The sequence below is a fragment of the Chinchilla lanigera genome, unplaced genomic scaffold, assembly GCF_000276665.1.
Source record: "Chinchilla lanigera isolate Chin_1 unplaced genomic scaffold, ChiLan1.0 scaffold00073, whole genome shotgun sequence".
Lineage (NCBI taxonomy): Eukaryota > Metazoa > Chordata > Mammalia > Rodentia > Chinchillidae > Chinchilla > Chinchilla lanigera.
Genome location: NW_004955474.1, coordinates 8,463,589 through 8,525,076, shown reverse-complemented (window position 1 = coordinate 8,525,076; position 61,488 = coordinate 8,463,589). Strand labels below are relative to the sequence as shown.

General features: G+C 39.4%; 2 protein-coding genes and 1 pseudogene across 8 annotated transcripts in view; 1 reads left to right on the top strand and 2 right to left on the bottom strand.

Moving 5' to 3' along the window:
- Positions 1 to 1,796: 1,796 nt before the first annotated feature.
- Gyg1 (glycogenin 1) lies at positions 1,797 to 33,977 on the top strand (the record flags this gene model as incomplete). Of its 2 annotated transcripts, XM_013502749.1 has the most annotated exon segments (7): positions 1,797 to 1,932; positions 3,769 to 3,943; positions 4,193 to 4,355; positions 14,491 to 14,617; positions 30,486 to 30,705; positions 32,836 to 32,886; positions 33,155 to 33,977. In XM_013502749.1, coding segments are annotated over 7 exon segments (1,046 nt in total), but the record flags the coding sequence as incomplete, so codon positions are not given.
- A 2,161-nt stretch (positions 33,978 to 36,138) lies between these two features.
- Hltf (helicase-like transcription factor) overlaps positions 36,139 to 61,488 on the bottom strand; it is a 77,027-nt gene continuing 51,677 nt past the window's right edge. For 3 of the 6 annotated variants that reach the window (XM_013502747.1, XM_005401420.2, XM_005401416.2), the window contains 8 exons: positions 61,337 to 61,488; positions 48,300 to 48,424; positions 47,654 to 47,844; positions 46,524 to 46,649; positions 45,995 to 46,107; positions 45,396 to 45,576; positions 41,254 to 41,334; positions 36,139 to 38,496 (listed from right to left, as the gene is read on the bottom strand). The exon at positions 61,337 to 61,488 is cut by the window's right edge and continues 28 nt beyond it. In XM_013502747.1, coding sequence (XP_013358201.1) covers positions 38,344 to 38,496; positions 41,254 to 41,334; positions 45,396 to 45,576; positions 45,995 to 46,107; positions 46,524 to 46,649; positions 47,654 to 47,844; positions 48,300 to 48,424; positions 61,337 to 61,488 — 1,122 coding nt within the window. In that variant the 3' untranslated portion in view covers positions 36,139 to 38,343. The remainder of the gene's footprint in view (positions 38,497 to 41,253; positions 41,335 to 45,395; positions 45,577 to 45,994; positions 46,108 to 46,523; positions 46,650 to 47,653; positions 47,845 to 48,299; positions 48,425 to 61,336) is intronic. The other 3 variants (XM_005401417.2, XM_005401421.2, XM_005401415.2) reach the window with 2 other exon arrangements.
- Positions 50,475 to 52,960, bottom strand: LOC102013284 (annotated as a pseudogene).

The following is a 61,488-nucleotide window of genomic DNA, read 5'->3' as shown; positions in this document are numbered from 1 at the left end:
TTTCCTGGGGTGCTGGGCGGGGGCCCTGGAGGGATCGCGGGAGCCGCCCCGGCCTCCCGCCCGCAGCAGCCCCGGGAAGGGGCGGTCGCGAGGCGGGGACACCGGCGGCCTCCTCCCGGCTCCTGGGCCGCCCTCTCGGGCCCTGGCGGCCACGCTGAGCCTATTTTTAGGCCTTCGGGGCCGGGTTGCGGGGAGCCGGGAGCCGGGCTGGTGTCCCCTCCCCGGGCCGGACTTCCTCCCCACTTGTTGCAACGCGCCTGGGCCTGAAATGTGCACAGGACTGGGAAGCTCGGGTACCTGGTCCTCCCTGTCCTTGAGGCTAACCGCGAGCGCGGTTACAGCAGTTAAACTGCGGAAAGCTTGCAGGTGTAACGCAGCGTTCAGCTGCCTGCAGTAAGGTTAAACTCCTACCCAGCTGTCACTGAGCTTCGCCAGTTCGTTTACAGTGTTCGTGAAGTCTGGTGTGTTCCCGGGTGCCCTGAGCGCTTGCTCGCCCCCTTGTTTAGTCTTGGAACTCGCCCATGCCCTCGCTTCCTGAAATCCTTGACTCCTACCCACGTTAAACTTTTCTCCGTGGTCTCCTGCAGTCTGAATCGCTTTAGGGTTTAAACATCAGTCTTCGGCCGGCAGAGGCTGGTGGCATGTGGAGTGGCAGTTGTCACTGTTCTAAGCATTCTTACAGTGTGACAGGGAGTGGGGGTGGGGGCCGCCAGTCTTCCTGCGGCTTAGTAGTGGCCGGCCTCTCGCGGGGGCATGTGCTTGTCCCCTGGACGAGCCACAGCTGCCTTTCGCTTCTCAATGGAATCTCCGCTACTTCCAGCCTGCGCGCTGGAAAATGGGCGAGGAAGAATGAGGAAACCGAAGACAGAAAGAGAGTGACTTCCTGACAAAGTGTCCTGACTCCCTGGCTGGGCAACAGTGCCCCCAAGTGACCCCTGCCAGTTTGATTATAAGTGCCCTATGTGTTTGGGTACCCGCCACCCTGCTAAAGCTATAGGCCCCTGGGCGATGGAGGCTAGAATTGTTCCAGGGAAAGACTGGAGAAATGTTAAAGGCCGGAAGGGTGAGGATTGCCAGGTAGGAAGTTCCTGTTTGTTGACAAGCCATGCCTTCTGTTCTTATAACCAGTGATAATGGAAGATCCATACCCCTGTGTGTGTACTGGGAGAGGCGGACACTCCCGGGCCCAGTAGGGGGTACTGCTTGGTTCTCCAAAGAGGAGGGGGAGCAGGTTTGTTAGAGCTCAGGTGGTCTCTAGATCCATTTAATAATGATTAGTCGCTGGATGGCATTAGGGAGGGAAGATCTCCCTTTACCGGAGGGAGTAGATATAAAAAGCTCTTTGCCCGGCAAGCCTGTCATGTTGGACTCCTGTTATTCCAGGCTGCTTGGGAGGCGGAGGTAGAGGATGAAAACTTGGGACCAACCTGAGTAATTAAGCAAGATCCTGTCTCTAAGTAAAGAAATAAAAGCTAGGCTGGGGATGTAGCTCAGTGGTGAAATACCTGCCTAGCTTGCATGAGATCCTGGATTCAGGGGCTGGGGATTTAGCTCAGCGGCACAGCGCCTGCCTGGCACGCCCAAGGTCGTGAGTTCGATTCCCGGTACCGGAACCCCCCCCCAAAAAAGAGAGAGAGATCCTGGATTCAATCCCCACTACTCCCCTTCCCTGCCACACACAACCCTACATGCCAGTGAGCTGATTTTGCTGAATTATTGTTTGAATAGGGTCCTTGGAAAAGGCTTTGTCCAGGTAAGATGTTGTAATGAGTGTTTTTTTTTTTCTTTGTATCAAGATCAGGCCTTTGTGACACTGACCACAAACGATGCCTACGCCAAAGGTGCCCTCGTCCTAGGCTCATCTCTGAAACAGCACAGGACCACTGGAAGGCTGGTTGTGCTCGCCACCCCGCAGGTCTCGGACTCTATGAGGTGAGGACTGAGCTGTCTGTCTGTCTGTCTGCGTGCCTGCCTGCCTGTCTGCCTGTCCTCGGGAAACTTGATGCTTGCGCATCTGCCCATCCTGAAGGCTCTGACATCCTTCTTCCGATTTCTGCCCCTGAACATTGAAGTCACATCCTTTCTAAGGGTTAGGCCTGAGCAGGGAAAGATGAAACTGCTGAGTGAAAGACACTGGGTCTGAAACCTTTAGTTTCGGGGAGATACTCAGACCAGGCTCCCTTCTATGGGGCAGTGCTCTGGCCCTCCTCTTCCTGATTACGACAGGGTAGAAGGACTTTCTCTTCTCTAGGTCTGTGAGCGTTTCCCCCAGGCATTTCCTGCTGGAGTGTATCTTTATATCTTCACAGTTCACTTACTTCTTTCCTAAAAGGCCTCAGTGGCTATAGTGTTTCTCATTTCAAACCAGCACAACCCTCAGGTAACTTTGTACACAACGTGGCAGTTTTCTGCCTTGCTAGTGGACATTTATAACCTGAAGACCTTTATTCATAGCATAATACAGTGGCATCTTTATTGAAGGGCTTTCTGAACTGAGAGTTTTGCTTGAGGAAACATCCTGAGAGACACAAACTGCCTGTTCAACTTGATTTGTTGAAATTAAACGTGGAGTTATCTGAATGAACTACCTGGTTCCTAAATACTAACTTTTGGGCATGGTAGCGGTTTTCATTGTGTTTATTTTGGCAGTCTTCTAGCCCTTTTAGAAATTGAAGCATATATATCCCAAGGGCATCTAAGAAGTGGGTATTATAGATGCATTCATATATCTTCCACACTAATGACCTTGATGCTAAAGATTTATTTAAAAAGATGCCAAAAAGACTGTTTCCTATGGTGAAGTCCATTAGTGAAGATGGAGGCAGAAGCCAGACCTAGTCTTGCACGCCCAGCAGCACTGATTCACTGTAGTTCAGCGATGCCTCTGTTTATCAGAAAAAAAAAAGTCAGGCTTACTATGTGAACTAACGCATATTTTTTGCACACTTTTGGATACAGAATACAATACCACATTTTTCCGCATATCCGACATTGTTATAAATTTTTGATAATGGCTTGTTTGTGTCATACATTTCCTCTCATGCTATAGTGTCTTTCCTCAGTCTATCTCACCAGGGCCCTGAGAAGCTCTCTAAAATAAAAATTTAGTTGATTCTATGCATGGAGAAGTGTGGCACCTTAAAAACCAGAGTGAGTCTCATTATGCCCAAATAGAATGCTAAGCATGCAATGAATGCTGGTTATACTGGACTCTAAAAAAAAAAAAATGGCGAACCAGTAGCTACACCTTTTAACTTCTTTCAGGACACAGAGCTTCAGGCAATTATCAGCCAGTTTCTTTAGCAAAAGCCATTAGTTATAGACTTCATTATACATATTATATGTGCATAATATCATTTGTAAGACATATGCAATAGTCAGCAAGTATCAAATCTACTAAAATATCATTGTCAAGTACATAGGCTGGTGCAAAGATATATGTAATGTCTTACCAGATTAATTTCCCAACTTGCCTGGCATTCAGTGACATAATAAAAAATACAAAACAACTTCCATAATAATAATGTTTTAAGAAAAGTAATTCAGATACTCACCAGGAACAGTTATTGCTTTAGTGAAATTAGTTGTACAGGCAAATGGATACAATTTGTTCCAAAGTATAATAGGACAGATTTAAGGGGGTGTGCTATACCAAAGTGGCAGATTGTTCTGGTAATTGATGGAAAAGGCAGTAAGGCACCAGTCTTCTGTGAGTGGGTCACTTGTGAAAAGATGCTAAGTGCTGTTTTCTGGAATTCGTTTTGACAGGAAAGTTTTAGAGACAATCTTTGATGAAGTCATCACGGTAGATGTCTTGGACAGTGGCGATTCTGCTCATCTTACCTTAATGAAGAGGCCTGAGTTGGGTGTCACACTGACAAAACTTCACTGCTGGTCACTTACACAGTATTCAAAGTGTGTGTTCATGGATGCAGATACTCTGGTGAGTGTGACTTTTGATCGCTGGAATGATGTACATAGTAATGGAGACCTGGTAGGCATTCAAAGAATACTGTCGAGGCTTGAGCATAAATTTCAGATAAAACCGGTGTCATGCGAAGTGTTAAGTGATGAAAAATAATAGTTCTAGGCTGCCTTAAAGCTGTCATCATCTTTTGTGTTAAATAACGTAGAAGTTTAGAAAACCGCTGCAGCAAAACATTTCCGTCATGCTTTTTCCCCTTTCAATCAGGTCCTAGCAAATATTGATGATCTTTTTGAGAGAGAAGAATTGTCAGCAGCCCCAGACCCAGGGTGGCCCGACTGCTTCAATTCCGGGGTCTTTGTCTACCAGCCCTCAGTTGAGACATATAAGCAGCTGCTGCACCTTGCTTCTGAGCAAGGTAGTTTCGATGGTACGTACCTCCTGTCTTCGTATCTGATAAGCTATTAAATTTCCAGGGGCTTTTGTTCTCAGAGAAATAAATGTTATGGTTTCTTGTGCCTGGAGGATAAACGAGATGTAGCAAGCAATTCAAATTGTGTTCTCTTTGGAAATACTGGGTGTGTGTGTGTGTGTGTGTGTGTGTGTAAGTCAGTCACGTGCATCTTTTTTTCCGTGTAGATGAATAAGATTAACCTAAACTAAGGTAGAAAACTTTTTATGAGGCTTGCCATCAAATGACCTAAATTATAGTATGATAAATGTACAATGATTATTCAAAAATAAGAAAAAAATATTTGACAAATAACAAACTTCTGTCTTTAGGTCTGAGAGCATAACCATGTCTGCCTAGCATACACGGGGCCCTAGCTTCAGTCCCCAGCATAAAACATCACCACCAGCCCACTTCAGTCTTTAAACCTGGGTAAACTTTACCTCCAGAGGGTTGACAGCCAGTGGTAATAGGAAGATCAAGCATTGTCTCCATGGAAACTGGGGGAACGAACTTGATAATTTGGTTGTCATCCCTGATCTTTGCTTCCAAGCTGTCATTTTCCTAAGGCTGTGTGTCAGCTGAAGGAGTATCTGCAAGGCTAAAGGAGCAGAGCACAAAGTTGGGAGCATTTTTCTGTGTGTGTCTGTAGGGCTGTTGACTGTTCACGATATAGAGCGTGTATCCTTTGGAGAATTTTTTCTGTTTTTTTTTTTTTTTTTTGGCGGTACTGGGAACCAACTTCAGGCCCTCAAACATGCCAAGCAAGTGCTCTACCACTGGTGAATTTTGATCAAATAAATTAATAAGTATTCTTCCATGTCAGGCTGATCTCTGAAATAGTAAGTCACTTTTAAAAAGACAGAACACATGGGCCAGGGATATAGCTCAGTGGCACAAGCACCTGCCTGGCAAGTGCAAGGTCCTGAGTCGATTCCCAGTACCAAAAAATAAAAAATAAATAAAAAAATAAAAAGACAGAACATAACAAAACCACACAAGATGAAACGGGTAGTTCTTTTTAAAATGATTCTTGGTAGTTCTTTTAGAAAAAGAAAATGCTCCATATACAAAGCAAGAGGACATGCTCTAGGAAGCTGGCTGAGCAGTGACATTGTGGCAGAACATAGGCAGGGAGTGTGGAGCTGGAACCGAGGCCTGGACCCAGCAGCAGACACTGCACTGGGGGCTTATCCCTGCCTTGTTCCCTCTTTGAAGCTGATCTGAGACCTGCAATCATGCATGCATCTTTTGTTACTTGTTTTTTGTTTTTTTGGGGTACTAGGGATTGAACTCACGACCTTGCACTTGCCAGACAGGCGCTTATGCCACTGAGCTATATCCCCAGCACATGCATCTTTTGGAATTAGCAGAACAAGCTTTTCTCAATAGACAAGTGTGCTGATAAAAGATTCATTTCTATTAAGTAGCTATCAAGTTTTAAATAGAACTGCTAAACCATTTTAAAACAATAAACTGAACAGATTGTTAGATTATGTTAAAACTTGAAACTTAAAGCAAAATTGGGCTTTTTGTTCTTGCTATTTACAAAAGTTGAGTTCTGTGTGGCCGCTTGATTTTGAATTTGGGATTTGTAGCTGCACGAAATTTCACTGAAGAGGATAAGGAAGTTGAACTTTTGGTCTTGTGTCATGATTTGGCTGGTTTACATTCTACGCCAGTAGTTTTCAATCAGGGGCGATTCTGGGCTGTTTGGTGATCTCTGGAGACGTTTTTGTCTGTCCTGAGGGAGGGCAGGAGCTGTAGCATCTGGCAAATAGAAGCCAGGGATGACTCTGAGTATCCCACAGCACACAGGACAGCCCTTCACAGCAAAGACTCATCCAGCCCACTGTGTCACCAGTGCTGAGGATAAGAAACTCTCCTCTGTGCTAAGGCATGAAATGCTCTAAAATAGAGCCGACGTATCTGACCGTAATGAATGGCAGTATCTGACAAGAAGTGTAGTCTTGTTTTAAGCGATCTGAGTAAGACAATATGTTGAACATTTGCTGTGGCCAGTAAAACCATGCCATTTTACCAGCGCGTTTTTAGATCTCACTATTTTCCTTTCATAGAAGGAAGGAAAGCTGTATGTTAGTACTCAAGTTCACAGCATGTATTCGACTGCTGATATAGACACCATTAGCTTTGGATAAAAGGAAGAAGAGAATAGTTTTAGCGGAAGTCCACTGTTGGTCTTAACCTTCCCGTCAGAGCATGACTTTCTTCACCTCCTGTATAATAGGAGGTGAAGAAATAATTTGAAGGAATTATTTCCTCCTATAATATAAAGGAAGTAGATGCAATTTGGCCGGACATTCAGTGCAGCTATTCTCAATTTCAGTAAGTGAATCACATTCTAAAGAGATCTTTTGGCCTGCCAACTGCCTGAAACCCATATGATTTTAATCTGAAAAGAGAATCTAGCTTCTAACCTAGAAGGGTATTACATGCTGTTGGGAGATAAGAATTTAGATACCAAACAGCCATGTGCCATAATAAATCATCCAGAGTACAATTTTAAAATAGGAAACTCATTAACTGGGGGAGGCGAACCTGGACCATGTGCTATGTCTGAGAGTCTAGAGGCACTGTTGTTAAACAGCCTGCGTGTGTGGAAAGTGCTCAACTAGAAGGCACTTTCTGCTGTTTCACCCAGAACCTGAAACCACTGTGAGAGTCTCCCTGTGCCTGCTAGCACATTCCATTATTCAGCAGCAGGGTTTCTGGACGCTGGCCTTCCTCAGAGGTACTCCACTTACTAGCTGGTTGTAGCAAAGGATTGAATTTGCTCTCTTAATAGAAATGCTTAATTGAAAGAGTTAAGCTGTCATCTCTGCAGATGAGACTTTCATTCTCAACATGTTTCGGTTTAGCAGAAGCATAAACTAGCAGCTCTTAACTGAACAGTCGTTTCCACTTGAAATATATGTTGCTGAGCTTTACTACATAATAGAAAAACACTCCCTAACCTGGATGCCTGCCCTTCTCTGGAGGGGTTTGCTGTGTGCTTAGATCACTACCTGTATAACAGAAAAATTTATGGGACTTATGCTTGATATCATTAAAATATTTGTTTATATACAGCATCCTTAGTCTACAGGAGTAACCTTGCTTTCCTCAAATTTTTCAGTATGTCTATTTTATAAAAATAATACAATTTTTATTTTAAAGCTTGTTTAAGAATTATTGATGTATCACACCATAGGCACTAAGATGAATATATTCAACTGCTCTACCATTGCATATATATATTTTTTACTATCTGTAAGTGCCCCCCTGCCCCCAGGCTTATTCAACAGGGGCTGAAGTCCCAGTATTTTTAGGTTAGTGTTACAGGAGACTAGTTTTGCTGTTGTGTCTGTTTGAATGTCATAGAAGTACTACTCAACCTCTTGCCCATGTTCAAAAGAAATTGATGGGGACCTGCTGTCCAATGACAAGTCCCATAGACCGCTGGTGAGATTTTGCAGCTGCTTCCAGAGGCCCTCTAACCTGAAGGAATGTGGTGGTCATTGTCCTAATCGGCAGCCCTGTCATCACACCACAATCCCCCCATGCCTTTGGCCAAGAGAAAACTCCTAATATGGCAAACCGTGCTAGGTACCCTGACTTCTCTTTTCTTTCCAAATATCCAGGGTGTTAGAATTTAGAACTAGTGACTACATGTCTAATTCATCGCTGATGTCTCATTTTCCATAGCAAAGAGTCTCAGTCCAAATTGCTGCACTGTTGCTTTGTGTTTTCAAATTGTCTTCGTACTTGCTTCATCAGTGAAGTTACATTTCCTGCAAAGTTGAACAATAGCGGTTATGAAATAGATATACACTCACATGTTATAGGATGTGACAAGCTATAAGGGTCAGTGTTTATCAGTAAGAAGGGGAAAAGAGGTGATGGTGTAGAGGATACTAATCAAAAGTTGTCCCCTCCATGTACTCATGCGACATGAAGCTGATACACTTGACTCTTAATTTGACAAAGTCGGTCTGAATGCACATCGGAGTTTATTTTCTTCTCCCCCACAACTCTTAATATATCTTAAATTAAGGATTCTTGTGCAGTTGAAGAGTTTCATGTTTGAAAATTGCTGTGTATTAAATTTTATCTGTATGTATTAGTTTCAAAAACCTAAATCAGAGGAATTCATATTTTCCAATTTTTAAATTTTGGTATTACTTAGTTTAATTATTGTAACCTAAATACCCTAAACTTGTTACTGGTATGCTGAAATTTTGGTCTGTAGTTGAATTTTCAAAAAAAAGCAAAAAACAGAGAACGAATTGGTGGCGCAGTAGTAAGTTTGGTTTTACTGTAAATGGAATCCAAGATCTGCTATGAGGTCATTATAGCTGGAACTTTCAGATTCCAAATAGATACCAATACTTTGAACAGAGTAGAAAAATGTTTTGAAATGTTAAACAGAAACGGTTTGGTCCTGAATTCTAGTAAAGTATAAAATTGACCTCACAGCCACCTCCTCTAATCTTTATAGTTAATTAGGCTTCTTGCTGGACCTGCCCAAAAAAGGAATGAAGGACTGAGGTAGTATTTCAAGATAGGACTTGTCCAAACCACACGAGCTCAGCAACTCTGCTGCGCCTCGCTTGGTTTCCTGATGTGATAGGTTCTGCGCTGACCATCAGCTTCCTTTGGGAGGCTTATTGTTGCCCTTGCAGTTTTGTATCAGTTGGTCCGAAAATAACTACAGTATTCTCTTGCATTATGTCATTTAATTGATAATTCAGGTAGTATCTCGAATAAGATGGAAAACAAAAGCCATAACATATAATAGCAAAATAAATGAGTACACATAGGGGTTTTTTATATATAAGAGCTATTTTTTATCTCACTGTACCTATGAGTCTGGTTTTTAACTTAGCCATCTGTTTGTCGCTAGCTTTGTAACCAGCTGAGACCATGAACCCCGTGAGAAATGGAGAGGGAAGAAGGGACTAGCGTGTTGTGTGTACACAGACTCTTAGACGCTAGTTATTTTATGTTTTCATCTATTTCTCAACAGTCCTATGAGGTATGCATTTACTTACTTAGCAAATATTTATCGAGGGCCTGCTGTTAAGCTGTTACTGGAAACCCTTCATTGCTCAGGACAACAGCTTTCCCTGAGCTGGTGGCAAAGCCAGGACTTTCTCAACTCTGGGGCTGTGTGGGTTTTTATTTTTTCCCATCTGTGTATTATCCCACACTACAGCATTCTGTAGGATGGGTCCCAGTGGTGATACAGAATGGAAGAAGGTCCCTGTTTACCTCGGCCTTTTTTGTTGACTACATAAAATTCATTTCTCTACGTAGACATAGCAGCTGGTGTATTCATCATTTTATAGAAGAGGAACTAGAGGCTCAGGTCTTCTGTCTCTACAGCTATTATTCTTCCCTTCTGACCCATGTAGCTAAAAATGCTTTGTCATTTTAAATCAGCAATACAGTCAGTAGTCCTGCAGTGTTTCATGAGGTCTAGTGTTCTTGGAAGAATTACACTCTCCTACATTCCTATAGTAAGACTCAGTATTTCAAGTCATTTTAGTTTCTAGTCTGGGCAAGATGCTTAGTTAAAAGGCCAGGAGTAGGTATAAATACTACATAATTTTACTCCTGCCTCTGTAAAGCTTATGTTCTCTGAGACTTTATGGATATTTAATTTAATAACTAATGATACAGTTATATAATCATGATTTTGCTAAATTCAAAATGTGAGAGAATCTATACCAAGAGGGCCTACTGTAGACTAATTAAGCCAAGAATAAGTGTTTTCTTGCATTTATCAGATAGTTTAATAAATGGGTTACTATGAATCTATTTTTTTACAAAATGACAACATAAAACAAAAGCTATAATGAAGTGGTAAAAGTAAGTCAGTTGTTCTTTTGTGGATTGAAGACGGGGAGATGCAAGGAAGCTTGGGCCAAGTGCCTGGATTTCCATAAGCCACCTGGGGTTAATCCGCTGATCCTCCGTAAACCTCCTAGGAATATCCCCCAGAGCTGGGCCGTTCATAAACTATAATTTAGTAATCCTTGGCACGCTCCCTATAAGCAGTAATGATGATACCTGCCAGCTAGCTATCTTGTAGGAAGTTGGTTTTAAAGCATGAATCTCATGTTTATTCCAGCAGTTTTCAATGACTTGATTATAATATAAAACATATTTTATTTTGAATTATTTGCTTAACACCTGCCCCTCTGTGTTCTTGCTGGATAGAGAGCCATTTGAGAGCTGGAATCTATCTTATTCATCTTTACATAGGTTATGGCTATCCAAAACGTACAAAATTTTAGACGTTTTCTATAGAAACGTCATTTTTTTAAAAATTGCATCCTCAGATGTGGTAAAAAGGGAGTCATTGTCCAAAAGGTTCCCAGTGCTTTTCATATTTTCATATGCAAACACGTCACCTCAGAAAGTAGATTCTGGGGCTGGGGATTTAGCTCAGCGGCAAAGCGCCTGCCTGGCAAGCTCAAGGTCGTGAGTTCGGTTCCCGGTACCGGAGAAAAACCAAAAAAAAAAAAAAAAAAAAAAAAGTAGATTCTGATTCTGCAGGTCTGGGTTGGGGCTCCACATTGTACCCTCCTACCAGCATCCAGGTGGCACCCGTGTTACCAGGGCGTGGGCCGGTAACACGTTAGAGAGCGCAGCTATAGGGTGATCATTCCTGTGCTGAGATCCTGGGGTTCACACTTAAACTAGTTGACTCCCCCACCCTGCCACAGGAGGCAAGTCAACTGCTGACAAGTTTCAAGAGAGTGAGCGAATACTGGACAAAACTCCTAGGCTTTTTGTAGTGAGAATCCAGCGTTCATGGCATCCTTGTTTGTTTTATATCACAGGCATACTTAGATTCCCATTCTGCTCTGAATTGTGCGTTCCTCCGGAGACTTCTAGAGAGAAAATATGCCAATGCTACGCCTAGATCTTTCCAATGACGTTTCAATATTTGTCTGACCTTGAAATGCTGAATTGTACATTTGAAAAAAAGATGGTTCAGATCTCTAGATTGCTTAAAAAAATAAGGCACACACTACTAGGTGGGATTGAATTCTGTTTTTAATCCACAGCTTTGGGCTGACAGGTGACCTCTGTAGTTGCATAATAAGCTCGGTGGCCATGGACATTTCACCACCCTCTGCAGGCAAGGTTCTTGTTAGGTTTCAGGCCTGGCCGGTTTAATGGGCACCATTCATTTACCAAGCTACTTTGCTGTTTTTTCCTCCTTGCCTGTGTCATGTCCCTCTAGAGCTTCCTGGTCCTTTTGTAGTACACGGCTGATGGGCTGGTGCTGTTCGCAGGGTACCTAAGGCTAAACAGAATCAGCCTTTTGTGGCCGGTGGAAGCCAGCCAGAGCCTGAGGGATCAGCAGCGCTGACTCCCGTTTACCAGGCTTACACAGGGCGGATTTGGAAGTTAAACTGCCATGCAGGCCTCCAAGGAATTAGAGTTCTTTACTGCATTACATGCAGCCAGTAGGCATTTTAAGTAGAATTTCTTGTAGAAAGTTCTTATAATATGTCTTAAAAAAACAAGTAGTACGAAAAAATGATGTCCAGTTTTACAAAGTTCAAAACAGAAGCGATGACTTATATTGCCTGGGGATATATACTATATGTAGTAAAATACAGGAAAGCAAGAAAGTTACAAACAGAACTCACAATTAAGAGCTGTGTTTGGGAGGATGGGCAATGAGATTGAATTGGGGAGCCCTCACAGGGGACACAATTGCTAATGTTCGTGTTTTTCAATTGGGTAGTGTTTGTAGATATTTGTTATCAATATGTTTTATGACCTGCACACCCATGCCTAGCCTCCCAGAGTGCTGGGATTAGAGCACTGTGCCACCACATCCAGTTTATGTTTTTCTGTTGATAGCATCAGACCTCATAATGAAAATAGATTAATAAGTGAAGAATGCTTAGAAAGATCTTAGTATAAATTTTTTTTTTTCCTGTACCAGGAATCGAACTCACGACCTCGCGCTTGCCAGGCAGGCGCTGTGCCACTGAGCTAAATCCCCAGCCCCCAAGATCTTAGTATAATTCTCATTCTTGCCCCCTTTGTATTAATATTTTAAAATTACAAAACTAATAAAAGGAAGGGTAAAGGGAAGGAACATCTATAGCATCAGTACTCTGATGTAATCACTGTTTCATTTTTCTGTATGAATGTTTATTAATATTTATGTTCTTATAATCACAGTGCAAGCAGATATATAATATATATACACACATATGTGTATTTTACACAGCAGATGATATTCTTTATATATATAGCAGTTTAGTGGTTTAGTGATATTCCCACCAGTAGCATTTCCATAGTGTAATATTTAAGTTGTTTTAACTTTCTGGCCATTACAGGATATCCTCAAGGCTCTTCTGTTTATTCCATAAATAATTTGTCTTCAGGCATTCTGCTATGTGCCAGAATTAGAATGATAAGCAAAAAGAGCCATAATTCCTGTTCTGGTGGAATTTAGAATCTAGTGACTAACAGTTCTTGATTGTATTTTGCATTTCATCTTCATTTTCTTGGACTTTTTAAAAATACTTTTTTATTTTGAGTGACTTATAGAGTCACTCAAAGCGCTGTGATAAAAAATTACGCGGGAAATCTTACGTTCTGTACTGATTTTCCCCAGTGGCAATATCTTTCACAGCTGTACTACCGGATGCAATGCCTGCCTGGGAAGTGTGAGGTCCTGAGTTTGATTCCTGGTACCCAAAAGAAAAAATAAATAAAAATAGAGAAACAACTGTACTACCAACCAGGGAACTGACATTGATGTATTCTGCCAGTCTTGCCCCAGCTTCTGTATTCATTCGTATGTGTCTGTGTGTATGTATGTGTTTTCTGCTGTTTATTATGTGAGCAGATTGTCGTCACCATTGCCACAGTGAAGACACAACAGTTGCCGCACAAGGACTCCTTGTGATACTCTTTCATAGCCACGGCTATCTCCTTCTCCCCTTTCTAGTCCCTGGCAACTACAGATGTGTTCTCTACCTGTAGTTTTATCACTTGAAGGTTGTTATATAACGGAATCACACAGCGTACAGTCCTTTAGTATTTGAGGTGGTTGTTTTTTTGGTTTTTTTTTTTTTTTTTGGTACTAGGAATCAAACTTGGGATGTTGTGCTTGCCAGGCGGGCTATATCCCCAGCCCCAGCATTTGAGTTTTTGACCCAGCACAGTTCTCTAGAGATTCAACCAAGTCATGTTTATTTTTTCCTTTTTATTGTTGAGTAATATTCTTTTGTGTGAATATATTGACATAGCTGTTGAAGAATGTTTGGGCTGTCGCCGGTCTTGCCCTTATGAATACACTGCTGTGAACCTTTCCTTGGCCTTTGATGATGTAGGGGAAAGGAAATTAAGAATTCAGATCTCTGTACCTCAGTCACTAGTGTCCATTCCCACATTTGGAATGTCTTTGAAGTATCCAGTGTAAGACTCTGGGGAATGGCATAATGTTTTGACTTTACTAATTTGTACCTCAAAGTATATCAGTTTATCCATATTGCTAAAATTGTCTTGTTTTCATATTTGTTTGTTTCTTAGTCTGTTCAGATTGCTGTGGCAAAATACAACAAGCTGGGAGGCTTATAAATAACAGTGATTCTTTCTCAAAGTTCTGGATATCAGGAAGTCCAATGTCGAACTGCCAGCAGACTTGGTGTCAGGGGAGGGCCTACCTCCTGCTTCATAGATGGGTGTCTTTTTGCCATAACTACATGTGGCCAAAGGAGGGGACCTCTGTCAGTCCTAATTCAGTTCACCTTAGGATGTAGAGTTTCAACATAAAAAATCTGGGGGCCATGAACATTCAGTCCATGCCATCCTTGTAACAATGAAATATATTCATTGCCATCTTCGTTATCCTTTAAAACTTAAGAAGGAGAACTCTTAGATTTTCTGTTAAAGTGCTTGTCTCTGGAAGACTAGGTGTCTCTCAGAACCTCTTTAACACAGAGAGATTTCTCCACGGACTTTTATTATTTTATAAAACAACTGCTGCATAATTTAAAGGTGTGATTATATACTGCCATATTGAACTATCTTTGAAGTTTATTAACCATAATTCCTTCTTTTTCTTTGCTTTCAGGTGGGGACCAGGGCTTACTGAACACATTTTTTAGCAGCTGGGCAACAACAGATATCAGAAAACACCTGCCATTTATTTATAACCTAAGTAGCATTTCTATATACTCCTACCTCCCAGCATTTAAAGCGTAAGTACAAATGGCTTAACTGTTGTTGGGGACAGGGAGGGCAGGGGAGTGGGGTATAAGATGTTTGGGAGGTGTCTCGTTGTCTCCCTGAGGGAAATACTACCAGTCAGGAACTTCGAGGTCTTCTTCTTCTGTGAAACATGGCCGCAGTTGTGACTGGCTTTGGTGTCGTCAGTTAGGTCATCTGGAGGGCCCCAGACTGCCTTAGAGGACAAGATTGCCCCCAGTGGTCCCTGTATTTCCTGCCTGCTGGTAAGTCCTCCATACATCATGGTCAAGTGCACGGAAGGCGAGATCCATACCTAGGCATAAACGCAGACTCTGACTCATAACTGCTCCCTGAACTTGAGTTTTCCTACCTTGCCCAGAGAGGGAGTTAACAGCTCCCTCCATGATTGTTATGTGGAGACATAACAATGTCTCCACATAACGAGACACCAGCAGCAGTGCGGTGTCCTGGTTAAGAGTAGCTCTGGTGCCGGGTTCTCCCAGGGCACATCCTGGAGTAGTCTCTTACTGGACGGAAACCTTGGACTGGGTACTAAACACTCTGCCTTGGTGTCTTCATGGGGTCACGGTGTGCGTTAAGGGAGGTACTCGTGGAGCATGGTTAGAGGAGGGTCTGGCCTGTGCGCAGTTAATGGTAGGGTGTTTGTCATTTTGGCTGTCTGTCAGCATAGTGTTAAGAATAATTCCTGAAGCCAGAAAAGCAGGGCACTATGTCTGTACTCTGTCATGTACCTCAGGATGATTTATGACTGTGTTCCAGTTTTCCATATGTAAAACAACAATGAAAATAGTATCTACCTCATAGGCTTGTCCAGAGGATAAAGTACGTTGATGCGCCTGCGTTCTAAGTGGACATTTGTCTTTGTTGTCATCATTGTTTTTGGTAACGCCCTTGTTTACTCGCTGGTACGGTGAAAACACAGCAGCTAATACAGCCTCGTCGCAGTGTTTATCTCCCTTCCCGGGCCTGGGCCCTGTTCTTTACTCTCTGACTCAGTGCGTTGAACTGAGAAGATGATTCAGATTTCTTGAATTGGGGCCTAGCTGTCAGGTTGATCTCGAGACAGCGCCGTGAGCAGCGAAGCCCTTTATGGAGCTGGGCTTGTCTTTCTAATCTCTATCCTGCATTGGCATTCCTGCGTAGGCAGAAAACAAAAGGCCTTTCACTCCTCGTATGTCATTATCCAGTGTCCTTATTACTACCACAGTAATAAGCATGCCTGTCTTCCTGTGGCCGAAGTGCTTCCTTCTCTGTTTTTGAGCAGACTCTCAGCATTCCCCAGTTAGGAATCGAAGCATATGATGTTCTTTCTTCCCAAAGTGCCCCCTTGGCATTCGTCTATGACATTATGGCCTGTCGGTTCTCTGCCCTTCCCCCAGTGAAACAGCCAAGCTCTAAAACGTACCAACTATATTTTGAGTAAAGGAAACAGAAAAGGATTTAGGATCAAGAGAAGAGCAGGAGGAGCATCATTTTCTTCCCTTAGTATTTGGCCTTGTAAGATACGAAGCTCTCCTACATAGGACTGTGGACCTGATTTATTTGGATCTTTATTGCCTCATGACTAGCCCTGCCCTCAGCGGGTCTGAGGACTGATCACAGAGCTTCACGCATGCTAGGCAAGTGCTTTATCACTGAGGCTCCATCCCCAGCCCTATAATTTTTTTTTTTTCATTTTGAGATAGGGTCTTACCAAGTTTCCCAGGCTAGCCTCACACTGCACTCCTGCCTCAGCCTTCTGAGTAGCTGAGATCACAGGCGTGTGTCACTGCCGGGCCAGCCCTGCCAGTTTGAACGTGTTCCTACGAATTATAACAGCTTGACCCCTAAAGGTGAAGTTGTCCACAATAGGGAAGTTGCTTATAGTTTAATTGACTAAATTCAGCTTAGCAAGCAAACAGGTGATAGTGTCGAGGAGAAAGAATTTTTAATAGCGTGACCGCTACACCCAGTGTCACACAGTGAACCGAGGATCTTAGAGTGACCCTTCTGGGTGGCGTGGATCTGACATCCTCCACTTGTTCTGTTCCCAAGCAGGGAGAGCCTAGTGTTTGCTGGGTCACTATTTTCCTCTGACTTAGTTTGGTTCTATCTGATTTTATCTTACTTGCCAACACGGAACCCATTGTACCTTTCAGACCCAGCCTGGCTTTCGTGGACATGGCTTACATTTATCTTAACACAGAAGAACAAGAACCAGATGTAGCAGAGGCAACTGAGGTCTCCTTATCTCAAGAATCCAGTTGTTTGATGTCCTCTAAGTGGATTTCCCAGAGAAAGCTTGAGATCTAGAACTAAAGTGGCTAGAATGGTTTTTTTTCTCATAGCTCAGCGAGTGAGTGCTAATTTTGGAAACCTCTGATTTATTGCCATCGCTGTAGAGTATATGACGCATTGAGGCAGTGAGGAGCAATTCCACTCCCTGGCCAGACATCAGGCAGCTTGCAGGCTGCCAGGAGCTCACACTGCTTCTGCACAGCTTGTTCTTGGTGTTGCCAGCTCTACTTCTCTGTGATAAGATTGCTCAAAGCCAAGCCTTGTCTCACCTCTTGCTGCCCGTTTAGGAATGTTGAAAGCAGACCAGAGAACTCATTTTCTCTTCCTTCTGCCAGAAAGTGTTTTTATTTTTCTTGCAGAGGTCTATCTTCAGAGATATCTCCCGTATAGTTCTTTATATGTGTAGAAGGGGTGAAAAGATGTATGTCATTTTAAGTTACTGTAAAATGGTTCAAATCCCTTTTAAACCTAAATACCCTATCGTGAACATTTGTGTCCCTATAGCTATTCCTGAAAGAGTACTGCGAATTTGAAATGTCGTCCTGGGTTCAGAATTACTCTGGTACTCTGATATTAAGCAGCTCCTTCCTAGGTGCTTTACCTGGGTCACCGTGGGTGATGGCACATGGAATCAGTTCCAGGGAGTGGTTTAGGGCAACTTGAACTTCCTGGACGAAATTGAAGATTTGTCCCACAACTCAATAACCATGTATGCTGAGGTCACCAAGGCAGTGTTTGGGTGTCCCAGAATCTTGAGACTTGGTTGTCTTAGAACAAGGTCGGAGCCTTTCAGCAGAACTATTGAGCTATTATATGAAGTTCAGCCTAAAGTGAGTCAAACTTAACCATGAATTTGAGCCACAAAGTAACATTCCTAATGCTTTTCTGTACATTCCATTTGGATAGAAGAAAATATAAAGGTAACACTTAAAAGTTTTACCACTATTTATTTATTATGAGTGATTCAGAATCACTCATAATAAATCACTCATCACAGAAAGAGTGATTCAAAATACAGCAGTCTCAGGGTTTTGGATAAAGATGTAGAAAAGTAAAAAGAAATGAAAAAGGTTATGTGATTCACTCATCACGTGCCACCACGCCCAGCTTGTTTTACCACTTTAGAAGTTTACTGAAACATAGCTTCTAAAACACAAAATTAGTAACATTTTTATAGTAGAAGGTCCTCTTTATTTATTTTTTTTTTTCCAGTACCAGGAATCGAACTCACGACCTTGCGCTTGCTAGGCAGGCACTGTGCCACTGAGCTAAATCCCCAGCCCAGAAGATCCTCTTTAATACAGCATAATTTGAGAACTGCAATGTTATGTTTAGTTGTTTCTAAGCTAATTTTTAGCTATATGCATTGGGAAACTAGTTATTGATGTGTTTCTCAGTGGATTAGTGCTGTTGAAAATGCCTCGCATAATCTTTGGAATATAGTAGGCTTTAATGAATATTAGTTTTCTAAAGAAGTTTTCTGTACCTGGAGGGCCCCTTTTATTCATAAAATAGAATTTGGTTTGTTTGTAATGCTAGAAAAAAATCTCTTTGGAATCAGTCACTTAAGCCAAGCATGGTGGCACACGCCTATAATCCCAGCACTTGGGAGGCCAAGGCAGGATGATCACTGTGAGTTTGAGACCAGCCTGCGCTACAAAGTGAGCTCAAGCCCAGCCTGAACTGCGTAGTGAGACCCTGTCTCCAAAATAACAAAAAAGAATCAGTCACTTTGTGCTGTCTGAGCGTTCTGTCATAGCCACAGCTGTTTAGGTCATCTCATGCTTTATAAAACATGCCCAAAGTAAAGATAAAGAATTCTCTGGCCAAGGATATAGCTCAGCGGCACAAATGCCTGCCCAGCAAGTGCAAGGTCCTGAGTTCAATTTCTGGTACTAAAAAAGAAAAAAGAATTCTCTGATATTGCCTCATCCCACTCAAGAGACTGGTCAAATTGATTTCGTACAAAGCCCAATTTACACCAAATAGTTTCATAAAAATATTTTTTATTTTACCTTTTCACTTGAGTTTAAATATGCCTGGTGAGAATTAAAATGTTCCCCAGTTATTTTACTGCTTTGAACTTCTTTGAGGATAGTCATCCATATCAAGAATGTGGCTTATTCACTAAGACCTTATCAAGCATGCTTCAAATTAATATTTTCAGAAGTTGAACCTTTCCTATCCTAAATTATATTGTTCTTGTACATTTCTGACTTGATTGGTTTTACATGATCCCGGGGTCCCCTGGACCAGTGCTGTCTCTGTGACTATTTTCATTGAGGCCGTAACCTTTTTCATTTCTTTTTACATTTCTACATCTTTATTCAAAACCCTGAGACTGTTGTATTTTGAATCACTCTTTCTTTCCCTGCAGCCATTTGTTGACGTACTCCCGGTTTGTTCCCTTGGTAACTGCGGAGCATGCGCAGTATGGTCAGCTGCCGCGCAAGGCGCCAAGAGTTGACCCGTTCTGCACTTGCTTAGGTGTGCAGTTACCTATACACTGCACGGCACAGTCCTTCAGGCATCGACTGCTGAGGAAGAAGCAAGTCGTGGCTGTGCAGACATCTTGTTCTTTTCTGATGTTAGTGATCCCTTTTGGACTTCAGGGACCAAATAATGTTATCATCTAGTCATTCTTACTCGTGTCTAATTGTTTATCCGCCCTTGGATCTTACTGCTGTCTGTTCTGCTGTCCTACCTGTCTTGACTAGATAGCTTCCATATCAGACTAAATCCAGCTTTTATCCTTTTTTTGTTTTACTCAGTACAGTGAATCAAACCTCAGAGCCTACCTAGAACTCTGCCTTCAAGGCTGCTCTGACAATAGGCAAATGAGAGTGCGACCCCGGGCGGAGGTCAGGTTGCTGTACCAGCAGGAGAAGGGTGCTCATGGCAGGCCAAAAGTGAAAGCATTGAGTGGAAGATAAACCTTCCTTGGAAGCTGTGTACTGTGTTTGTCCTACAAATATGCTTTGTTTCTGCTACGCAGAATTTCAAACTCAGTCTTTGATGTTTAAAAATCAGGGAATTAGCCAGGCATGGTGGCGAGCACCTGTAATCCCAGCACTCCAGAAGCTGAGGCAGGAGGATCTTTGTAAATTTGAGACCAGCCTGGGCTACAAAGTGAGCTCAAAGCCAGCTTGAACTGCATAGCAAGACCTTGTCTCAAAAAGACCGAAAAAAAAAAAAAAAAGCATGGAATTTCATACAAAACACAGATTTCAAATGTCTTTGGTAAAGTCAAATATTTGGTAGGATATATCAAATAGGATTACTAGGGACTCATGACCTAAGCTGCTGGAGTGATGGAATTTTCATTTTCTTGAACTGGGAAGGACTGTGAGTGAGGCCGGTTCTGGGGGCAAGGGCTGATCGGAGATGTATTGAATGTGTTTGGTTTGGAGTTGATGAGGGATACATGTTAGCATCCTAAGTAAAAGCTGGAAGTAGGCAGGCAGATAAGAAAGTCAGGAGGAAAATCTAAGTGAGGAAAAACCATGAGACTTGCCAGCATAGAAGTGATATTTACAGCCACGGGACAAGATGATGCAGCCTAGGGAGTAGTTATTGATAGAAAAAAAATTCTGAAGATTAAACCCCGAGGCAGGAAAACAGGAAGAATAGGGAAAGAGACCAAGAACAGCAAGTTACAAGGAGACAGGAAAGTGTGGTGTGACGGAACCCACACAAAGAAAGCTCTAAGCGTGGAGTGACCAGATCTGGGTTAGCTGCCATGATAGGTCTGATAAGAGAACAGCTAAGAATTAGCTCTGGCGTAGAATACAGAGGTCACTAGTGACTTTGGCAAGAGTACCTCTGGTGAAGCAGAGGAGGAGAAGCCTAACACAAGGTTGTCCAAGAGAATGGAGGTAGTGAATGTACACGCCTCTTCCGAGGCATCTGCTTTCAAGGGGAGCAGAAAAATAGATTGGCAGCTGGGCAGGAACATAGGGTCAAAAGAGGATGGTAGTGCCTGTTTTGTAAATAGAGCAGGTGTTACAGCATATTCTTCTACTGGTGTCGGAGACCTGCACAGAGGTAACAATAAATGCAGAAAATCGAGGAGAGGCATTGGAGTGATGCCTGAGTAAAGAGGATGGGACCTTGTGCACAAGGAGAAAGGGTCACTTCAGGTAAGATCCGCACAGTCCATCCTTAGAAACATGAAAGCAAGTTAGCATGTGGGACCGGAAGGCAGTAGGCGGGGCAAGTTTGTTTGGGTGCATAAATGAGCAGCCAGACAGTATAAACTAAAAAAAAAAAACAACTGACCTGCTACCGGCCGGAGAGTCCTTATAACGTGCTAGCATTGTGAGTCTTTCCCTGACCTCATTTGTGAAAGAGACCAACCTTGTAGGCGGTGTTCATAGATGAGGACTTCCTCTAGTTAGTAAAGCCTGGGTTTGAGTGCTGACAAAGTTCTGATTTCCAGGGCGTTGTCAGAGGATTCACTTGCAAGACAAGCAAAAATTAGGAGCTTGCTGCGGTCACTGTTGTTTGTGTCTGGAAAGCAGTCGTGTTCTGAGGGTAGGACATGCAGTCCCCTGTACCCGACAGTCCCTACCTCACTAGGTGACGCCTCTGTATAATCAGCCCTATCCCTTGGACACTTGAGTTTGTGCCTCTTGATTTTAATTGTGGGTGGGTAAGAGGAGGAGTGTTGTGGTGAGGGAGGACAGGTGGCTAAGTGGGGGTGAGAGGAGGAAGGGCTTACGTACGCTTGTACCCACAAGTGTGAGTGAGTCTGGGAAGGTGCGTGAGTGAGTAGCGACAAAGCAATGATCATGAGTCACTGCATGGGCAAGAGGATGCTTGGCACTGTTGCTCTGTTTTTTCAGAGCAGTGTTTCGAATAAGCTGTCTTCCTTAGTACGAAATCGAACATTGAATATAAAACACTTGCTGAGAGCTAAAAATGCTTCTGTGTATATTCTCATGGATTAGTTCCTTTTCCATTCCAAACAGTTTTATAATTTCACCGGCATGTGCCCAGTTACATTTCTCCACTACTAAACTAGTCATGAAAATTCTATCTGATCTTTCGGTAGCGTCAGGTCACAGGGATTATTTTAACGGCTAACATAAGCAGTATTATTGCTGGCTCGGGTTCAAACTGTGTCTTGTGATCTGGACGACTCTTTAGAGATTCTATCAAGTTAAAATTAGAACATTTATTTTAAGAGATGTATGCAAGCTGAGATAAATCCCCCTTACTGAGTCAGAATGAATGGCGCAGTAATTTAGAGACAATTGTAATATATACCCAACTTTTTTTTTTCCTGGCTGGCAATATGGTGGATAAATTAGGGCATGAGTCAGTGAATCTCTGTTATCCTTCATTCTGAGTTGAGGTCAGTTGGGCTTATCTTCCTCCATCAACATTTCCTTCACCAATTCATTAGCTATTTTGCTTTTAGCCAAGCAGTTGGCTGACACCTGATTGTCACTTTTGGTGGGTAAAAACAGCACTAGAAATACCACGTGTTACCCTTCTGTAAGTGTGCTCCCAAATTTGCATTTAGGCTAATTTTTTCCCTGTAGTGCCAGGGATCCAACTCAGGACCTTGCACATACTACATGGAAGCTTTTCCACTGAAGAGCAACCTCCCAGTTCCTAAAATATTCTTTGAGGCAAGAAATAACTTCCATTTTTACTTATGCCCTTGTTCCTTACTTTGATAGGATTATTTTGGATTTTCATAAATGTTGAAGGGTGAACTGATTGAGATGATCAAAAAATGCTCTTGGAAACATAATCTAAACATAATAATTGTTTGAAACTCACCGATTCATTGTAACTCTAGATTAAAAAAACAGACTAGTATTTGAGACCTTTCACTCACCTATTTTGTGTACCACGTATTATCATGAAAACCTATGGGATAAGTCCTTCAGCCTCTTTTGCTGGGTAAACAAACCCCACTTTGCTGTACAATTAGAAAATAGTTCTGTAGTTAAAGGAACTCCTAATCCTTCTGGTGAGGTGGCTGGTGTGGGCCCAGAAAGTGTCCTCTGCACCCAGCCAAGGATAGCCCTAGATAATTTCCAGGAATGTACTTTGATGACTACATAGATAGAACTCCAGTACACTTCCTTCCCTTCTTCTCCTCAAGCTTCATTATATTCTCCCACTTAGCAGCTGCCTTCTGTCCCATTCCCTCTGCCCTCCTGCGACGGGGCTGTGGGCTGGCGCCAGTGGTCCATGATCAGTGATTACCCAGACCTGCTCTTCTTGTGAAGATCCCTTTCTCTAAATGTGCTCTCTTCCTATCCTCCGCTGTTACTCACGTCTATGCGTGTCGAGTGTGTGGCAGCTCAAGTCATCCAAATTCTGAATGCATCCAAAAATAAAAAGAGTTCCCGTTGCGTACTGGACAGAAATAGGGCTGTGCACAGCCTGAACTCATGACATCCGAAGCCTCTGCGTGATTTCTGTGTGGTTGCTTAGCTCCTCCCCTCGTGTTCTCTCCGCCTTCGCACTCCTGAGTCCTCGTGGGCTGTTCAGCTGCACCCTCCAAACCTGGCTCCCGTTAGCTTTTCCAGGAAAACTACTCCCACATTCCAGTGTGTTACTGCTGCTTTGTCACAGAAGTTTGGTCACTGCTGGGAGGGGGTGTCGCCTTCTCTGTGCCACCTTCCACCGCTCCGCTCACCCCTTTGTGCCTCCCCACCCAGCCCCAGCTTACTAGCCCCCAAGGATTTCCTGCCTTAAAGCAGAAAGGGCAGTTCCACCCGCATTGCTGACCACTTCAGTGCTCATTTTCTACCTCAAACAATCTTATCAAAGAATTTCTTAAAATTAAGGCCGCTTTGTCTATGAAAGGACTATCCAGTGCATAGCTAAGAAACGTCCTTTGAGAGAGAAGCCTTCTAGCCATAGGAGATAGCAGTGATTTAGCCTTAAAGAGACACTCGAAAACAGACACCTGATGGTGGAGCCCAAAGCTGGAGCCCCATTGCAGGACAACGGAAGTGTCCCGATGGCACTCCTAGTGACACTCAGAGGAAGGCCAGAGAGAGGTGCCAGCCAGTGCGAATGCAGGGGAGCTGCAGAGGCCCCTAAAGCAGTCACAGAGAGGACGCGAGCCATGTGGGCCCACAGACAGGACCGGAGGCCGGGCGCACTTCCGGCCTAAGGCGGAGTGCTGGGCAGTCTTGGTGTGCGCGTGGGTCGGAACATTGTGCCTGTGCATTTTTGTCTGTTCCAAAGTCCCAGCTGACAGAATGAGGTGTTGGACAGCTGATAAGGAGGCCTTGACCCTGCGCAGCAGTCCACCTGAGGGACACCATGGCCCTAAAAGCCATCACCCATTTCTTATTTTCATTCTTCCTATTTTCCTCAATCTTTGCACAAACCATGTCCTTCTAAGAACAGTCTTTCTTCAGACTGTTAGTGCCAACTTGCCCACGTTGTAGCTTTCTCTCCCGTTGGTACTTTCTGTTGCTAGGTCCTTGAGAACTTGGGTCTTCCCTTTTACACTCTCCAGTTGACTGCAGGTGGAGGCTAATGCATGCATTAACCAATGCCACTGTCAGACAATGCCCTCATCATTCTGAAAGTGCCTTACAATAACATCCTGGTTAAGAGCTTTTGCTCTGGTGCCAGACCGCCTGGGTAGAATCCCAGCCGTCACTCACCAGCTGTCTCATCCTTGATGAGTTATTTAACTTCGTGCCTTAGTTGCCTCACATCCTAGTTTTGGAGACGAAATGAAGCAAACCCTGCAAATGCTAAGCAGTGCCTGGCCGGTGTGAGTGTTCATATTTGTGAGCTAGTACTCGTTAATACCGCCTACTCATCTGCGAACTGCTAGGGGAACAGATCAGAAAGGGACAGAGTTCACACTCCGTTCATGTTTTCATTTATTTTAGTTGGCATTGCTACCGTGTTACAACTGTGTATTATGTTTATATTAGGTATAGGTTAATGTGAGCATGGCTATCAATATACAGGTTGAGGCAGTGGTTGGTTAATATAGGACAAGCAGAGAAATGCTGTGGGCAATGAAGTTGAGTCACGAGGAGTGAATGTCTGAGAAAGTGGAAGGAAGACATACCTGTGCTATGTGCAACATTCAGGTTTTAGGTCTCATGGTGTGTATCGCAGGAATGAGGCAGTACCTGTCTACCCACCCCCGCCCCATAAAACACACGCATCTCTGGGATGGGTTTCCTCATGATCATCGCTAGAATATTTGTCGAGAATAGTTGTCTGAATCCTGCCTGTTTTTCCCAGGCATTGTCCTATTCCCACTTCCTGCACAGTCTCCTCTGAGAATCCCACCTGCAGTTACTGCTTCAAAATTCCCGCATCCCTTAACATCAGCATGGCCCTGATAGCCCTGACTTGTTGCCTTGATTGTGCTGTTGTTTTTTGTGGATGACCCGGAACACACATTGAATGTAGCGTAACAGTTGCCTGTTTAGCAGATGGCCATATGTATGGCACAAGTTTGGACCCTATAATATCTATCCTTTGAAGGATACCATTGTGTATGTGTGTGTAAAGTATAGGGCGTATGTAAAGAATAAGCTTGGGGATATCAGGTATTCTTTTCATTTTTGAAAGAAATGTCATGTGCAGTAATCACCCTTAAGAGTAAAGAACTCTACAAGCAGGCTTTTTCTTACATATTTTTGAAGCGGCACCATTACAGGGTGGTCAGAGCAGCTCAGGCTGCATTAAGAGACAAAATTGTACCAAATCCCTCTCTGCCATTTAATGGCTGTGTGGCCCTGAGCAACTCGGTCTCTCTGTGCCTGAACTAGCACATTAATAAAGTCTACTTTGTAGGAATTTCATTATTCTCGACCACATCCTTAAAGTATTTGAGCCCCAAACATAGTAAATTCTCAGATGATATCTATTTAACAGGCCTCTAAGGTTAAAAAATAAATAAACTAACTCTAGGAGTTAGAGAATGTTACGTGAACAGAATCTACGTTATTTTGATCTATACATCATACTCAAATACATTGGGTTCCTATGTAAATCCACTGAAATCTAACATGTGAGCCCCAGCCACCAAGGATCCGTCCTACTTTACCTCGCTTTCCCTATTCAGAGGGCCTTCCCAGGTCTGACTCTGGAGGATGCTTGGCAGTGCGCACAGGTGTTCCCTGCCTGGAACTCCTAGATTATCACCAGATTTCCAGATCCCCTCTGCTGCACAAGCTTGAAGTCCCCAGCTGTCATTGCAGCACCTCTGCCCCCTGCAGCCGGCTTGTGACACCCAAGTTTCCCAGCACTCCCTGTTCTTAAGTTTCCTATTGGCACTCCTTGCGGTCATCTTTACTGTTTTTGTATGCATAGATTTTCCTCCCAGCTCGTACAGGACCAGGCTTCAATCTTACTCCTTTGAAAATACTATTTACTATGAAATACAGCATCTACACAGAAGTGTATGCCAGAAAATGTATACCACTTTATTTTTGTTTTGCTTTTCATGGTGTAACTATTTAGATTTTCCTATTATCTTCCAATAGTTCCCCCACACACAGAATAGCAGATGTGCATTTTTTCAGCATGTGGGGCGTTTTTATTTTGGTGTATGTTTGTGATACATAATAATTACATTCTTAAGCAGGGCATGGTGGCACATGCCTGTAATCCCAGCAGTCAGAAAGAGGAAGATTGCCACAAGTTCAAGGCCCACCTGGACTACATAGCAAGATCCAGTCTCCAAAAAAGTACACACAGGTATCATTACATACATGAGAAATGTCATGCGGGAATCTGTACAGATGTGAGCAATGTTTGAAAGGTATATTTTTCATAATGTATTCAAATACATGAAAATATTCATATGGGAGAGAAGCCAGATGTATGGAGTCAGTGTGGGAAACGCTTCAGTTCTTTCACTTACCTTGAAATACTGAAGGACCTCACGCTGGACAGATCCCCTGTGTAGGTAATGTGAGAAAGCTGTTAGTGATTCCGATGACTTGAGAAAACACGAACAAACAAACCTGCACTGAAAGTAAGTGTAAATGTAAAACATGGGAATTCTTCACTTTCACCCTCCCTTCCTGGCAGCGTGACACTGCACAGTGGGGAAACTCATATTACTGTACTTTATGAAAACACCTCTAGTCATTTTGGTTTCATTTGTAATTATAAAAGAGTGGAGAAGAGTGAGAAACCGGGAACCTAAGTGATGTACACAAATCTTCGGTTAGCCTACATGTAAGAATGCCTGTTGAATTAAATCCCTACGAATGCACAAAGTTCTCAGTGATAATTTTCAGACACCTCTGAACATGTGTCAGATACAGGAAACTTACACAATTATGTAATATAAAAACTTAATGTCAATTACATGTGTCTGGAATGCTACAGAATAAAATGAGGGATCTTAAAAGAAAAAAATTACATTCATCTTGGGGAATTGGTACATATACATATTGCATCTGATCATTTTACTTCCCCTTCCACCCCTTTCCAGACCCCCTTCCCATCTCCACAAATGCTATTTCCTACCAAATTTTATTTCGCTTTTTCAATTATTTATACTGTATTTTGGGTTTCTCGTAGAAGAGAAAGCATACTCTCTTCACCCTTCTGTGTCTGACTTACTTTACTATTATGGCTCAACACCCACTTTCCTGCAAATGACTCAAGTTTATCCTTTATGGCAGAGTAGTACTCCATCGTGTATATATGCCACATTTGCTTTATCCATTCATCCTGTTAATGGACATATAGGATACTTCCATAATTTAACTATTGTGAGTTGTGCTGCCATAAGCATGGATATGCATGTATCACTGTAATTTTTTTTTTAACTCTTGGGAAGCTACCAGGAAGAGAATAGCTGGAACAAATGGAATTTCTAATTTTACTTTTCTGAGAACTCCCCATTCTGATTTCCACAGTGGTTGTACTAGTCTACACTTCTACCAACAATGTACAAGGTTCCTTTTTTTCCCATAGCCTCACCAGCATTTATCATTGTGTCCATCATGAAACCTATTCTTCACGGGGTAAAACGGAATATTGGTGTTGTTTTTGATTTGCATTTCTCCAGTGGCCAAAGATGCTGAACATTTTTTCATGTATTTAATAACCATTTCTACTACTTCTGTGAAGTGTGTGTTCATGTCCATGACCCATTTTCTGGTTGGGTTTTTTTTTTATTTTGGGACATCTAATCTTTTTTTTAATTCTTTATGTATTCAACAGTAGGACTAGTCTTCTGAGCAGTAGCTGGAAAAAATTTTTCCCGTTTTGTAGATTGTCTCTTCACCCTATTGGTTGGTTTTTTGGTTTTGCTTTTAGTTTTGTTTTTTTCTGTGCAGAAGCTTTTTGATTTGATATCATCTTATTTGTTGATTCTTGGTATTATTTCTTGTGCATTTTGGGTTCTGTTCTAAAAGCCCTTGCCTATGCCTCTGTCTTCAAGAGTTTTATCTATTTTTTTCTTCCAACAAACTCAGTGTTTCTGTTTTTTTTTATATCTAGGTCTCTGACCTTTTTTGGTTTGGTTTTAGAACAGAATAAGAGATTTGGATCTAGATTCATTCTTCTGCAAGTGGATAGCCAGTTTTCCAAGCACTTCTTTTTTTTTGAGAGTATCTATTCTCCAGTGTGTTTTGCCCCTTTTGTCGAAAACCAAAATGGCTGGAAACACATAGAGTTGTTCCTGCATACTCAGTTCTATCCCACTGGTCAGTATGTCTATTTTTGTGCCAGTACCATGCGATTTTTATTACTGTAGCTTTGTAGTATAACTTGAAATCTGGGATTGTAATGCCTTCTACTTTGTTTTTGCTCAGTTGCTCTGTCTACTCAGTATCTTTTCTGATTCCATACCAATTTTAGGATTTTTTTTTCTAAATCTATTAAGAATGCTGTTGGTATTTTGATTGGAATTGCATTAAATCATTTTTGGTAATAGAACTATTTTGACACTGTTTGTTTTGCCTACCCAGGAACAGAAGGTCTTTCCATTTTCTAATGTCCTCTTTAATCTCTCTTCAGAGTACTATAGTTTTTGTTGTAGAGGTTTTTCCGGTTCCTTGGTTAGGTTAATTCCTAGGTGTATTTTTTTTGAAGCTACTGTGGATGAGATTGTTTTCCTGATTTCTTTTGTGCAGTGTTTTAAAATACCCACCACATAAATTAAAAAATGCAATAGCACAGTTGGGTGACTGTACATAACAGTAATATACTCCACATCAAACACCTAGAAGAAAATATTTTGAATGTTTTACCATAAAATGGTTCAAGAAGATATGTTTCACGTAATTTGAATCATACTGCACATGTATCAAAATGTCACACTGTGACACTAATATGTACAATTTTCATGTTTCTATGCATAAAAGTTCATTTAAAAAAGAAGTGGAGCACAGTATCTTAGAAGCCTCTTTTGTTCCTTCTAATTAGAGCTTCTCCTTTCTCCCCCGACAGGTTAAACAAATCATGAAATACATATTATCCAGTATTCTAATCTCCAAACAGTGCCTTTCTGTCTATATAAGTAAATCAAATGTGTGATCATTGTTTTACTCATTTTTTTCAATATAAAGGCTTTTAAAACTCATATTTGCTGCATTGGTGTACAGCTAGTTCATTTCAATTGCTGTATTCTGTATTAATATACCAGAAATTTTCTTTTTAGACAAAGATGAAATAGATTCATAACTATAAAACCTCAAAGTGATATTTGATAAGTAAGTACTTCTTGTCTTGCTTCTTTCTAAAGGTGGATCACCTGGGCTAGCTCCAATCTTCTCAGCTCTGTCTGGAGTAATGCCACAGGTTTGATCCTGATCTATGCCATGTTTCCCATTCTTGTGGAAATAGCAGACTACACAGAGCATATTCTCGCATGTTCTCCTGGCAGAAGTTGCAACTTCTCAAAGAGGGTGAACAGAATCAACCAATGCTTCTGTAAGGCATTCTCACTGCTGCCCACTTTCCACTGGCCAGACCAAGCCATAATGGCATATCCAGCTTCCAGTGGAAAGTGTACTTCCACTGCAGAGGCCAGGAGCAGCACACACTTGCTGAGCAGTGAGCGATAACCTAATTTAACATGTGGACATGTGTTTGGGCCATTTCAAACAGTGCTCCTGCTGCGTGGTCTTCTTCTGTTGTACCTGGAACTTAGCTTCTGGGTGGCAGAGCATGAGCACTTTCAACTTTACTGGGAAATAGCAGTTTTCTAAGTGATTGTGCCTTTCCTATCCAGGATGAAGCTGTGCTCATGTTGTTGCACTGAACTACTCCGTTTGCATTTTTATGTGTATTTAACACATAGTTGACTAATCTTTTTTTTTTTTTTTTTTTCAGGCTGGTCTTGAGCTCGCTTTGTAGCCCAGGCTGGTCTCGAACTTGTAACAATCCTCCTGCCTCAGCTTCCCGAGTGCTAGGATTACAGGCGTGCACCACCACGCCTGGCTGGTTGATTAATCTCTAAAGCATCTTTTCTTGGTTTTACAGTGAGGCCAGTTTCTTTTCTAGCTGCTACTACAGGACGGAAGGCGTACTGTTAAGATTACAGAACAGCATCCAGATTATCTGTCTGGACTCAGAATTCACTGACCGTTTCAACTTGTGTTCACTTGGCAGGTTTGGTGCAAATGCCAAAGTTGTGCATTTCCTGGGACGAGTCAAGCCATGGAATTATACTTATGATCCCCAAACAAAAAGTGTTAAAAGTGAGTCCCACGATCCCACTATGACTCAGCCGGAGTTTCTCAACCTGTGGTGGGACATCTTCACCACCAGTGTTTTACCTCTGCTTCAACATCATGGGCTTGTGAAAGACACCTGCTCATACAAAAATGTGGTAAGTTCTGTTTCTATTTTTTCTTTCATATACATTAGTGCTATGCCTTTTAAAACTTGGTATGTCAATAGCGTTTGGGAGTATTTGGTAATATTTTAAACAGAGAGATGATTTTTGTGAAAAGAAAATAATGACTGTCTTAGAATGGAGAAATATCACCACAGGAGTGAAAGTATACCGTGTGGCAAATTTCATCTGATAGTATAAGGAATGTTTTTAGAGGGTTTTTAAAAAAATATACCTGTACATTGTGATTATAAAACTCTTAGCTTATTGTCTACAAAGAAGAATTTCGAGATTATTCTTACTGTAGTAAGCCTATATAAATAGACTGGGGGTGCAGCTCAGTGGTAAGGCATTTTGCCCTGGAGGTAGGGGGAAAACAGCCCATTTAATGTTTTAGAAACTCCAGCCATTTAAATATACCTATTTCATATTTGCCATCTGCTTAGAAAAATGTCTTCAGTGAAAATTACAATATGTACGTTAAATACTTTTCTATAACTATTATTTCTTGTTTATACTACTGTGATTATGCAAGTTTGTAAAAAGAAATCTCTTTTTAACAGGGAGATGACATGTTAACACTTAAACTTTTAGAGCATGTTTAAGGTCCTTGTGGGAGGGTTTTTCTTTTGGATGAATTGGAAGAGAATGAGGAATTAAGCTCGTTAAACATTAAGATAAAAAAACAACTAAATGGACAAATTATAAACAGGAAATTGGTTAATTGCCTGGCTATCATCATAGCACTTTAAAGGATGCTTTTTCCTACAGTATAGATTTTAGTCATTTGCTAGTATTTGTACCACAATATAGAAATGAGAAAGGGAGACACTTTTATTTTAAACACTTCTTATTCTAAGTGTGGTCCATGAAGTAACACTTGTACAGGAGGTGAAACAGTACCTGGCATACAGTAAGTGCTTAATAAAAGTTAGCTATTCTTAGTTAATCCTTACAACTACTGTACCAAGTACTATTAATATCCCATTTATAGATAAACTGAGGCTTAAAGAAGTTACATAACTTGTCTTAGTGGTGTAAGATAACAGCAGAACTGAGACTCAAAATCCAGATCTGACAGACTGTTAGTTATCCTTACCAAAAATTTGAGATGGACCTTGCTTAAAATAGATTCAGACCAGAACTAAGTATAGCACCTTTCATGGCAGAGGGAGCATTAACACATTCATGATGCAGCCATAATTCGTATGTGTCGCTGGTGGGTGGCTCTCAACCACCAGTGGTACACGCATGACATCCCATCATGTATCACTTCGTGGTGCGAGCTGGTGGGAATGTATTAAGCTTTAAATGCTGAGCTATTTTAAGTTAGAACCAACATCCTTCACTAGATTTCAAGGGCCTTTCTCTTAGCAAGTTCACACTAAACTCACAGCCCTCACATTATGAAGCAGAGGACTCCAGAAGAGCCTGTTTACCATTCCTGTTACAAAGGGAAGGCAAAGGCAGGACTGACCCAATGGAAGTGCTTTCTTATGTTGCTTTAACTACATCACAATCCTATACTCAACTTCCTTGCAGTTCCAGTATATTTAAAGTATCCAAAAATTTGTTCCACCATGTTCTCTTAAAAGCCGTTTCCATTTTTACTTATTCACCTTCTTTTTCCCTTTAAAATGTCCAGCCTTCTCACTTTTGCACTGGTATTCCTTCCTTGGTATACTTGAAGTCAACTGCCTATCCATATATGAGTCAAATTTTATTTAGTGTAGATTTGCTGTTTGCTACATTTACCCTGTTCTTTCTGTGACACAAGGGCTGAGAATTATGAACTAAGAAAAGTTGAAGATGGGAATTGAAAGTTGTTCAAAACTAAGCAGATTAACAGAAGCTACAAGAATAGATGCTACTTGGTAATCCAAATGAAAGCTTGAACAGACAATTTGGTACACAGCCTCAAAACCATTTAGCTTTCCTTCTTACAATGTGACCACTTGTGTGTGTGTTGTGGCTCTCTGGGTAGGTTCTCTCTGAAGCGTAGCATCTGAAGTGTATTTCTGTTTAAGTTCTCAACCTTTCTGAGCCCACACAGATTGCGAATTTATCATGACACTTGTGTTCTTTTGCCTATCCATCTTACACTTTCTAATGAACTGTTTGCAGCTTTCAGACTTGGTCTATACACTGGCTTTCTCTTGTGGCTTCTGTAGAAAGGTATGCAGAACTTAAACATTAACCCTGATTAATTTGTTCTCCCAATGTTTCCACTGAGTCAATAAAGTCTTCATTTTGTTAGGAAAAAAAATCATGACCCTTGTATTTTTTGTGTCTTTTTTGTTTGTTTCATGTAATGCTTTTCAGTTTTTGCTACTTTGCATGATAATTCATCCTGGCTTTTCTTACCTTCAATTTATTGCATTTTTTAAAATGATGTGATTTTCCGCTGTCTCAAGGAGTCTCTGATTGTGCTCCTTTTTTCTAGGAACATGTCTCAGGAGCCGTCTCACACCTGTCCCTTGGGGAGAACCCAGCTGCACCACAGCCTTTTGTGTCATCAGAGGAAAGGAAGGAGCGATGGGAACAGGGCCAGGCTGATTACATGGGAGCAGACTCCTTTGACAACATCAAGCGGAAACTTGACACTTACCTCCAGTAGAAGCACTGCCATCTTCCAGTGAACACATCCTTTCAAGGGGACTTGTTTCTGATACTTAGTATCTAGAGCTGGGTTGAGAAGTCTGTTACGGGAGTTCCAGGCTTTCACTAAAACTCCTCACATGAAGGGTTTTTGCAGGTCGACAGGTGAGAACTGGGCAGAAGTTGCAGAGCTGTAGTTCTATTATATGGACAGTGTTGTTTCATAACCCTAGAAATTCTCAGTTATGCTGATTGCCAATGTATGTAGTAAAGGAAACCCAATATTATGCGCTGAAGATGGTTGTACCAACTTGTGTAGAACCAGGTTCCAAATCCATCTCCTTTCAGAACATGGCTTCTGCCCCTTGCCTGCTTGTTATACTCATCAGAAAAGTTGCATTTTAGGATTGCCCAGGGGCTACCAGAGTGGTAATTCTGCTTCAGGTAAAGGCAACCTTTAATAACACTGCTGAGTGATTCATAGCGTATCAACAAATGGTGTTAGCCCATTTTATTTCCTGTCTGAATGTTCACCAGGTCTCTATACACCGTAAGGCAGCATGCTGAAATGCTTTTGTTCAGTTCTATATATGTGAAAATAGCAGTGTGCTCTCTGATGGTTACCTGCAGTTAATACCCTGTATGAAAAATAAAGACTTATTGCCATACCTTGGCTGTTTAATTCATTCCCCATCTCACCCTTAAAAAACATCTGTTAAGGGATTTTTCCATAATTTGTGAATTCTGTCACAGATTTTTAAAGTATAAAGCTTGACACAGGTATGTCTTAGAAACTGCTACCTAAGAAATTCAAATCTAATGTTTTCCAGTGATGGTGGTGGATCTGACAGATGGAAGAAAGTGGGATCAAATCTATTTAGTGTCCCTCACATTCCATCCCCCGTGGTTACGCAAGTAGTCAGCACATGGTGATGTTAAAAGCATTGAGCTCACCGTCCATCTCTGAACGTACTCAGGAATCTTTCAGGACTGTCAGAATCAGTACTAGACCCAATTCCTTCTAGTGTTTTTATCTAGAATGAAAGAAGCATAAATCCTAGGATGCAGGGAATGGCAAACCAAGGAATGTTGGTTCCAAAGTGACCCTTTGAAACTGAGTAATCAGAAATAATTCTGAATAAAAGTAGAAAATAACAAGAACTTTTAATTTTAGCAAACGCTCCAATGGCTTTCGTGACCTAGCCTTCTGTCACCTTCATTTTGACAGTTTCCTATTGGCTACCTGGATCCTCTACATTCAGCATGGCTTAATACCCTGGGGTTTCAATATCTGGAGACGGGATAACCAAGGGCCATGTAGGAATGTAGGTACAAGAGCTCAAGAAGAACCTGAGGATTTACCTAAAATCATAAAACATAAAATGGTAAATGACTTCTGAATATAAAATTTATCTGGACTTGTAGAGAACAGTTGCCAAAATCAAGTTCATGAAGCTTAACTTTCCATTTCCTGGTGTTGTGACTACAAAAACCTCTAGATATTTTTAGCCAGTCCAAAGCTCCTGCCTTTTGGTTACAGAGCCCCTGGATGAGATGCAAAGAAACCTAGTCTTCAGATAAAGAATGCCATGTAAGTCTTGTGGCCATATAATCCAAATAAAGTATATTAGAAATGACTTTAAGAAAGATGTAAAAGCATCAGATGGAGGCGGAGGACACTGTACCAGTTTGTGTCATATTTACTACCCTACCCTAATTTTTGCAAAGCATGAAATGAAGTTCCCAGTTTAGCCAAAGCCTTTAACTTTTACAATCAGAAACAATAATTAGAGAATGCTCTGTAATGTCCACAAAGGCGTGTCAAGTTACATGGCTGGGAGATCACTAAACTCTGCTAACATTTTCTTTCCCTCGTCTTTCAAGGATGTCTTCAATAAGGCAAAAAATCAACTTTTCAACACAGAGCTGTATAGCTACACTGCAAAATCTCCTCCAGGAAGCCCAAGATGACAGGGATTACTCAGATGCATTAAAAAGGTAGTAGCTCAAATTATAAAACATACATTAGTGAAGGCTATCAATATATCCTTTTAAAAATCCCTTTGTGAACAGTGGTAGGTACAACAGACGTTGGCTGTAAGACAAACTTGCTTACTACTCAAAGGCCAAAATCCATGTCCTTCCTTTAGGGATCAGCTCCATGCTTGATCAAGGTCTGACTCATGCATAAGGTGAATACTGGTCTTAATTCCCCTTCCACCTGATATTTCCTCACTGAAACTTTTGCGGATATTATAATTATAAAGTTAATGTAGTGAACACTTAAGGTTATTAAATTATCATGAGCCAGACATCAAATCTGTCATGTTTTTTATGCGTCTCATCCAAAGGTTAATGAAGAACTTTGGCAAGTTTTAACGAAAAAAATATACCAGTGTCTTTGACATATCCCAACATAAAGTGCTCACTGCCTAGGATAAGTTCGTAAGTACTCAGGTAATAAACCACACAGGGTATTTTTTTTATTATTTCCAATCTAGAGTTACAATTTTCAGGGCAAATCTACAGTGATTTGGAGTGCTATTTGTATATGTATTACCACAACTTTTTTTTCTTATTGCTGAAGAAATTCACTGGGATTAATGTTATAGAGCAAAGCATTTAAAATGAGCCTTAAATATTCACTCATTTCTGAACAAGAAGTTTCAACCAATTAAACTGAGCAAAAATAAAAGGTGTTAATGTGAATATATTATTACAGTATTTTTATGTGCAGTCAGGTAAAACACTAATATAAACATTTAGAGAAATGAAATTTAATAAAATTGCATTTAAAGAGAATAGAAATCATAGCACTGAGGAAGGTAATCAGTTTTTGAAATATTTATTTTAAATTTAAAACAAAATCCAGTTTAAACCACAAAACTCAGTTTGAACCACAACTGGAAATACAATATTTGCAATATATTCCTAAAGCTATTATTCTATGTAATAATAAGAGAATTAACAGCATAAGTATAGTTTTCATTGCAGTGGTTTATATATTTTAAGATGAATTAAATTATTTAACACCACTTAATAGGTCTGTATAAAAACAAAAACATTTTTAAATGACTTGCCAAACTTACGTGTTTAAAGCAGAACTCTTAAGTATTTGGGTAAGATATTTCACCTTTAGAGTTGAATCTGAATGGCCCTGCTTCTGTAATCAAGACAAATAGACTTTTTATTTTTTTCAAAAAATTATCCTAATCTTCTTAATCTCACTGGACTGTTGGTATACAGAAAAACCATATACCACATTTAATGAGATCCTGATGAGCCTGATTTTTTTGTTGAACACTAGACCTACAAGGTAAAGAATTTCCCTAGGGCTCCTAGTGCTAGCTGACCAACCCCATGTTAATTCTCTCTCATTCCCGCAGAAAGGTCTGACTTGATGTTCATGAAAATGAGCCCTCTACCTTCCCTGTTAGCTCTCAGAAAAAAAGAGACTGAGAAGATTCTCAATGGCTAATGTGTTTCCTTGGAGCAAGAGACAGGACCCTGGGAGAAGACGTAGGGGGTGACACACTTGATGTACACCCTAGATATGTGCCTGTAACACAACTGACCTCTATTATCTTTCAGTCAAGCCACTTCTAATACTGTAAGTAAAACTTTACGTGTTAAGTCTGTATCAAGTATGAAGCATCTCTTATTACAGTAGTTAATCTCTTTGGATTTAAAAAATTCTCTTAAGGAAATAAATCCATGGACCAACTAACACAACTGCTAAATTTCTAGCTTGCTTCTTTTAAATATGATCCAAAAGTCATCTAGAATTCTGTGGCAACTACTGTGAGTTTGCTTACAACAAGAGCATGAAATGTGGGAATGAATTACCGAAGTTACAAAATCAAATTCTGATTTCAAACACACAGAACAAAGAAATTTTTACATTCAGGATTAAGATGTCTTTAAGAGTTGAAATGACTTTGGAGGTCATCCAGCCCAACTTCCATCCAGATATCACGCCTCTCACACACAGTAGTCTTCTGAATTATAAAAATTTATAGTTATTTCCAAAAAAACTACATAAATAAAAATTATCTATTTATAGAAATATCTATTCAAATTCCATAATTTAGATACTGAAATTAAATTGGGTAGAACTGGTTCCCTCTTACCCCACAGGCTATATTTACACCCCGTGTTTATATCAAATTACATTCAAACAATGTAGTACCACTTGACTAAACTGGAGAAAATAGTGCTGTAACACAGTCCCTAATTGTTTCAAAACTTAAACTTCCAAGTCACAGATATGAGCTGGGTGTGGTGGTACATGCCTGTAATCATAGCACTACAGGACAGTAAGACAACAGTATCACAAGCTCAAGCCAACCCTAGACAGTTTAGTGATTTTTGCAAGACTGTCTCAAAATATTAACAATAGGGATGGGGATATAGTTCAGTGCAAAGGCCCTGGGTTCAATCCCCAATACAGGGGGAAAAAGTTACCTATATAAGCTATATCTCAATGAAGTTGTTTAAAAGAAACGTTCCAAGTAATCTGTTAGCCTAGACTTTGGTCTCTCATTTACGATTTGGTTTTGGAATGCAAAGATGGTTTGAAAGTCCACTAAAATCACATACATCCTTTACATGAATCCACTGCATCACAAATCAGAGGCTTTGTTGAAAAACCAAATGTGTCCTACATACTAAAGTCTCCACTGCTCAAAGAATAAAAGATTTGCTCTTATTTGAAATATGAAAAAGCTGAGTACTTAGAAGATATATGAAAAAAAACTCAGCATAGGATTATCTATGAAAAAGTTGAGTAACAAAGCAACCTTTTATCTCAAAAAATTATTTTAGGCCACAGTATATAACAGAACTTATTGCTATTTGAAATATTATTAAAAATACATCCATATATAAAAGAAGTTATGTGTCAGTATTACCTGTTTACTAATATAAAACAGTATGCGCCTCATAGAAGACATTCTAGATCTTATTCCTAAATCTGTTTGCTCATTTCCAATACTTATACATCTGATAAAACTGACCTTGCTAAAATCCCACATATTACAAATCAATTAAAGTTTTTATTTCATTGATTTTAGCTTGTTTCATGTCATTAGCATTTGTCTTTTTCGTTCCAAAAGCTCCAGCTGCAAGTTCTCTTTTTGTGTTTTGTATTTTCAGCATATTTTCTTCAACAGAATCCTTCACAATGAACTTTAAAAAGAAAAAAGAATTTTTAAAAAAGGTGAAATTGGTTATTTCTTAGGTAACAGTATTTAAAATCTTAATGAAGCCTACAAAAAAATGAACTACTATTGAGAATCATGTAAGATAAAATATGCTAATACTGCCCACATAAACAGAAAAAATAACATTAAGGATATCTAGTCTTAGAAGCATACTTCATCTTTCAAAAACAAATGTAGTGTAGTAACAACGGATAAGAAGCTGTTTAGCTCCTCTTTTTTCTCAGTGTGCAACGAGACTATTTGGAACACGAGACAGTAATTCTAGACTTAAGCACTGCTCTCCTCTGTCACCCAAGTTGGTTTTCCTTTATACAGAAAATGGCTGGAAGGACGGAAGTTACATTTATAACCTCATCTCCAGGTCAGAGCATAAAAAGAAACTATACAGGCAACTCTGTAACTAGACTATTAGTGAAATGTATTTATTATTATGTAACAGATTAAAAATTTCTGGAAACATCAGTCTTTATCCAGTATAATTCATAATATTAACAAATTAAAGAGAAACAAAAAGAAAATCTCAACAGATTCTTAAGATGTACTAAATAAAATTCAACACTTCTCATATAAAGTTTGATTTAAAAAACCCTCAACCTGGGAATAAAAGATATATGTTCAATCTTATTAAATACATTTACTACAAGCTAAGGAAGACATGTTTAATGTGAGACAATAAAAGCCCAACAAGCCGGGCTCGGTGGCTCACACGTGTAATCCCAGCACTTGGGAGGCTGAGGTAGGAGGATTGTTGCGAGTTCAAAACCAGCCTGGGCTACAAAGTGAGCTCAAGGCCAGCCTGAATTGCATAGTGAGACCCTGTCTCAAACAGACAAAAAAATAAATAAATAAAAGCCCAACAAAAAAAAGGAACAGGCCAAGAAGAGAACTATTACTACTACTATTCAATACTGTGTAAGAAACCCAGTTACTGTGATAACAAAATAAACTGTATCATAAAACTCTATTAAAATATCTAAGTTGGGCATGGTGGCATATGCCTGTAATCCCAGCACTTGGGAGGCTGAGGCAGGAGGATAGCTATGAGTTCAAGGCCAGCCTGGGCTACAGAGTGAGTTCAAAGTGAGACCCTGTCTCAAAAACAAAATAATAAAATAAAATACATAAAAGATTTAAATAAATGGAGGGAGATACTATCTATGATCTTGAATGAAAACATCCCTTATTTCTAAAGAAAAGAACTCTAAAAGGAATTAAATTTCTTTTTCTTTTTTGGAGACAGGGTCTTACTATGTAGTTCAGGTTGGCCTAGACTCACTCTGTAGCCCAGGCAGGTATCCTCCTGCCTCAGCCTCCCAAGTGCTGGGATTACAGGCATGCACCACCACACCTGGCTCAAAGGAATCAAATTCAGTAAATCCCAAATAGTATTTTTTTTTTTTCTTTTTGGGGATGTGGTTTGGGATTGCATCCAAGGCCTTTACACAGAACTACATCCTTAGCCCTTTTTAAAAACTGTTAATTTTTTTAAAATTTTGAGACAAGGCATTGCTAAACTGCCCAGGCTGGGCTCAAATTTGCATTCCTCCTGTCTCAGCCTCTCAGAGTGCTGCGAGTAAATAATATTTCTCAAATGCGATCTGACAGCCTACCAGTGATAGCAAACCTTTTAGAGCTTTCAATAACAGCCCACTGCAGCGTGTGTGACATAGTTTGCCACCATTGGCCTAGACTGAAAGTCCAAAAGCAGTAAGCAACAGCCAATAAATTTTTATGAAGGTATACTTTATAAAACCACAGTTGTTGTAAAATTGCCCTGAAACAGGAAGAAATCAAAAGAACAAAACAGGCTAGAAAGATTAATATATACATATTAGTAGAAAAAGGAACATTTTTTAAAAAATGACAGACCAAATAGTTTTTCATTTGGAAAAAGAATAAATTTAGACCCATTTCACAAAACACGAAATTTTCTAAAAGAATCGGAAGTAAATACACAAGAAAAGTTTTCAAGATCTGAAGATGAAGCCTGCCATCATTAGGTAAGACTTTAAAACCTAGGAGCTACTTAAAAAAAAAAAAAAAAGACATTTCAAAGCACATTTTCAATTATAGAAAGTTTAAAGCTTTTTCATGACAAAAAGCTCATGAAGTTTTTAAATCCAAGCAAGCTCCTGGGACAAACCATTTCCAACTTCATAAGAAATGATTTAAGAATGAGCATGTCTAACGGAGTCTTTTATACTATAAAAAACTATTTGTACTATAATTATGAAAACTGGCAAATGATAAGCAATTCACAGAAAAAATATTAGCGAACGAGCATGTGAAATAAGTTTAACTACATGCAAATCAGAAGGATATGTTTTAGATCATCATAGAAGTACAAATTTACATCTATGTAAATAATGGCTAAAATGGTAAAATTCATTGTGTACGTTTTACCACAATGAAAAGTGCTGATCTAAATGTACTTATACAGTATTCTCTAATGTACATACTTAAGGAAAAAAGTATGTTACAGAATAATAAAGTATGATTCCTTTTATCTTTAAAATAAACTTTTAAGATGAGTAAGAACGTATAATAACTAGAGAGAAAAGGCCCTTAGAAGAACGTATGTGAATCTATAAATGGAGGAGAAAAAAGAGCTTTACATTTTGCTTTCTACAATTCTATTTAAATTATTACAAAAATATAGTCACTCTACCTGTATTATATTTTAGAACACACTAATCTTAAAAATAAGTAGTTCCAAACTCACTTTTGTGATAATAACTTCTTGCTTCTGACCAAGTCGATGGCATCTGTCAAAGCACTGATCTTCAGCAGCAGGATTCCAGGCCTAGTAAGAACAGGAGTCATTTATCATCCTGATGTATGAGTGTTCTGCATTAGTCCTTTCATTTCAGCATTATGCATTCATGTGTGTCTGACTGAATTTAGTTACTTGACAGTACAAATGTACTGGAGGAAAAAATTCACCTTCCAGCTCACTACGAAAATAGGCATTCTCCATGTCATTTCACTCTACAGTGGACCCTTGAGTTACAACCAGTCTGACATAAGAACAACTTGGGCTATGACCAAAATTGTAGTTTTAACTTACAACCAATCTTAAGTTATGACCCAAATGCTGGCTACTTGTGCTTCCAGATGATCTCAAATACAGATTTAACCCTTAAAAGGAGTTCTGGAAGGAGCATTACAACATCCTTTCCTGTATGGGTTAATTCAGAAATCCTGGGCCAACGTCTTTTTTATTAAAGACACGTTCTCAACTACGCAGTTCAGGCTGGCTTGAGCTCACTTTGTAGCCCAGGCTGGTCTCAAACTCACAATGATCCTCCTGCCTCAGCCTCCCGAGTTTTGGGATTACAGGTGCACGCCATCACGCCCAGCCAGTGTCTCTCTAAGGACACTAAACCTGCCTGTATTAGGAGTGAGACTTTGACGACTATGTAGAGGAGGCCTCAGGAAGAAACTGAGCTTGTAAGTTAAGGGCCCACTGTACCTCTACTACTGGTTGATTATCTCTTATCAGAAATTCGGGACACCAGAAATATTTCAGATTTCAGAAATCCTTCAGATTTTGCAGTATTTACATAGGCTTTACTGACTGAACATTCCAGATCCAAAAATCTGAAATCTAGGGGCTGGGGATTTTAGCTCGCCGCAAAGTGCCTGCCTGGCAAGCGCAAGGTCGTGAGTTTGATTCCTGGTACCGGAAGAAAAACAAAAAACAAAAAATCTGAAATCTAAAACTCCAAAAATTTTGGTGTGTCAGGTCAGTACTCAAAAGATTTAAATTTCAGAACCCTTCAGAGTAGGGATGCTTAACCTGTACCTAACAGAGAACCTGTTAACACCCAATACAAGTATCTGCTACCTGACCATTTCATTTTAAAGTGGATCGATATATAGTTAACATAGGAAAGTAAGTTTATACATTTTCTTAGATGACTTCATTTACAACAGAAAAGTAAAGCAATCCATGGGCCCATTTATGAAAAATTTTTCTTCCTTTTTGCTGGTCTTTAGCTCTTCTCTCACTTTCCTCCACTCATAGAAGTACAAAAAAGTTTTCATGAGTAGTTTAAAGTCCTAAAAAAAGGTTAAGACTTTGTTGACACAATTTTCTGTACCCGCATTTGAAATCAGTTTTGACTTCAAAGCTAAGCCCAAAAAGTAATATTTGGTAGTTAACATCAGACATAGTCATGGGCATTATCTTAAGCTAAAGAATAAAATAATGGTGTGATGAATGTGTTATCCCAGTATCCTGTCAGGCTGAGCCAAGAGAATCACAAGTTTGAGCCCAGCCTGGGCAACTAAGAAGACCCTGTCTCAAAATAAAAAATTTAAAATGGGTGGTATAGCCAAGTGCAAATGCCCTAGGTCCGATCCCCAGCACCACCAAAAAAATAAAGGGGGAAGGAGAGTAACCAAAATACACAGAGTTCATTTGAAAAAAACAGTCAAATGGCTTTTAAATATTATCATAGTCAGGATAAAGACCATTGAATTTTACATGTGAACTATGGCATGATTCTTAAAGCTGAAAATACAGAGTATTTTGGGGAAAAGGTGCATGTATATAGCAAAGAACCAACTGAAAACATGAACAAATTTAGAGATGCACATATAGATGACAGGTTTTTAATACAATTCTTACCAAATTAACTGTTATTATCTATTTTAAGTTCCTTTGGGGTCTAGAGAAAAAGGTGAATTTGCTATTAACTGGTGATTTGAATTTTAGGTTCCTCTGTAGTATGGGAAGTTACATCTAAGAATATACTTAAGTTTATGATTTTTGAAACTAAACTAGGTATATTGTTAATATTTTGTATTTTACAGACACATTTTAAGTTGTTACACTAAGGGACTACATATAATCTTTTCTCCCTATTGCCTGTATTTTATCCAGCAACCTAATAATCTGGCGATATACATCTAGTATGACTACCAGAAATCCAATAAAACTCACAGTTCCCACTCTCACATATAGTGATTAAGGAAGCAATTTAGCTTCAGCGGAAGCTCATAATGGACATCAAAATACCACCCTAACTCTTACAGTGCTGTATGAAAAGGTAAAAGATTTTCATGAACGATTTCTTTTCTGACTTTTAGAGTTAAAAACACTGGAAAGCTTTGTATGTTCAATGAGACAACATACTATGAAAGCGCTAAAAAATTCTGACAGTGTTTTATGAAACAAAACTGCTGAAGAGTTGAGTCTCTGCTCAACTTTTTAATATCAATTGTTCTATTTTGATATATCAGTCTCTTCTTTTTCCACTACTAAGATTATCAGCAAGAAAAAGAACAATAATTTGGGACTGTGTTCTACAAGTCAGTTTATAGGACTATCAATGCATTAATATGATCAATTAAAGGTTTTTAAAATAATAACTACAGGGGTTTGGGGGCTGGGGATTTAGCTCAGCGGCAAAAGCGCCTGCCTGGCAAGCGCAAGGTCGTGAGTTCAGTTCCCGGTACCGGAGAAAAAAACCGAAAAAAAAAACAAAAAAACTAAAATAATAACTACAAAACTAACAAAGTTTAAAACTTCATCCACAGCACTAATGCAAGCACAGAACGTTGCCATCCATGGAAACTGAGATATGACTGTGGGTATAATCTTACTTATACCCACAGAACTTACAATCCAAGTGTACTTAGTATATATTAGAAATTAAATTAGTTCAGAATCTTTACAGCCCCTTTATGAGTCAGAAAAATATGCTCCTATGTGGACGCAGATTCAGGTCACACTGCCGGGTAAGTTGAATGAATTTTAGTTTCCATTCTATTTCTAGGGTTGTATTGCATAACCATAAGTGACTGCACTTGTGAAGGCCCTGAAATTTATCCAAAACATTCCATTAACGGTAATGTCTCTAATTGTGATCCCGGACTTGAACTACCTATGATGAAATGTTTAAAATGTATCTTCCTGAGTCTCATCTAAGAACCCCTAAATCTCTGGGAGGTTTAAAATTGCATTTGACCTAATTCTTAGGCACAAGGATCATGAGAGTAGCCATCTAGTCTACCTTATTCATAGATTCCCAATGCCTATACCACATCCTGACAAAAGCAGGATCTCTCATTAACTATTGGCTGAATGAACTGTTAATTTTTTTTATTTTAAAGATTAAAAAACAACAATGAAGACAAAATCAAAACAACACACACAAAAAAAATGATACATGACCTCAAAACAAAATGATAGAAATTAACAATAGTTGCTACATTACATACTGTTATCTTCAACAAAGTTGCTCAGTCCACCAGATGTAAGAATGTAAGACTGATCAAATAATCAAAGACCGTAACAAGTAATAAAAAAATTTAGAAGAATAGTAAAAAAAACATTGGAAATGATGGAGAGCTTCACCATACAACATGGTAGGAGTTCAACAATGGTTCTTATGCTGCATATTATTGCTTTCAAATCAGTCATTCTGATTACCAGAGTCAAGCATGCAAAATTGGTCAAAAAAAAGAAAAGTTTAAGCACTGACTGATGAAACATTATCTTAAAGGATTAATTAGTAGAAATTTAATCTGTACACGGAAGAGAAAGAATAGCACAGCACAATAGTATGTAAGAACACAGACACTTCAATCTGGTTTTGCTATTATGAAGTATGCAATGTTGGGCAAATTATTTACTTTTCAGTGCTTCAGTTTCCTCACCTGTAAAATAGGGACAGTCACGTTACCTCTGTCACAAGAGACTGCCTTCAACGTATACATTTATTAAATTATCCATTTCGGAAGTTTGCTTAAGGATTTTCACAATTTTATAACTATGGAAGTATTTACCAAATAGTTTCTGTCTTTTACTTTTTGGATGAAGTAATAACATTTTGAAAAGTTTACAAAACTACTTACTGGATCCATTAAAAACACTCGAGAAGCTGCACAAAGATTCAAACCAACTCCACCTGCTTTCAAGGACAGCAGCATTATAGTTGGAGATCCTGCTTCCATGTTTTGAAAACACTGAATTGATTCAACTCTCTTTTTTTGGGCCATGGAACCATCCAAACGAGTAAACACAAATCCAGAGGCTCTAATGAGGAAGAGATGAGTAGCAATTACTATAGTACAAAAAAAGTGTTAAATAGGACTCTGTTAAATAAATTCTTTCACTTGTTTACCTATCGTTGTAGTTCTGGAGACTGAATCCCAGGCCTTGTGTGTACGAACAAGTCTTCTCCCAGTGAGCTACACCCCCAGCTTTACTAATGTACTTTAACAAATGTTTCCTGAGCACTTACTAATATGGCAGGCACTGCAGTTCACTTTTTTCTTATAAATTTAGGACTTGTCTTTAAAATCTTATGCTTAGGAAATATTCTCTGATTCTGAAAATCATTTTAGATGGATGAAATGACTAAAACTGGTAAAACAGTTTTTTTTTCAGTATAAAAAACAATGCACATATATAAAACCCTTTTACTCAGAGTAAAAATCACTTTTGAACTCACTTAAGTGGTGTTTCTATTAAAGACAGGAACGCTGTAAACTGAGAAACAACTAAACTCTTTATGTTGGGATTCTTCTTTCGTAAGTCAATCAAAGCATGCATTAGAGCATTAATCTGAAAAAAATTAAGATACCCATTAGATTCTATTTTTCAACTGAAAAAATAAGTGAAAAATCTGTTATTTTTTAAATGTATCAAATTAACATGTAGTAGTTATACATAATAATGTGGTTTATAATGATATCTCCATACATCCACCTAACCTGCACTGATCAAATCCCAAGATTTTTAAGAGAAAGGTCCTGCTATTTTCCTTAACTAGAAAGTAAAGGTGAAAGACTAAAAAAAAGAAAAAAAATATACAAACACTGAAAGAATACTATAGTAATCTGAATCCCTTTCTAGCCAGTAGCCACCAAAATTATGTTCAAATGACGAGATTAGAAGGGGAATTACTATTTCGTTACATGGTATATATTTTCTTATATAAATATAAAGCAAATATTTAAATGTTTTCAAATGTACTTTACCTTTGAACTGGATGTCCATTCCACATTAGACTTTTTCTCACTATCACATGCCAATTCTTCTGGAGGACATTCTAGTAAATGGTCTCCATGAATATCATTTCTGCATAAAGGGCATTTAGCATGTGGCTATATTAGAAAAAACAAAGTATGAGCCATACTTACTCAGAATAAAAGCAATACAGCATACTATGTGGAACTGTTCTTCAGAAAAAAATATCCTTCTGAATGGTTTGTTAAGCTAAGAGTTTATAAAGCGTATTATAGCTTATAAAACTATCTGATATGCTAAACCTTGTGAGGTTCATTCAAAGCAATATCTGTTGTACCTAATATTAAAATGAGATAACATCTTAAGTAACTAGATACCAAACACCACAATAAAAAAAGATACTGAAACTAAAACTACGCAAGAAATTAGTACAGTGGAGTACTTAATGGGAGGGAAGCGAGTTAATGATTAAGAGAGTACAAAAGGAGACTTGGATAATAGTTTACATGAACATGTTCCCATTATGATAATTCAGTAAACTATACAATTATAATTTGTGTATTTTTCTACATGTATCAATTTAAAATGGTAAGAAAAAGCTTTTGCACTAGCTGAAGACTGCTTAAACCTCAAAATATTTTACCACATAAAAGAATCCATACCTACTTTATCCAATATAATAGCGAAGAGCCATGTGTCAAGTCTCTGAGGTATGGCCAAGCCAAGCATACAGTACTACTAGATTCTGGAGACTTATTTTAAAAATAATTTAGAAAGTGCAACATATTATATTAATACTTTTATTTTAGATATACTGGCCTAAATTAAAATGTATGATAAAAATTAATTTCATATTTCTTCTTACTCTGTAAAAACATGGCTATTATAAAACTTTAATGACCTTTGTGTCTCACATTACTGTATTTGTTGGGCAGAAACAACCAAACAATTAAGATTACTGACAATATGCCTTTCTGTGTTACAAGAACTTCAAACATATCACCTATTAAATTACTGGAATAATTAACCATTAAAGGGTATTATTAAATGTAAGTCTTTAATACTCAGACTTCAGTTTTCACTTACATTAAAGGAAGGTGCTTCTACCACACACTGAACCTATACTGAGCAAAACACTAACCTGCTCATTCTGAATGACTTGGCAAATACAAGGTTTACAAAATACATGTGCACAATGCGTTATCACAGGAACTGTCAAAGAATCCAGGCAAATTGCACATTCTTCATCTGAACCAGAGCTCAGAATCAACTTCATCTTCTTTATTAACATCTCTCTCAGTTCCTCAGGTGTATCACTTCCTAGAGAAAAGGCTGGAAAATTAATTTCAGAGCAAGCTTTGCAGTGTGACTAGACAAGTTAATCTACTTCACATAAGGAAATGTTCTGCTTGCCAATACCATGTAGGTAGTTTTGCATCTTTTTCTCATAACATAGCTTAAATTTGAAATTTTAAGAAAAATTTAAAGGACAATAGCCAACTCATGTAATTTATAAAGAAACATCATAATATGGCCTGCCCACACTAGCACAGAAGAAAAGGCAGATCCAAAGTGAAACTTTCATGTAAGTGTACGTATCACTGAAAATCCTGAAAAGAACTCAGAATTGTATTTCACTGGTAAAAAAAATGTTTGTGCGTATTTACCATTAATGTCCATTTCACAGAACAAAATCACATATTAAATTTAGGCCCTACAAAAACTTCTCATTCCGATTTAAATATCTGTAACAAATGTAACAGTATGAAACAATCCTATTTCTTTACCTGAAGGACCACTGGATGCCACTGCATTTGTAAGAAGGTGAGTATGACAACAAATCTGCCGCAATCTAAGCAGAAGACCCAGGACATCGGCGTAGTGTGCAAGGACAGTTCCTTCATTAAAATACCTGCGAGGAGAATCAAACAATCTAAGATGCATTATGTACCAACTACCCTCAATGAATGCGATCTTTATAGACCCCAAATGTGATGACAATGATGACGGGAAAAGGGGATCTAAAGAGGCAGAAAGGAGGGAGTAAGGAGGGGAAGGGGAATAAAAAGAATCAAGTAAGTACATGTACCCATTCCCTCAGATGGACGTAATTACGTATCCCAAACATGAACTGATAAAAAGAATCAAAGGCAAACAATTTTAAGAGTGTAGGACCCTCAAGCCTCTGGGCCTAAACCTCTCCAACTAGGATGTGCACACACCTGGAGCCACCCAAGGGCGTTCCCAAAGCTCTTTTAAGCCACCTTGGAGCTCCATTCCTGGGCTGCCACTTGTTTTTGAAAAGGAACGCAAAAAGCATTTCATGTGAGATCAGGCAGTAACATACAATGGGATGAAATGCAAAACCCACGCATCTATACATGAGCAACATCACAGACTTTCTACTCTGTGAAGAGTTAAAGTCTAGAATCTGGATCCTCCTTTTGTGTTCTTTCCACGAGGATTTTGGGATAAACACTTTGGGTTTACTCCTTGTGTAATTCATGAAAGGAAATAAGGTATGATTTGCTCAAAAGGATACAAGCTAATGGACCTACAAGGACTAAAACCAAGTTTTCTTGAGTCCTCAGCAAGAATTCCTTCTGTGCTATCAAAAGGTCACTAAAGAAAACTAATTTTTATTATGGACTACCACATGCCAGGCACAACACTGGAGTCCTCCATATATGCCCATTCAACGTCAAATCAACCTTTGAAATCACTGCTGTCTAATATAGGCATGATGAAATTGAGGGTCTGGCCTGATAAGTAGTTTTTGTCCAAATTCACACATACTTGCAGTGGTAGAAAGGGGATTAGACCATAAGTGCCTTTTACCTAATTCTACCATGTTTCTTAGTAGGCTGGGAGACTATGCTCATATACCACGTTACATTTATACTTTCCAGTATTCTTTTGCTATCCGTAGCAGTTTGCAAAATGCACCACCCCCCTAAAACACCAGGTCCTAATCCCGAGAAACTATAAATGCTATCTTGTAAGAAAAAAAGGTTTTTGCATAAATAATTAAGGATCTTAGGGTAGAGACTGTTGTGAACTGCAAAAGCAGCATGGGGTTTTGCTGTGAAAGGACACCCTCTACACGACAGGTAACAGCCTGAGCAATTCCTCCACAGCGTACTTAACTAAGGCCATTCTGGGAAGGGATCATTTCAATGTAGGACTCAGAACAACTAAACAACTTCAACTCAGGGCTCCCAGTTTTACCTTTCCGTATTTACTGGGTGAGACAGCCACAGACAGGGAGCAGGCCAGAAAGAGATCACCTTTCTGGAAAGTGCCAGGAAGGGCACAGGAAGGGGAACGTCCCACCACCTTCACTGGGAAGTCAGGCCTGGCTTGAGGTGCGCTCAGACACGGCTGGTCTGAAAATACCAGCATTAAACACTTGAACTCTTGCCCTGCTGCCTACATCCAGCACAGATCTGAGATCCGACTGCCTTCCCTATCTACCACGGTGAACAAGGACACTGCCACAGCCTGGGGTAAACAGTGGGGCCACTGGAATAGGTGGACACCTCACAAACCCACAGGCCATAAGGCTATGCGAAGAAAATCAACACTTGTTAAACTACAAAACTGCACATCCTGGAAGGATTCATTCAAAATACAGAAGTTTTTTGGTTTTCTTCCTGCTTCTCCCTTTACTTCTTCTTTTGTCTTTTTTCCCTTTGCCCTCTTTCTTCACTGGTTTACTGGGGTTTGAGGAATTTTTCTTCGTCCTTTTTTTTTTCCTTTTTTTTTTTTGAATAGAAATTTGTCATTTTATGTGGCAACCATTGTTAATTCCCATCGTTTTGTTTTGAGGTCATGTATCATTTTTGTTGCTTTTGTGTTGTTTTGATTTTGTCTTTATTATTGTTTTGTTAGTTTTTTTTAATTTTTAAAAGAAAAAAAATACATCATTTTATTACACAGTCGTGTAAAAAAGAAAACAGGACCTTAAAAAAAAGAAAGCTAGAATAAAAACCTCCACTTGTAGAACCGGGAGGAATACAGAGGGCAATGTGAGTTTCTTAGCTCACTTAGGGCCAGCGGGAAGGCATGAAAATGAAACCAAACTTAAAAATGGCTGATGTTACCGAAGGAGCCTGAAGAACAGGGGGCCCCTGAAGACACAGCCACCCTTTCTATAACACTTAACAGGAGCACCTTTCCACAGCTTAGAAGCCTGTCAGTATTTCATCTTACGGCTGCACTTCCATCCAGATCTTCTCCCTGTATGGTTTAAAACTAAGACTTGGGGTAGGACAGGGAGCAAGACAGCTGCTAAAGGAGTTCCCTCAGCATAGCTTCCCTGCACTCAAGAGCCCTGGATCCTACCTGGTCCCTAAGGACATTTATATCTGATACATTTTTATCAATATACAGAGAAATAGAAAATATAAAATCCAAGGGATCAGAGGAAGAAAGGTAGGGAACGTGGCAGAAAGCCTGAGCTGGAGAGGTCTACTTAGGCCCACTTGACCTCCTTTTGACCCCTTTGGCTTCTGGCTTCCCTTCCTTGGTTTCCTCCTCTTCTGAGATCAATTTCTTCTTTTCTGAGTCTTTCTCTTTCTCATCTTCTATTTTGACTCTCTTGGCTTTCCTGAAGTTTGAAGAGTTCGATCCACTTTTTCCCTCCTCATCCAAGTCAGAAAACTCTTCCTCACAGGCAATTTGCCAGAGGAACAGGCTGAGATGTGTTTGTCAGAGTCTTCATCTTAACCGCCACTCTCCTCAGGGATGGCATCCTTAGGAATTGCCGGCATTTGGACCGCAGGTGCATGGGGCATGTTCTCAAAGAGCCGCTGTTTGATCTTCTCCAGCTACTCATTAGTGTTCTGTTAGTCATACTGGAAGAACTGATATGCAACTTGAAATCTGGTCCAAAGTATTCAAAGTAGCCACTGGATGAAGTTCATTAGGGACCTCTGTATTAAAGCCACAGCTGTTTCCTACGTTCAACATGAAAAATCGTATAATCACCTCCTCCCAGCATCAGCATAGCCAGACTGAAGCTTCTGACAAATTCACACACTTGGCATGCCATTTGATGGTCAGATTAAAGCAACCCAGTCAATCCCCAGAGAGGGAGTCTGAGCCACACTGTGAGACTACTGCTCTAGGGTGGAATAGCTCCTTTACTTTGGACATGACTGGCTTGAAAATGGCCTCAAAGGACTTCCCATCAATCCCATCTTGGAGTGGGTAGTTAACAGCATAGTATTTGCCTTTGTCAGGCCCAGTACCCCATAGGTCCCCAGTTTCTGGGAAGTACACTCCATATTTGTGAAAGGACACAGTCATGAGCCAGTCTGTGGTACAGAAAGCCTCTTCCATGCCATCACCATGGTGAATATCAATGTCAATATACAGTACTCTCTGGTGATACTTTAGCAGTTCCAGGATGGCCAAGATGATTTAACTGATGTAACAGAAGCCGGATGCTTTAAACTTCCTTGCATGGTACAGGCCCCCGGCATAATTCACAGCAATGCCCCTCTTCTGCTTATTAAGTTTCACAGCCCTTCCTGTACAGCCACGAACAGACAACTGACAGAACTCAAAACAGGCCATCAAATACTGAACAGTCCTCATGAACACTGAATCTCTGCATCTGCTTGCTGTACTCAGACACGTTACCTGGCTGGATGGAGCGCAAGGTCTTAATGTAGTCACCGTTGTGGTACTTGGTCATCTCCTCAGCACTGGCTTTGTGAGGGAAATAGATTTCCATCTTTCGACAGCAACCATTGTGAACAGCAAATTGTGAGTCACACAGATTTGGTGAGGCTCCTCTAGGTGGCCTTGTCCATAATAGCAATTTCCAACATCCCTGCTGCAGTAACAGATTATCCTCCTGGTGCCCCCAGTCTGTGCCATCTTGCTTCCTCCAGTCGTGCCTGTCAGTCCATTTGCCCATTCCTTTCTTCTTCTTTTAATCTTTTTCCTTTATTTCCATTTAATCTTTTCTGTTTTTACTTATTTTTTTTCTCTTTTTTATCCGTTTCTCATTTAGTTTTTTGTTACCTTTAATTCTATAACTATCAGTCTACCCTTTATAGAACCCACTGTGTCACGCTTTTTTCCTCCTTCTCATCACCCATGAAATTTAAAAATTCTTCTTGCATGCTGCCAATCACAACCCTCTATATCACTGATGGCAGACCAACAGCTGCAGCAGGCTGTTTATATCATTGAAAGCTCTAGAAGCTTCACTATGAATATCCTATTAACAGTATTACAATTAAGTTTTATTACTATTTAAATAGTTAACTATGTTGTTATTGTTGCAATTTTTTCATCATTACTGAAGGTATGGTTGTTGCAGTTAGATACTTCCTGTGTATCAACATTTTGTCTTAATGTTTATACTGTAATTATAATTATACTATAATTATGGATTCATTTTCTAAGGTTAATAAAAGTGGTACATTACTGGTACTTGTGGTACATTAACATCCAGTTTGTCTTGGACAATATTACTGCTGCTGATTTACTTAACATTGCCAGGGTCCCATAATTGTTGCTATAGGTTTTGTTCACATGCCAGTATCTGACTACCTTCCTGATATTAACAATACTGCAGTCCATTCTTGAAAAACTGGGAACTGAGCTAATAATTAACACTGTAATTAACACTGCATCATCCCCTTCCAAATTAACAGGAAATCTGATGTGGAGACACAGTCAAAGGGTTATCATTAGCCACATCCAGAGTGCATCACTGAAAAGCAGATTGACAAATCTCCATACTACCTACAAAGTCTTGATCAAGACTATAAGTACCCATAAAACTAACTAGAAAACAAAATCAATCAAACAAAAAAACAATAGAAACATAAGACAACACTGCAACAAAATACCTCCTCAAACTGCAAAATCCCTAAAGGGTATCCTCTAGGCCTGGAGGGAAAAATAAAACTGAAAGCCACAAGGAAGATGATAACAGAGGAGATTAAAAAACAGATCAGTAAGGTTGGTGATAGGCTCACGGAAGATATAACTGAACAGATAATGGATATAATATACGAAGCCATCAGGAAACTTACAAAAGACACTATTAAAAAGCTAGCTAAGAAGATTCTGGCAAGATGGAGGAGTGGTAAGCAGCAGAGAAAGAGGCTCTCCAAGAGTCATGTCTAGACACTAAAATATAGCAACATGGAGAAGACAAGGAGGGAAGTGCATCCCCCACACCCAGGAAAGATCTGAGGCTCAAAATGATGCCCACTGAGAGAATGAAGAGAGAAACTTCAATGAAAAAGCAGTTAGCTGGCAGCATCTTCTCCCTGAGATGGGACACACTGCGTGAGAGGAGTGGATCAAACGTGCAGACACACAGTGAACACTACTGACTCCAGAGGCCACCACAGAGAGATACAGCACTGAAAGGGAGCAGTGGGCATGAAGGACTGTGCTAGTTGGTGGTGAGTATGGGGGGGCTCAGTCATCCCACATGAGAGAGCAACTGGCCAGAAACCATTTTGGAGAGGGGTGATTGACCTAAGAACTCGAACTGCTGCCGGCTCCATCTAGAGGCTCCCAGCTGGGCTCAGACCCACAGAGAGTGGGATGATGGCTGCATATCTCCAGAAGGTGCATGCTTGCTGAGACTATCTACTATCCCGCCAAAAAGCTATGGCTGGCTTGCTGGGATAAATTAACATGGATCGGGACTCTGTCTCTATGCATTGTCTACCAGAGACAAGCCTGAAAAAAAATGGAATCCATGAGGCAGATTCAAGCAGATATCCAGGAGAATAAAAATTCCATTCAAAGTATTTGCAGCAAATCAAGCCAATGTGAGGAGAGGACCTCAGATATAGAAGGCAGACTTGTGGTTAGTGATCATGAAAAGAAGGACTTCTTAAAAATAGCAAAGGACCATGAGAAATCAATACAGCAACTGCCAGATGATGCAAAGAATAACTTAAATTTGACTGGAGTCAATGAAAAAGCATGAGACAGCACAAATGATATTTAAAAAAAGCTGTTCCAAGGTATCATAGCAGAAAACTTCCCTGGTTGAAAAAAAAAGAATTTAATATACAGGTAAGTGAGGCATATAGAACTCCAATTAACACCGAGCATGTTGGCATACCACTGTAATCCCAGCTTAATACAACTGTATTGGGGGATATCAATACCCCAGTGTCATAAATAGATCAACCAGACAAAAAATAATGAAATGTAAAACTGAACCAAACTTTTGAAGAAATGGACAAATAAACAACTTAATGGTGAACCTCAAACTTCTAGAAAAAAAGAGCAGGTTAAGCCAAAAGCTCCTAAGAGGGAGGAAATTAAAAAGATCAGAGCAGAAATTAATGCATTGCAGACTATAAAAATATAAAGAATCAATGAATTGAACAGTTGGTACTTTAAAATATTAAATAAAATCAACAAACCTTTAGCCAACCTTATCAAAAAAAGGAAAAAGACTCAAATCCACACAATTAGAAATGAAAGAGTGAAATCGTAACAGACCCTGCAGAAATCCAGAAGACCATCTATACCTACTTTAAAAACTTGTACTCTAATTAGATGGAAAATGCAAAATGGATCAATTCCTAGATATATACCTAACCTTTGAAAAAGGACCAAAAACTTACATGGAATAGAAACAAGGTCTTTAATAAATGGTTCTGGGTAAACTGGCTATTTATATGCAGAAGATGGAATCTAGGTCCAATCTCTCACCTTGTATTAAAGTAAAATCAAAACAAATCAAAGGTCTAAATATTAAAACAGAAACAATCTGCTGTAAGATAAAATAGGTAAAATTCTTAAGGACACAGGCATAGGCGAGGACTTTGTAAACAAAACCCCAATTGCATAAGAATACCGTGAATCAACAAATGGGATCATATCAAATTAGAAAGCTCTGCCCAGCAAAGATAACACCCAACGGAGTGAATAGACAACCTAAAGAATAAGAAAAAAAATTTTGCCAGCTATTTCTCAGACAGGGGACTAGTATCTAGAATATATGAAGAACTCTATAAATTAGACACCCCTAAAAAAGATCCAGTCACAAAATGGGCAACTGAAATAAATATAGTAGCTTCTCAGAAGAAGCAGAAATGGTCAACAAATACATGGAAAAAATGTTTAGAATTTCTGATCATTAGAGAAATGAAAATTAAAACAACACTGAGATTCCATGCTACTCCAAAAAGAATGGTTATCATCAAGAAATCAGGTAATAAGAAATTGTAGAGAGCCTATGGCGAAAAGGAACCCTTCTGCATCGTTGGTGGAAATGTAAACTAGTACAACCATTAAGAAAATCAGTGTGGAGATTCCTCAAAAAATTTACAAGACATTCCATTTGACCCAAGTATTGCCATTCTAAATATCTTCCCAAAGAGTTAAAAACATCATATTACAGTGATACAAGCATATCCATGATTATAGCAGCACAATTCACAATCTTGGAAATGCCCTACATGTCCATCAACAGATGAATAAATAAAGAAAATGTGGTCTTTATACACTATGGAGTACTACTCTACCAAAAAGAAGGATAAACTTAAGTCATTGGTAAGAAAATGGAGGTACTTTGAGACCATAATGGTAAGTGAAATCAATCAAGATGCAGAAGCATAAATACCACATGGTTTCTCTTCTGTGGGAAACCAAAATAAATAAAGAGCAAAACCAAAGACAGGTAATAGGAAATAGTAAGATAGATCTTTCACAAGAGATGAAATGAGTGAAGAGGGAGGAGATGCAAAAGGGATTTTAAAAAAAGAAGATATGTTATGTACATGTACCAACTTCCAGGAGTAAGGTGGTCATTGTGTTATTACAAGCATATACTGATAAAAAAAAGACACAATTTTAAAAAGACACCTTTAAAAAGTGAAGTAACAAGCAGCATAATAGGAGGAAATATTTGCTATGTGATGAAACACTAGTATTTAAAAATATATAAAGTATTATTACAACTCAATAGAAAAGAAAATGGCAGAATTAAACTGTGGACAAAAAAACCTGACAAGACATTTTACAAAAGAATATAAATGAATACCCAATAAGTACAAAGGGAAAAAATGTTGTCAAATAACAATCATGCAGGAAAAATATAAATTAAAACCACTTTCACTAGTCTGAAAAAATATAATACCTAGAGATAAAAGTATCGAATATTATGAAATCTTCTACATGATTTCTCTGATAATCAAATTTCTCTGAAAAACAGAAAAGCAAACTCCTAAGGAAGAGATTTATAACAAACTCCTAAGAGATTTATTAATAACGTACAATATATAAGTAACCAGTATAAATGGTAGTAAACGTCTGACGGAAAAGCTTGATAGTGATAACTAGATCTCAAACAGCTGCCAGACCACAGTTCTTCAAAATACGTAACATACCCTAAAGGAAAAATCAACAGCTCTTATGTGCAAAAATGGAAACAACGCATCTATCTGATTACTTGAGTTTCCTTGGACAATTTTACACCAAAAAATAGAGAACGAAGAAACACACAGATGCACTGTGTTTTCAGAAAAAAGGTTACAGGCACAGCATCTACACTGAAAACAACCATAATGCTTCTGATTTCTGTCACATGAGCACGAATAAAATTTACAGAAACTCAAATGTAAGTGGATTTTTCTGCTGCTCTGGGACATGCTATGAGCATCATATAACTCAACAATCAAATAGTTAATCCAAAAAGAATTCAAGATATTCAAACACTGAATAATAATTAGCATAGAACAAGGAAGAATGTGAAAGAAAACACCAGAAAGATGCTGGCACTGAACAAATAAAATTATATTCAAGATTATTCCTATGATTTACCATCACTCAATAAAACAATTTCTACTAAAAAAAATAGCTTAAGGCAAAAACAAACAGCTTTGAAAAGATACAGCACAAGTCAATATAGAGATGAAATACAAACTCACAAAGCTTGAGTGTGAAAAAGAAGAGTGAACCATAACTACTAGAGGGGCTACCCACAACAAAATCAGAATTTCAAATGCTAGTCATCAATAAAAACGCAGAAAAGCATGAGGGAAACAGGACTGAAAAAAAAACAAAATTAGAAGCTAGAAAGGATTAGAAGTAAGATGATACCCAGCAAGAACAGATAAAAGCCATCTAACAGAAATAAAATCGAACAAAAAGCAATAGTTTAAGGTTTCCAGGAAAGGGAAGGAAAAAAAGGCTCAAATCCAAAGACAAGTTCCAGGAAATGTCAACAAGAAAGGTTCTGGTTGAACTGCTGGACTTTACAGAAATAAACAAAATCAAAAATCTAGCTTCTCCACAGAAATATTCAACACAAAATACAGTGGTACAATGATAATACAGATTCTGAAGGAAAGAATAGGTGATCCAATTATATATCTGGGCAATTTGATATTTAAGTATTAAGCTGACAGAAGAAATAAAATCTAATGGTCAAGAGCTGGACTTGTGAATTCTAACTTTACTTCTGCCAATTTAAATGCAGCTTCAGAAATGCTGCTTAACCCAGTGGGCCTTGAGCTTCCTCAGCTCTAACAGTTATACAGTTAAAGTAAATACCTCATAGGGCTCTTGTATTTTTAAAAAGCTAATTCATTTAAAGCATTCAGAACAGTGCCTGGACTATTTTAAGTGCTTGTGATGGTTTGTATCTGGGTGTCCCCCAAAGCCTCATGCGGCCATGGGGCAGGCTTTTAGAGTTTGATTGATTATGGGTGTGAGAGCTACACCACCCTGGGGTGGATAGTTTGCATATGTAAGGGAGAGAGAAAGGGTGCTTGAGGCCATTCCTGGCTTTTGTGCTTGTTGCTTTGCTGTGTTCTGCTGCCATGAGCTGTAGCTCTCTGCCATGTGCCAGTCTGCCTTGTAATCTGCCAAGTATGGACTGAAACCTCCGCAAACTGTAAGCGAAATAAACCTTTCCTTCCTTAATTTTGAGAGAAAAGTAACCAAGACAGTGCAATATGTAAATGTGCTACTATTATCAGTAGTACTGTTTTTATGACAATATTCCTGAACACTCAAGAATGTAAGGAATGGGCAACAATATAAATGTTAAAGTTATAAGCTCTAGAATAGTATTTCTTCTCTAAGAACACTGTTTCAAATAGAATAACCTCGGTCAACACTGTAACAACCACTCCCTGGAGTGGCTGCATCATCCGATTCTCAGCATTGTAGTGTAAGAGATCTCTTCAGAGAACCTACTACAAACCAGGTATTAGAACAGAAGTTTGGGGGGCTGGGGATTTAGCTCAGTGGCAAAGCGCCTGCCTGGCAAGTGCAAGGTCGTGAGTTCGGTTCCCAGTACCGGAGAAAAAACCAAAAAAAAAGAACAGAAGTTTGTTCCTACTTCACCAGCCCCTGGTATCTTCTTTGTCAGAACTCTTCTCTAATTTTATTCACTTGGGGCTGGGGATTTAGCTCAGCGGCAAAAGCGCCTGCCTGGCAAGCGCAAGGTCGTGAGTTCGGTTCCCGGTACCGGAGAAAAACCAAAAAAAAAAAAAAAAAAATAATTTTATTCACTCCCACAGGTGACCACATTCAGTCTCTCGGTTTCAATTACCATCTATACACAGGTGACTGTCAAAGATGACAGTAGCAGAACACTACTCTCATATTCAACTATCTGGCATTGCCATTTGGACACATCTCATAACTGCTGTGTCCAAACCTGAGTTTCTGATCGTATCTAAAAAAACTCTGCTCCTCCTAAAACCCTGACTCTGCAAATGCATTCTTCTAGTCATATAGGTGACAAATGCATTCTTCTAGTCATATAGGTGAAACACCTTGGAGTTAAGATTCTCTCTCACACTCAATATCATATCAATCAACTTGTTCTATTGGTTCTATTTTCAAAATGTAACAAATATAACTATTTCTCATCCTTTTCATTATAACTGCAGTGGTTAAAAAAAAAAAAAAATTATCATCTATTACTGTGATTACTGGCACTGGTTTCCCTATTCAGGGCCTTCTTCAACAATCCAAACTTGAGTAGAGACAGACTGATCCTTTTGAAATGTAAATCAGATTGTGTCACTTTCCTGGCTCAAACCTCTTCAATATTTTTACTCATGAATAGTAGACGTTTAAGTTCCTGAACTATGTCACAATGCCTATACAATCCTCATCCATACAACCTGACAACTCTCTACTACTGACTCATATGATCCAGCTACACTTAAGTCTTTTACCATCAAGCTTACCACAAATGTTCTAAACTCGAGTTTTTTCACTTGCTATTCCTTCTGTCTAAAATACCCCTCAACCTCAACCTCCTTTAGATCTCTGTTCATATCACCTCAAGGAGAGGTCTTCCCTGAATATCCTATTAAAATAGCTGCAGCACTCCTTTACTCCCTATTTCTCTTTTTCTGCACATACCTAAATGTTTTTCAAATGTCTGTTTCTTTCCATTAAAATATAAATTCCTTGATAACAGGGATTTTTGTTTGTCTCATTTTAATGTATCTCAATGTGTGTGTGTGTCAGGTACACAGTAGGCATTTAATAAATTTTGGTTAAAAGAACATAAAAAAATTCAATTACCACTGTTAAGATCAGGCACTCTATAATCTCCGCCTTGGAAAATCTTTCTTTCCTAACCTCTTGAGTTCCTTCCAAATCTCCTTCGTACTTGCCTCACTGAAGTTCCCATGTTCTGAAGATTCCTCTATTTTTGCAGACCTATTCTGCCTTTACTTGTCTCCTACTCATTCTGGTCCCAATGGACATTCACATCAAATGTGCTTTTGCTTAGATAACATTACTCACGTTCTACCAATCACTAACCCCTTTCTTCAGTCAAGTCCTATTCTCAGATTCTCACACTTTGTTGGACAGTTATGCTGACTAGTTGCCCTACGTGTATCCAACACTACAAGGAAAATTTTGCCACTCTAAAACTCATCTTGTAAGGTGGCTGCAAATCCAGTTTATATTCCCTGACTTTCTACTCTATAGATAACCTCCCCTCAACTCACTGACTGTACCCTTTTAATACTATTTCCTTCCATACTGGGCTTCATTTTCTTTCACCAATTAGCTTTATTATACCGGTAAACTCTCCACATTCTTCCTCTTAAAGACAGGGTTACTCAGATGAAACTATTAAAACACTGATTTAGCAATCAAGTATCAATTCTAGCTAATGATCTCACTTTCTTCTTTCTAAAGCTAAACAGTGGCAATATGATCCATCTTTACAGTCTCCACTTCTCCACAGTCCACTCTGACAATCTGGCTACAGCCCTCATTTGGAGTTCAGATCAGCAACTCTTGAATCACAAAATCAAACAGCCCTCTCTGAGGCTCTCTGCTTATGTGACACTACTTACCAACTATTCCTTCTTTCTTGTGATTCTACACTTTAATCTTTACTTTCTTCATACTTTCTGTTGACTAAATCTATACCAGCTTTTTATCTTATTTATCTTATTTTTACCTTATTTTTATCTTATTTGAGTCACACACATTCCCCTCAAAGATGTGAAGGTTTTTCTTACACACACACACACGTAATATACTCTTCAAAATGTTACTTACCTACCCCCATGACACGACGTCAGAAACAGAATCAAACAATGTCTTCTAACAATTTTAGAGTATTTTATGAAAACTTTTTATTTTTTCTAGACTTAAGGGATTATTTACTTACCTGGTGAATTATACCATTATTTCATTTACTTCAATTATTAATGTTAAACATTTTTTTCAATATATTTGATGTTTTTATTGCTAATAATATGTCTAAAACAATGCAATTCAGCTAGTGAGAAATAAAGAAATAATGATCTGTAACACTGTTTTTTTTTTTTTTTCTCCTTACCTTCCAATAGTAGCTTTGCCTTCATTTTTCACAGACTGATAAATCTTTCTCTCTTCATCTGAAAGTGTTATGTGCTGAATGAATACTTTACGTTCTGGTAACTCCAAAACAGGCCTTCCTTTAATTTTGCTTGTCTTTGTTCGTCTAAGTGT